We start from the raw sequence: 72,089 nt of genomic DNA, 5'->3' as shown, positions 1-72,089 counted from the left end.
AAATAATGAATCATTGTACGTAAAATTGGCTGGCACTTCAGTTTGTGCTTTACTTGTGCCCTTTATCTGTCTTTCTTTCCATCCAACACCTCTTCTTCCCTTTCCCTTACTGTACAGTGGACACATCATGGACTGGAGACAGAAAGACTTGTTTTGAATCCTGATTCTATCACCTACAATGATGTGACTTGAACAACACTTAACCTCTATGAAATTAATTTTACCATCATTTGTAAAATAGGCATGTACCTATGCATTGGTTTTTGTGAGGAATAGGTAAAGATTAAATTAATATTTATTATTATTATTTAGGTAATATGCTCAGAATATAGAAAACGTAGTGCTGGTTTCCGTTATTTCTTTTTTGCTTTGTGATATTTCTATTTTTATCTATAGTTTTTCCTTAATTGGTTTTTTTTTAATTTTTTTTTTTAACGTTTATTTATTTTTGAGACAGAGAGAGACAGAGCATGAACGGGGGAGGGTCAGAGAGAGGGAGACACAGAATCTGAAACAGGCTTCAGGCTCTGAGCTGTCAGCACAGAGCCCACGCGGGGCTCGAACTCACGGACCGCGAGATCATGACCTGAGCCAAAGTCGGACGCTCAACCGACCGAGCCACCCAGGCGCCCCTTAATTGGTTTTAATAACCTTAAGAAAACGGAAAATAAATATACTTTATTTTTAAAGTTTATTTATTACTTTGAGAGAACAAGAGAGAGAGACAGAGAGAGAGAGAGACAGAGAGACAGTGTGTGCGCATACATGCAAGTGAGTGGGGGAGAGGCAGAGAGAGAAGGAGAAAGAATCCCAAGCAGGCTCTGTGCTGATCTGTTGCCCCGTTCAATGTCACCAACAGTGAGATCATGACCTTAGCGGAAACCAAGAGTCGGAAGCTCAGCCAACTGAGCCACCCAGGCGCCCCAGAATAAATGCACTTTAGAAATCTACATAAGATCTTGATTTTGGTGTTCTTCTATTTTATGTATGCTTTTGCATTGATTTTCTATTATTGGTCACAGCAAAACTTAAGTGATATCTAAATGCAGTTTTCTATTAATAAGTGAAGGCAACAGAAAATGTTATGCATGAATTACTTGGTTGACACACTTTCTCGAATTTGTTGAAGTAAAAGAAAAACATTCAGAGAGATTTAAATGTGGATATGAGTGAAAGCTGAGAAATTCTGAATTCCCAATTTACTTGATCTTTTTCTCTAATTCGTTCTTTAACTGCCTCCAAGCTTTGAACACGACAAAATGTATTTTGAAAAGAAGTCAATGCAGAATAACCATTTTATTTTAATAATGATGCACTTTCTGATGTCAAGAAGTCAGAATAATTAGTCTTTATTTTCATTCACCAACCTGCTTATTCTAGGAAGTTAGCCATTGTTTTTTATACAGTCATAAAACATAAATATCACCTTTCCTTGTTTACTTCTTGAAATTACTGAAGTGATGAAATCATATCTATGTAATTTTTAGAACTCATGGATTGGGAAGGTATTGATAGCAATACCTTATAGAATATTAATATACAAGCAAATAACACATAAAAAGGGAACAGATTATTCTGTCATGTATCTGATAAAAATAAGTTGTCACTAAATAATGTGCATAATCCAGCAGAGTTTTCTATGCTATTTTTAACTTCAGAAGTAGAACTTTTAGGGGAAGATACCGTTTAGGTGAGTTTTAGAACGTTAAACATGCTGTGGGTAGAAGAAATATGAATGCAACTGAAAAATGAGATTGTTGGCAGTTTATTTGCAATGGAAACATATAAAACTGTAAAGTGTCTATCAGTTGTATAGTACTAAAATAAACCTGTCCTTGTTTTTCAAAATTTTATCAATAACCATGCAGCTGTGAACTGCACATGCTAAATTAAATCAACATGTTGGAAGAAAAAGAGTTGATGATGGCACTAATCACTGAGTATTTAAATGATGTAAGAGCTGAGAAGAAGAAAAAAAAGGAGAGAGGAAAAAAATAAATCATGGAGGGCAGACAATTAGTAAGTAGGGCAAGCCAGTGACTTTAACGGACATATTCTGTAAAATAGCATAAAAAGTGATGCTTAAAATATTGTTCCTACAATTAATTATTGCTGCTTCTCTTCATGCCCAGAGGATAATATACTGAATTTGTCATCTTATTATTCCAAACTCATTGGTTTTGTGTATAATTCTGACAAAGTCCTTTAAATTCATCATGAGATCTTATACTAGATACAATTGAGTGCTATAAAGGGCCTAGATATACTGCAATTCCAAATGTAATTACCAAGATAGCAAATGTCTTCAAGGATACTCCATTATTTAAATCCTAAGTTAAGTATCTATCAAGAATAATTAAAAATTGAAAACAAATGATCTTGATTATTCAACTCAGGAATTTAGAGAAGAGAGTTAAAAGAAACGAAATAAGTTAGTAAGAAATAATCATAAACAATTTATTTTATTAATAATAAAGTAAATAGTTGAAATAAAAAGAGACACAAATCAAACCAATAATTAAATGGCAGAATAAAATCCAACTTTATTGATAATCACATTCAGTGTTAATGGAAACACAACTAGAAGGCAGAGCCTTCTAGAATGAATTTTACATATATATATGTATATATATATATTTTACATATATATATACATATGTATATATATATATTTACATATATATGTATATGTATATATATTTACATATATATGTATATGTATATATATATGTATGTATATATGTATGTATATATATGTATATGTATATATATATGTGTATATATATATACACATAAAGACCAATCAATATGGTTTCTAAATAAATTGACTTTAAATATAAATGCACGCGGAGGTTGAAAGAAAATTAATGGAAGTGTACAGCATTCAAGCAGGATAATAAGGCTTTTCTGTGTCAGTGTTGCCTACATTAATATTAGGTAAAATAGATCCAAGGCCAAGTATATTGTGATATCAATTAAGGAACAGTTTGTAATGATAAAAAGAGATTTTTCATCAAAACATAAAACCATAAAGTGTATGTGTCTTAAAAAAAACTTCAAAACACATTTTTTAAAAAGTACACAATTAAAAGAATTTAATTTGGTTCACTTTACAATTGTGGTGGGAGTTTTAGCACTGTATTCTCAGTAGTTGAAAGAAAAATGATCATTAAGACAGAAATGATCTAAACAAAATGACTAACCACCTTGCCCAAACTAATACTTCAGGACAGTATGTCCTAGAAGTAGAGAATATTTTTTTCCAGCAGCACATAGTGTATCCACCAAGAAAGCCCACAGACAAGCAATAAAACAGATATCCATAAATTTGAAAGATTAAAATCATACAGAATCATACAGATATTCTGACCATCATGAAGTGAAATCAGAAATCAATAATTTTATGATATCCAGGAAAACATCAAATATTTGGAAATAAAACAAAATACTTCCAAGAAATCTATAATAATGAGAAAACCACAAAATAAACTAGAAAATATTTTTAATTAAATGATATTGAAAATACAATTTCATAATTTGCAAGATACAGGAAAAGCAGTGTTTTGGGATATATGTATGGCTTTAGATGCACATGTGCAAAGCAAAAGCTGAATACATAGAAAAAAAGAAAAAAAGAAAGATAAGTATAAGAATCAGTGGGGGCACCTGGGTGGCTCAGTGGGTTAAGCCTCTGACTTCGGCTCAGGTCATGATCTCATGATTCCTGGGTTCAAGCATCATGTCAGGCTCTGTGCTGACAGCTTGGAGCCTGGAGCCTGCTTCAGATTCTGTATCTCCCTCTTCTCTGTCCCTTCCCTGCTCTCTGTCCCTTCCCTGCTCTCTTTCTCTCTCTGTCCCTCAAAAATAAATAGATAATCATAAAAAATAATAAGAATCAGTGAATAGGGTGCCCTGGGTGTCTCAGTCAGTGTAGCATCCAACTCTTGGTTTGGGCTCAGGTTTGTGAGTTCGAGCCCTGCCTCTGGCTCTGTGCTGCCATTGCAGAGCCTGCTTGGGATTCCCTCTCTGCTCCTCCCCTGCCAGCACTCTCTCTCTCTCTGTCTCTCTCTCTCTCTCTCAAAATAAATAAATAGACTTAAAAAAGGAATCAGTGAACAGATGAATAATAGAGATATTATTAAAGATGAATAATAGAGAAAAACTAACAAAACCAAAAATGCTTTCATGGAAGAGTAATAAAAATGATGCACTCCCACCTAGCCAAATTAGAAATTACTAACCTTACAAATAAAAGCTTAAGAACTGGGATAGCTACTGCAGACAATAAAAGGACAATATGAAACTTTATGACTGTTAGCTAATAAATTTGACAAATTAAATAAAATAAGAAAAAAATTCCTCAAAACCCACACTGTACTCAAACTGATACAAAATTAAAGAGAAAATGAAAACAGAGGCGCCTGGGTGGCTCAGTCGGTTGAGTGTCCAACTCGGCTCAGGTCATGATTTCATGGTTCATGAGCTTGAGACCCGTGTCAGGCTCTGTACTGACAGCTCAGAGCTTGGAACCTGCTTCGGATTCTGTGTCTCCCTCTCTCTGCCCCTTCCCTAATCATACACTCTCTCAAAAATAAATAAACATTAAAAAAAAGAAAAGAAAATGAAAACATCATTGGACACATTAGGGAAATGTAATACGTTACAAAAATTCTCTCAGCTAAGTAAATGATAGGCCCAGGTGGCTTCATTGATGACTTCTACCAAACATTTAAAAACTCACCAACAAACACCATACAAACTCTTCCAAGAAGGCAAAAGAGGAAGGAAGAGTTCCAAACATGTTTAATGAGACCAGCATCCCTCTAACACTAAAATTAACAAGATATAACAAAATGAACAAAAAACACAGAGATAATAAAAATACATTAAAACATACAGAATATCTCTCATAAATATAAACGTAAAATTGCTGAAAAGAATATTAGCACATCAAATCCAGCAATATTTAAAAATATTAAATAACTAATATATATAATTAATATATATATAAGTAGTATATATTTAATATACTATGAACAAAAACCTTTTATCCCAACAATTCAAGGTTTATTTAACATTTGAAAATCAATCAGTATATTTTACCATAAAAAGAATAAAGGATAAAAACCTGTGTTTCCTTCATACATGCTATAAAATCATATGGCAAAATTCAACAGATAAAAAATTATTATCAAGTCAGAATATAAAGAGACTTCCACAATCTGATAAAAAAGCATTTATAAAAAGCCCACAGTTAAAAGTAATAATTAATAGTAATACTTAATACTGTAGCTCAGTTGGTTGAGCGTCCAACTCTTGATTTTGGCTCAGGTCATGATCTCACAGGTCATGGGTTCAAGCCCACGTTGGGCTCCGTGCTGGTGGTGGAAAGTATGCTTGGGATTCTCTCTCTTTCTCTCTCTCTCTCTCTCTCTCTCTGCCCCTCCCCTGCTTGTGCTCTCTCTGTCTCTCTCAAATAAATAAACACTTAAAGAAAAAAGTAATACTTAATATTGAACTATTGAAATTTTTCCTAACCTTTCCTAGAGAGATCAGGGAAAAGGAAAGTATCCCCATTTCCACCACTTCTATCCTGCAATATACTGAATATACTCTCACGCAATAAGGAAAGAATGAAAGCTGAAGAGGAAGAGGTAAAACTGATTTGCAACTGACATGATTATTCACACAGATAATTCTGAGGACCCTAAAAACAATTATTAGAGCTAGTGAATACATCTAGCAAGGTTTCATGATACAAGGTTAATAAATACCAGCAGTAAATAAATGTAAAAGGAACTGAAGGAGAAATACCATTTAAAATAACACTCATAAACATAAAATGCCATTTGATAAATTTAATAGTAGATATGCAGTGCCGCATCATTAAAGCATATAAAAGATTGCTGACCTAATTAAATATAATCTAAGTAATTGAACTTATATATGGAATAGTCAATATTGTTAAGACATCAATTTTATCCAAATAGGCCTATAAATTCAATGCAATCTAAATCAAAACACTAGACTACCTTTTTTATAGAAATTGATGAGAAAGTTCTAAAATTTATATGGAATTAAAAGATGTGGATTAACCAAAGTTATCCTGAAAAATAAGTTTGGAAAGTTTATATTATCTGACTCAAAAATTACTACAAAGCTATAAAATACTATGGTACTGGCATACATATTGACAAAAAAATTCACTGTAACTAAATAGCTCAAACACACATTCATATTTATACAGACATTTGACTTTAAATAGGGCATCACTTTAGTTAAATAGGGGAACAAATTTTTTCAACAAAGTTCGCTACAGAAATTGTATATCCACATGGAAAAAATAAATGGAGAGAAATTGGACTCCTATCTTATATGAGATGCAGAACATTTGATTAAATATGGATCATAGATTTAAAGATAAAAGCTCTAAACATAGAAATTTTAGAGAAAAACATAAGCACCTAGCTACATGACTTTCAAGACAAGAGATTTTGTTTTGTTTTGTTTTGTTTTTGCTTTGGTCATTTTCCAAAATGCAACAACTGTGTGTATATGTGTGTGTATCTGTTTATAGGTATATATACATACATATAGATGTGTATATATATATATATATATGTATATATATATATATATTAGACTTCATCAACATCGTAGAAAACTCTGCATCAAATTAAGAAAGTAAAAATTAGAAAAAAAATGTGTAAGACAGACCAGACAGAAATATTCACCCCCCCCCCCCAAAACATGAACAAAGTCTGGTATCTGAATTTATAAAAAACTTCAAGGGGCGCCTGGGTGGCGCAGTCGGTTAAGCGTCCGACTTCAGCCAGGTCACGATCTCGCGGTCCGTGAGTTCGAGCCCCGTGTCAGGCTATGGGCTGATGGCTCAGAGCCTGGAGCCTGTTTCCGATTCTGTGTCTCCCTCTCTCTCTGCCCCTCCCCCGTTCATGCTCTGCCTCTCTCTGTCCCAAAAATAAATAAACATTGAAAAAAAATTTAAAAAAAAAACAAACTTCAACAACTGAGTAACAAAAATATAAATTACCCAATGGGAAAAAAAGGGGGAAAGTAATAGAAAAAGGAGAGATGCAACTTGACAAGCAGCATATAAAAATGCTCAATGTCTTTATTAAATATGAGAAATGTAACTAAAACCATAATTACATATCAAATATCTCATACCATATATATAAATTACTTCAAAGAGATAAAGGCTAACAATACAAAATTTTAGAAGAAAACAAAGGGAGAAATTGGATGGCTTTGAATTTCTTAAATTTTAAATACAGCACAAAAAAATACTATAAGATAAAAAAAATTATAGTTCATCAAAATCAAAACTTTGGTCACCCAAAGACACTATAGTGAATTTGAAAAGGCAAACCACACCCTGGGAGTACATAGTTTGTCTGTTTGTTTGTTTGTTTGTTTAATGTTAGTTTATTTTCAGGTGGGGGTGGGGGCAGAAAGAGAGGAGAGAGAGAATCCCAAACAGGCTTTGCACTGTCAGCACAGAGCCCAACGCAGAGCTCAATCTCACCGACCTTGAGATCATGACCTGAGCCAAAACCAAGAGTTGGACACTTAACTGACTGAGCGACTCAGGCTCAGCGTCATACCTGAGAGTATGTACTTTTAAAATCTGTATCTTGCAATGCACTTTTTCTGGAATATATAAAGAATTCTCACAAAGAAGATAATCTGTTAAAAAAATATATAAACTATTCCCTCACTCAAAATAAAATATTCAGGAATTTAATACAAAATAGGCAGAGATTTTAAAAAATGAATAGACAAATCAAAAATCTAAAACTACAAAACCTTTACATTGGCTTACTTTTGTTTGATGAACGTAACAATCTTTTAAAACACTCTGTGTTTCCTAATTATTATTTTCATCTACTCAATGAACTGTTCCCTTTAAAATAACAAGTTCAAGGTGCCTTGTTAGCACAGTAGGTAGCGTATCAGCCTCATAAAATAACTGGCTCATTTTGGTCATTTCTACACTCTTTTATAGTCATCAGGTATTTTCAAAAGATTGCTGGTATATTTTCACCATACTCTTGAATATATGAGCCAGTAGACAAAAGAAAATGGGAGGGCATCCTCTGTAGCTTTCAGTCATCTCAGTCAAAAGCCCCTTCCCAGAGTCACTGCCTGGCTGTGGGTTCAGTATCTACTGGGCCACTATGTGACCAGGCAGGTTGGCCTTTGCAGTGAGTGGTGACAAGGGGGCAGGCAAACCGCCTGCAGGCAGAAACTATGGTCAAAATGCAAAAGCCTTTGATCCAGGCATGGGCATTTCATGTGTTTCACATACAAATACACAGTGCAAAAGAGAGTAATTTATATTTGCAAAATGTCACATAAAACCAAAGAGCAAAAGCAATCCCTTTTCCTCTTTACAGATGAACATTTTTTCCAAGTAACATTTCCTCTGGGCCCATTCCTGGTTTCACACCTGTGTTGTACTCAGCTTCCCTCTTTCCCTCGGTTGTTAGTAAGCCCTGCACTTCTAATTTGGACATACAGCTTCCTCAGCATTGACTCACTGGGCCGAATATTGTTTAATAAATACAGGGTAAGAATGACTCAGATGAAGCTTTTGTTCCTTCACATATAATAAAAAGCTTACATAATTTAAGTATATGTAAACTGTTTTACATAAATAAGTCAACAAGATGGGAAAGCAGACACAGTCATAGCATAGCAAGAACAACTTTTAACTTCATCTAATTGAGAAAATGGGCCTCCTTCCTGGGAACAAGAACCTTGGGGTCTCAGAAGAAGATTAGATACCACATGACATTCATTCCAAACCTTTTGACTGAATTTTGGATTTCACCAATTTTCTATCTACTCCATTTTTCACAATTGTTTTTTTTTTTAATGTTTATTTTTAACGGGGGGGGGAGGGACAATGAGAGGGGGAGACACAGAATCTGAAGCAGCCTCCAGGCTCTGAGCTGTCAGCACAGAGCTTGATGTGAGGCTAGAACTCACAAACTGTGAGATCATGACCTGAGCCAAAGTTGGTCACTTAACTGACGGAGCCACCCAGGTGCCCCTCAATTTTTCACAATTCTTAAGAACAGTGTATGCTATTGTTGACTGTATGTTTATCTAATCCCCACATTTGATTTCTGTAGGTCTTGTCTCCTCAATGAAGTTAAACTTGAAGATTGAGATTTTATATTACTTAGAGAATGCATATACACAGAGAGAGTACTTATATTTAGAGAATAGTTCTATCCCTAAAACAAATGTTAAGTAAAACTCTATTGAATTAATGTCTCTAAAAGTAAAGAAGGAATCAATTTTACTATTTTCAAGTGATCCCTTAATAGGCTTTTGTTTTTTATAGTCATACAATGAGTTTTCTTCTTCATAGTTTTTGCTTTTTAAATAATCTGCTAATCACAAAAGCTTATATTTATGAAGTAACACCATACTTCTGGCTAGTAGTCCATTATCATCTTTGATGTGTCATTCAACATTAGCTACATTCTAATAGTTATTACACCTTGATAAAATACACATTTCTGTTTCAAAATAAAATTGTTACCAGATTCCAAGACCTGGTTCTTGAGTCACAGAAATGAACACTGAACTCAAGAGAAGGAAAGCAGGAGTAGTTTATTAGAGATAGGCTGTAAACAAGAGAGCCGACAAGAAAGACGAATTTTGCTCCTCAAAGGGGTAGTGTGCAAGGCTTATCTAGGCACTTTTCCAAAGGGAGAGGGACTGGGAATGGGGAAGCATCCTTCAGTCCCACGGTCATTATCTTGTGGTCATTAATTTTCAGTGGACCCAAGACAATCACAGGATGCCTTTCTCCATGGTCAACATTCTTTTGGGGTTCCTAAGAAATAGAAATACTTGTGAAAGCGGGCTTTGAATTGTTACTTCTAATTTTGCCCCGACAACCATTACTCCCTAAGGGCTGTTATCTCTTGTTTGTTCACTTTCCCAGAAGGAGGTATTTGTCTTCGTGTATGGAAACTTTTAACACTTGCCTCAGACTGGCGGGTTTATATGAGTTAAGTCTCTCTTGCTTTTCCTAAACTGTCTCAAAATGAACTAATATCAAAAGGTTCCTAGCATTTGAGATCATCTAGTAATAAGAATACATTGTCTTTTAGGCAAAAGAGTATTATTTCAAATTCATGAATGGAGGTCACCATGTATATTATCAGATTTTTTTAAATGACAAGATTATATAGGGAACCCCTGCCAACCCTTTGAAGGCAGGTCTTCCATAGTCTAGAAGAGTTCTGCTAAATTATACCAACACTACTCAAAATTCAGATTTACTTTATACTAACTCTGGAGAAAATGGATAAGTCATTCCTAAGAACAATTTTAACAGTATGTATCCAAGAACTGGAAATATTAGACCAATGTAGTTGGAAATTGCTGTAATAAATACTAATTTGAATAAGGTAGTACTGAAAATATTTCTTTAAACCATTCAAAATGTAGAATGGAAAGCATAGATGTAACATATGCAAATTCTGTCCATGATAAAAATGTTTTAAGTGATACATTCATTTAGAAATCTATGTTCATATACATATATAATCAAATATTATATATATATATATATGTAAATATAGACAAAAATTCCTCTTTTGGCATCATGTTTTGGAGAATAACATATAGTATGATAGTCAAGTGTGAGTTTGAATCCCTGTTCCATCACTTATTATCTGTGTGATCCTAGACAGTTTACTTAACCTCTCTGAACCTTGGTTTCCATACACATAAAACCAGGAGGATAATACCAAGTTCCCAATGTTTTGGGAATTAACATAATTTCATTTGCTCAAAATTAAAGTTCAGTTAAAGGGAATGATTTTGTTGAGACTCTTATAATTTTGACTATACATTTGAACCTCTGGAAATTGGCAAAGGGTTTGAGAAGAAAAGCTAGTTAAAAAAAAACAAGATAAAAGGGGCCAGTCAGATGCCCAAGGCTGGATACTCCCCTTGCATACTTTTGGCTTCTGTAATCTTGCTTGCCTCCTGTGTCCACCAACTAACTGCTGGGATAGCACCACTGGTAAGTGCCCCCTACCCTTTTTCTTTTGTCTCTCAACCCCCTACTATCCCAGCCATAAAAGGAGATCAATGCCAAGGTTTGGGGCTCAGCCTTTGGAGGTGACTCCACTGGGCCCACACAGGTGCTCAATAAACAGTCTTTTCTGATTCCCCAAGTGCATGTGGCTTGTCTCTTCTTGGGGGGGGGGCGAGTATTTGCTGTAACAGGTTAAAAAATAAAAGGAAAAAACACATAAGAAAGTGTAAATAAGATAAAGTAGTACCATCTACACTGAGACTTATTACTTTCTTTGAGACTTATGTATAAGAAATCTGGGGAGTCAGTTTGGCCCAACATTTTCCCTATGATGGTATTTACTGATAATTTATTCATGCTCTATAATGTATCACACATTGTAAATTCAGCCCACAACAAAAATTCTTCTGGGAAACAAGACTTATTCTAAATAAAAAAATACAACATACACTAGATAGGAATAGTATTTGTAACGTCATTTGTAATTTTAGGATTATAATTAACTGAAGGCAAACTTTAATATTATAATTCTAAAATCACCTATGGCTTTTGATTTTTAGGGCTAATTGTCAAGCACCGTATACCAAATTTAAGTTAAAGTAATAAATATTTGATCAAATTACTTAATACACTAAGAAACAAATATTCATATGTGAAGAAAACTATATTTTATATAAGTATGAAGTATAATAGACCAAAACATAGCATATGCACCAACCACTCACCTTTTTTTTTTTTAAGTAACCACTGGTTTTAAGCATGTAATATTGTCAATAATTTTAAGGAAGCTGGTTTGCTACTTGTTGGATTCTACTACTTTACTGGAGCTACTCTTCCATCGATGTTAATTGCTTCTCTGATTTCTCTGTTTATATTTTCTTTGCTTTTCACTATAATTTGTCCACATATGTAAATATGCCAAAGCAATGTGTTATTAAATTATGTAAAATATACAGGTGTATACATTTATAGATAAATAGTGTATACATTTTATGTACTTCTCTGCGACTTCCGATGTGCTCCTTATAATTATGTTTGGGGATTCCACGCTTATTGCTATCTCTACCTCTCTTTTATCTACTGCTACTGCAATATAATACTGCACTGAGCATGTCAATGCCAAGTCCAAACAGATGGGTTGTCTCAAGTTTTTGCATTAAAATCAGTACTGCAGTAATAGACTGCAAATGCCTCCGGATGCCCATTTCTTTCTTTCTTTTTTTTTTTTTTTTTAATGTTTTATTTTTGAGAGACAGAGACAGAGTATGAGCTGGGGAGGGGCAGAGAGAGAGACAGAGACACAGAATCCAAAGAAGGCTCCAGGCTCTGCCCTGGCAGCACAGAGTCTGATGCAGGACTTGGGCCCAGAAACTGCTGTGGGATCATCACCTGAGCAGAAGTCAGACACTTAACCGACCGAGCCACCCAGGTGCCCCAAACCGATGCCTATTTCTGTGAGACTGTCTTTGGTACTCTTCTGAATTGCAAATCTTTGGGGCCTGCCTGGGAGAAGCCATGAGTACTTGGCATACAAGGGGTGGGGAGATATGCAGGAACTCTGTATTTTCTGATCAATTTTGCTGTAAACTACCCGAAAAAAAAAATTCGATTTAAAAGAGTGCGTGTGGTGGGTAAGCTGATAAGGAAATAAGAAACCGGGAAAAATGTTTACCTGTATGTTGGGAGTAGGACTATGAATGATGGAGGGGTGGGAGTTGCCTGTGAAACCTTTCTGTATCTTTTTATGCTATTATTTTTTAACAAGCTAAAAGTATTACTTATTTTTTAATGTGCCTCTCCCGCTAGCACTCTCTCGCTTTCTCAAAAATAAACAAACATTACAAAAAAAAAAGAAAAAGAAAATACTTGGTCACAAGTATGCATATCTTTCAAATTACTTAGTGTTGCACTGTCTTCAAAAGTGTTAATACCAATATACTTCCACAAATAGCTGCATACTTGGTACTTTCCAGATACACTACCTTTTGTTGAATGTAAGATCGTATTTCATTTAGTGAGTATTTCCCAGGTTACTAACGGGGATGGGCATTTTTCATATCTTTATTGACCATTCATACCTCTTCTTCCATCAAATGGCTGTTCATATCTTTTGCATACTGTATTTATGTTTCATATTTATTTTGATTTTTCTATGACTTTTCTTTCTTCTTTTTCTATTGAATTTGGACATATCCTTATTCCTTCATAATTTTTTCCTCCTGGTTTATTTTTCCCATTCATTACTGAAAGATAGTTTTGTTGAGTACAAAGTTCCAAGATGGTAGTTCTACTTCCTATTATTTTGAGTTCATTATCCCAACACATCCTAGTTTTCTCTGTGATTCTTTTAAAAAAATTTTTTTTAATGTTTATTTTTAAGAGAGAGAGACACAGAGCAAATGGGGGAGGGACAGAGACAGGGAGATGCAGAATCTGAAGCAGGCTCCAGGCTCTGAACTGTCAGCACAGAGCCCAATGTGGGGCTCCAACTCACGAACCATGAGATCATGACCTGAGCCGAAGTGGATGCTTAACCGACTGAGCCACCCAAGTGCCCCTCTCTGATTCTTTCACATGTGATGTCCTTTTTTTCTTCCTAAATTTAATATTTTCTCTGAGTGCTCTTCATTCTCAATATAATAAGACCAGGTTTTTTTCATTATTGTGAAAATTCACTGAATTATATGAACTCAAGCTTTCAAATCTTTCATTTTTTTTCTGGAACATTTTCAAGCATTCTATCCTCATACTATACCCTTACCTTCTTTCTTGGCACTCTGTTTTAAAAAAAGTATTAAATTTTCTTGTTTTAGTCTATGGATGTCTCAAAGTCTCCTTCATGCTTTCTATCTCTTCTTATGCCTCTATAGTGCACTGTGTATAATTTCATAGATATATCTTGTGGTTCATTAATTTTTATAACCTATCACAAAATCTGCTACATTATTTATCAATTGCTTTTTATTTCAGTTATCATGTTTTCAATTTCTGTAAGTTCCTTTGTCCATTTTTAAGTATTTCCAGGTATCATTAATAGCCTTTCTGCATGATTATTTTGTTTCCAGTTTATATTTTATTTCTTAATAACTTATAAAATTGATTAATTTTATTTTATCTCTAATAATTCCTTCTGAAATCCTTGAGATTTTTTTTCTTATATTCACTCATATTGACTTACTTCTTTGCTTTGTAATTCTTTCTATTGAGTTTATTTTGCCTAAATATTAGCTTGAGGATCTTCATTTGAAGAGATTTTCATCCAGAAATTTTGAACTTACCTCTGCATGTACCAAAGAATCCTTTACTCTATTTTTTTACCTAGAGGTCTTCTAACCATGTGGACAAAACAACTTTAAATCCTAGGCCCAGGGTGCCTGGGTGGCTTAGTCATTTAAGCAACTGGAGGTTTGTGAGTTCGATCCCCACTTCCAGCTCTGTGCTGACAGCTGGGAGCCTGGAACCTGCTTCAGGTTCTGTGTAACCCTCTCTCTCTGCCCCTCCCCCACTTTCTCTCTCTCTCTCTCTCTCTCTCTCTCTCTCTCTGTCTCTCTATCTCTTTCTGTCAAAAACAAATAAACATTAAAAAATATTTTTAAAAATTCTAGGCCCAACTGAGGCAGCCTTTCATTACAAAATCTCAGGAGAGATCATTTTAATCTGGAGCTAAAACACAGATGTTTTTGGGGGGATCCCTTGCTCACAGTTATATTTGAAACCCTTTATTTGTAGCCTTTCTCTGAGGGAGGAGTCTTCCCCTGTCAAATCTATTAAGTTATTTGTAAGACATTTCACCCCTCATCTATCTCCAGGAAAAAAAACCGGGGGGGGGGGGGGCGGGTTATGTCCTTAACACTGATTCAGCTCACACTTTTTTTATTTTATTATTCCTCGGGTGTTTTCCTTAATATTTTGTGAGCTTAACAAGATGTTTCAAATTATGTTTGTTGTAATTTATCCAGAATGAGGATGTTTTGAAGCAGAATATCCCGTCCATACTACTTCTAAAAGCAGAAGTCAATTAGATAATATTGGCTATTTGAGATTTTTTTTACATTATACCATAATTTAGTGATGAATGAAAGTGACTGTTAATATAAATGGCACAGTCTTCTCATTGCAATCAGCTTTTAAATAAAAATGACATTATTCATCTCATATAGCAGTCGGTTAATTGAGACATTCTACCCCGACGCCGTTCAGAGCACAGCATCGACATCTTGTAGAAAACATGTAGCCAATTGTTTTACAGGGAAATGTTGGGCTTCTCCATGAAACTGAAAGGAATTTGAAGAGGAAAGCAAAAATATATATCAGGTAAAAGAGCCTGAGAAAGAAATTTTATTTCAAACATTCCCACTCAATTGGGGCTCAAATGACACCCTGTGGGAGGCAAACATTTACCAAAGGTGGAGAGGCAGAAGGAAAAATAAAGATTTTCATTTCTTGCGTAAATGATTGAACATTAGGTTACAGATGGAAGCCAGAAACTACAGCTGGGAAAAACAAAAGGACCAAGTTCTTGATATCTTCTAAAATATATTATTCCAGCTTCAATTTGCAGAGAAATGTTTTCAAGTTAAAGGGAAAGAACCAACTTCTATTTGAAGCTTCTTCTTTTTTTTTATTTTGTTCTGCCAACTTAAAACTAAGAAATAGCTGAGCAGATTGAAATGTATGTGATGCCATTCATAAATAGACACATCATTAGAGTGCGTTGTACTTTTTAAATGTAAAAAAAAAATACTACCTCCCTGATCCTCTTAACAATTTTTCTTTTCAAAAAGACACTCTTTACATTATAGATAATTTATAGATATTTTCTCTTGTCTCAGAGATAAACCTGAATGACAATTTTCATTAATATTAACTTCCCCATTTTTTTCCGTGAAATTGTTTTTAATGGAGGATCAACTCTGAAAAGCTATTCAATAATAGATGACGCTTACTGCTGTGTCTTGCTGATGATTGAGAAAACATAGATGAATTTCTTCCTTTTATAGACTGAGCATTGACAACTAGAGCACATGACCAGCCCAATTGATTTTGGTGGCAAAACCTCAACAAAATGTCACAGTCTAGCTATTTTGCCTGCCGATGGTGATATGTTTCACAACCATTTGTGCTGAGAATTGGTTTTCTCTCCTACAGCGTGATCTTTTGCTCATTTCCAGCTGTAACGCTACATTATTAAACTTTACAAGTTTGATCATTTTCAGAGCTACAGACATAAACCTATGTACAAGTAAGGAAGTTGGGGACACAGTGGGAAATATTACTGACAAGACCCCAATGTTCATAGATCCAGCTGTGTGAAGAATCCCTGAAGAAAATTAAGTATGTTTAATTATTTTAAAGCTTAAAGGACACTTTTCAAGTATTTTCCGCCCCCTGGAGATCTGCCTTTTCACAATCGAAGAAGATTTTAAATGCCATTCTGACTCAGGAGTTAAATTTTGTATTAGTTCATAGGGTATGACTATCAACAAAACTTCCTCAGTGTAACTGAACAGATTTTGTATGATGACAGAGTAAAGTAATAGTTGAGCTACCTGTGAATCATATTGGCTCAGGCCAAGATTTTCTAGTTAGCCCAGAACCAGTTTGAAATAGTAGTAGGTTTGTGTGTGTGTATGTGTGTGTGTGTGTTTGCGTGTGTGTGTGTGTGCATGAGCATGAGTATATTTATGGAGCATGTGCTTGAGTATGTGCATGGTGTGTACATGTGTGAAAAATAGTAGTTCATGAGGGGACAGTAGGTGAGTGACTGCATTTAGGTGGAAAACAATGAGAGTAATTCACCAGTACTAAAGAAATCACTCTAAATTTCAGAAATAGTAATGTCTTTTCGGTTTATCAGATAACACATAATCAATCATTAAATTCTTTCTCATAAATTTATACTTCATTAATAATTAACTATAATATTCTAATACGGCGGGCAAATACTAGTGCTTTGAAATGATCTATAGGTGCAAAAATGACATTTCTGGACATGATACTTGCAAAATTGCAAAACTGCTACATTATTTCTCAGAATGAACAATATTCTTGTCTCAGAAGAAAAGTACGTCAATATTTCACTTATTCATTCATTTTGGAAAACAAAGAAATTATAAGAAAGGTCCTAGGAGCTAGAAATACATTAGTGAAAAAGATTAATGAGGTGCCTGCTCATGGGCTGTTATTAAGAGTTTGGTAGATGAAGACTAAACAGATAAACAGGTACATAATTTCAGTTCCTGATAACTGTTTAGAAGGAGATTAAAGGAGCCAAAGGAAATAGTAAACATGAGGGTTTAGGGGATTGGCCAGTTTAAATTGGGTGGGGCAGGGAAGGCACATTTGGAGAGAACCACTGAAGCAGGGATTTGAATGACAAAATGCAGTAAGACAGGCAAAATCTTGAAGAAAGGCATTTCTGGGAAGGGTAACAGAAAGCACAAATGTAGCTTGTTCAAGGCAATAAATGTGATAAGAGGGCAATAGATGAGTTCAGGTATGTTAGCTATGATATTAAGCATGACATTGATTCTGAGTGTGGTTTAGAAAAAGAATATAGAATTACTAACTGGAATATTCTCTAATAAGTTTTGTATATGGATGAGAGTGATTTGTAATCACTGTCTTCAGCCCAGAGACAGAAGGGGAAAAAGTGAACATGTAAGTTGAAAAGTTCCACTTCCCAAAGTAAAGAAATTAGGAAACATTGATCACATTCTCTCCAATAATGGAAGAGGCACTTTCCAGTGTGTCCAGTTGTTTGAAATTATGTTGTGAAGAAAAGTCACATCCATCCTAAGTGATGTTGTGAAGGATGAATCTGTATTGTATTTGCATTTGCATTTGCATTTATAATCTATTGGCTACTTGATTCAGTTTGGGAAGAATTACACACATTTTATCAGATACCTGATAACTGATTTTGTAAATGTTATTATATAGGAGCTTATTTCTGTACCATTTCAGAAATATGAGATCTTTCAGAAGAGACTAAGAAGTCTCCAGGTCTTCTTAAAATACAGTTGCAAAAACAATTATTCTCTCTCTGCATGTCTAAAATGTCTAAGTGTGTTTTGTTGTGATTTGAAAAACTGATTACTCATTTGTAGATTTATGCAGTTAATTTTCTACATACACATGTATCTGTGGAACGGAGTTACTGAAAATTTTCCTTCAGGTTTTGTCTTTACTGCTTAAAATAGGAAAAGCAAAAACAACTAACTCAGATACTCAGGTGACTGAAATTAGAGGCAATTACAGGTTATGTGCTTGGTTAGAACACATATGAGCTTGAAATACAATTGAGTTACCACTGATGGTTAGAAATAAAAGTAAAAGAAATTAAGAATTATCCCCTTTGGCTGAAGGACTGAGTTGTTTCACATTACAGGACAAAAACAGTATAAACATACACTTATGGTGTACAATTCCGTAGTGAGCATAAGTATTTTAACTCTCTTTATTTTCTCCAATACATTGGTTAATTAAATTAGATGAAAGTCAATAAATTGATATATTTTTAGAAGCAATGAATCTTAAAAATTTCAGGATTTCATTCTCAAAATAGAAAATAAATATTAAAAAAAATGATGCATATAAGTGAAGGACCTGGGCGTTCAGATATAATGGAGTAAATATACAAACCAGATATCCTGCCAAAAGAAGACAGGAGAAAAAGTCCAATAAACTATAATATATAATAGATGATAGATAAATAGATAGATAGGACATTTGTTTGAAGGCATTTGAGAATTACTGAGACAAGCCAAAATTGTGAATAAAATTTCCAGGAAAGGAAGAAAGCTAAGCTATCAGGCTGCAGTCCTGGTAACCTCAGGACATTTGTACATTTTGCATATGAGACAAAATGCTAGGGATCCAGGCAGAGTATCTGGTCAGAAGGCTACTATTAATTGGCAGAGAAACTGACTATTGTTTTGGTAGTTTCCCAGGGCTAGAAAAATGAAAATTAGATAATTGTGAGACCAGAATCTTGGTGCTAAGAGAGGGGGGCATCTAAAATATGATGCTTTTCCTTTAAGGAGAGGCAATCCAGTGGTAAATAAAGCATTGTCAACATTACAACACAGAATTTAGACAGCTTTGTCCCTAATTATATTGAAATAATCAGTCCTATTCTAGCTGCCCAAAAGGGTAAGCACTATTTGGAAGAAGATAATCACCCCAACTTCTAAAGGCCAACATGCAACCCCAAATTATGAGGTAGGCCAACTAAAAGACTCCAGTGTCATTAATTTATAAGTAAACTTAGTAAAGCTTAAATGAGGTCATTTATATTATTATCAAGAAAATGCTATTACTTAACAGTAATTGTAAAATCAATTTTATAAGAACTCTAAAGTGAAAACTCCAAAATATTAAGGAAATCTAAAAACAACTAAATGAATGGAAAGATAGATCACATTAATGGGTTTCCATACTCAATATTTTTAAAATATAATTTATAATTTATCCTACATTATTCTACAGATTCAACGCACATTCAATCAAAATCCCAACAAGTTTGCATGCATTTGTGTGTACTGACTAGTTCCAAAATTAATTTGGAACTGCAAAATGCCAAATGTAACCAGAATCTTGAAGAAAAGCAAAGCTAGAGATTTTTCACTGCTAAGTATGAAGAAAAACAACCTTTGGTAATTAAAATGATGCCACATGGACACATACATAGACAAGATGCAATGAAGTAGAGTACAGACCCAAAGTACCAGTACAGGGTAATTTGGTTTGTGACAAATGTCAGACCTTGGTACACTGAAGTAAATGACAATTATAAATAAATGTTCTGGGACAACTAGATAACCAAATAGATATAAATTAATCTTGCCCAACCACAGTTCATTTGAAAAACTCTATTTTAGACTGATTTTAGACCTTAATATGCAATGTAAATATGTAAAACTTTAGGAAAAAAAATATTTTCACATTATTGAGGTAGGCAAAGATTTCTTAAGTAAGACACTAAAGCTAACAATAAAGGAAAAAATGATAATTTTGACTCCATTAAAATTAAGAACCTAAGTTTACCAAAAGATACCATAAACAGACTAGAAAGACAAGAATGGGGAAAGATATCTGCTGTTCATATAGCTGGCAAAGGTCTCCTATCTAGACATAAAGATCTACAAATCAATAACAAAATGAGTAACAGCTCAATAGAAAAATGGACAAAACACTTAACCCCTTGACAATATCATGAAGGTAATAAACATATTTCACTTGAACACTTGACAATATCATGAAGGTAATAAATATATTTCATATATTTCATATTTCATATTAGGACAATGTAAATCAAAACCACAATTACTGCTACTACACACCCACCACAATGACCAAAATAAAACAGATAATATCAAGGGTTGGCAAAGATGTAGAGCAACCAGCCCTCTTAGACACTAGTGAAGAATATATTAGCAAGAACTGTTTAGCAGTATGTAATACAGCTTAAGTATGCATACCCAGGGATTCAGCCACTCCTCTTCTATGTATATTCAAACATAAATATGTACATATGTTTGTCAATAGACATGTAACCAGGATATTCATAGCAGTAATACTAATGATAACCAATGTCTGGAAACACAAAAATAAATTTATAAATATTACTACTTATAAAAAATGATACATGTCAAAAATACAGTTTTGAAAGAACACGTGTATAAACAAGTATATGTCACATGATTCTATTAATAAAAATGTCACACAGAAGTAAAACACATCCATAGAGTAAGACATCAGAATAATGATTACCTTTCCTAGAAAATAGTGACTGGGAAGTAGGCTTTTTGGCTATAGGTAATGGTTCATTTCTTATATTGGTGCTGATTACTACATTTATTTCAGTATGTAAAAATCAAGTTGTATGCATTTGATTTCTACACTTTTAGTGTGTAGATACTAGTTCAATAAAAAACAACTAATCACTAAGATTGAGAAAACCACAAAAATTGGATTTGACCTATTTTGTCACACATACCTGACCAAAGAGAAATTTCTTTTTGATCTCAAAAAATAAATTATATTAAGAATATTGTGGCAATAAATACAAGCGATTCATTCTCAGTTAAAACTTCAGTTTTATGTTAAAGTCTAAAGTTGGACAAGAACTTATTTGATAATGAGGTATGTCTTATACCTGTGTGTATATATAATAGTTTGTAATCTTTTCATTCATTTCCTCATAGGAAAGACAACTCTTGATCTTTTGTTTTTCAAGAAGGCACACATTCATAAATCTGCAGGAAAAGGCAGCTCATCATAATGACTAGAACCTTGTAATCATCTGATCAGCTTTTGAAGCAGACTCACACAGGTGACTGGGCTCCAGCAGAGAACACAAATCCAGGGATTTTAAACAGTTCTTTTCAGTGTAGCTGATGCACTCCAATGCCTTCTTTCTTCCTCTTCCTCTTCTCCTCCTCCTCCTCCTGCTTCTTCTTCCTCTTCTTCTTCTCCTTCTTCTTCTTTTTAAATTGATTTATTTTGAAAGAGAAAGAGTGCAAGAACAGGGAAGGGGCAGAGGGGGAGACGGATAATACTAAGCAGGTTTCAAGGGCGCCTGGATGGCTCATTTGGTTGAGCATCCTGCTCTTGATCTTAGTTCAGGTCATGATCTCTCAGTCCTGAGATGAACCCTGGGGGGCTCTGTGCTGACAGCATGGATGGAGTCTGCTTGGGATTCTGTTTGTCCCTCTCTCTCTGCCCCTACCCCGCTCATGCACGTGCATGCATATGCAAGCTCTCTCTCTCTCAAAATACAGAAATAACCTTAAAAAAAAAAAAAAAAAAAAAACAGGCGCCACGCTCAGTGTGGAGCCCTGAGTTTGGGCTCAATCTCACAATCACGACATCACAACCTGAGTCCTGAAATCAAGAGTCCAAAGTTCAACCGACTAAGCCACCCAGGTGTCCCACTTTCTTTTCATTAGTCTTTTTTAAAAACAGTTTTGTGTGGGACACCTGGGGGGGGGTTCAGTCGGTTAAGCGTCCAACTTCGGCCCAGATCATGATGTCGTGGTTTGTAAGTTTGAGCCCCAAGTGGGGCTTTGTGCTGACAGCTCAGAGCCTGGAGCCTGTTTCTGATTCTGTGTCTCCCCCTCTCTCTGCCCCTCCCCCGCTCATGCTCTGTCTCTATCTCTCTCTCTCTCTCTCAAAAATAAACATTAAAAAACAGTTGTGCGCACACTGACTTCATTAGTGTACATTATTTAATTCACAAGAATATAAAAATGAATTATTTTAATAGCGCAGATGTAAGAACCAGAGACTAGTACTTCAGACGCTCAATTTCAGTTTACATTTTTGGAGCACTCCAACTTGTCATTCTACAGAGAAATCACAGTCCTTTCAATCTCATTGTCATCAGAATGAAACATTAGGGAATTATTTAGAAAACTGTAGGTAGTATTTGAAGGTTTGTAAGCACAGGTAAATGCCATGATTAGAGCCAGCGACACCAACCTGGCTGTAGATTGTAGGCTGGATTAAAGGAAACAGTGCCTGGAAGAGAGAGGCCATATGATTATATTATATTATATTATATTATATTATATTATATTATATTATATATCATATTATATCATATCATATCATATCATATCATATCATATCATATCATATTATTATAATACCATAAGGTATTACTACAAGACAATAATTAGTAAAATTTAATCAAAAACTAATACCGTAAGGTACTGTTACAAGCTAATAATTAGTAAAATCTAATCAAAAACTAGGTATGACTTAAACTAGGCTATTAGAAGTAAAAATAGAAGGTAAAAGGTAAAAATGAAAAATAATGATGCAATGTCATCAGCAAAAATGAAAGCTGATTGGAGGCTGGGAATTAGGCAGAAGGTACATCTGAGATCTCGTGCCTGGCTAACTGGACCAGTCGAAGGTCTTCAATTCACAGTTACTCGGCCTGTAGGCTTCGGGGTCTACTTGAAGTTTTCCATTCGGGTACTGACACATTAAATCCACTTCAGCACTTAGTAACCCTCTAATATTTGATCTTTTGTCCCAAGACACCTGAGGCGTTTCTATATAAAGGCTAACTCCGGGTGAGGCTTGCCAAAGGGGGCCAGAGAGTTTTCTATGAAAGCATTGTACAAGACTCAGGAGAGAGAGAGACAGACAGACAGAAAGGAAAAAGATGGTTGATGGTGAAAAAGTTCACTTTGCTGCAGTTCCTGGCATCTTCAGTCTCTTCCGGAGGCTTCTAATGGCACAGGAGTGGAAGTGCCTGGTGGAGCAGGGACCAGGTGCAAAACCTTGTCGTCCTTGTCCTTAAAAAAGGAACATTGTATGCAACGGGAAAGGTAACAAAGCACTACTTCCCTACCCTGAAGGAAAGTGGCTCATGGTTTTATGTTAGTGATGAATTTAAAATAGAACTTCAATAATCTATAGCATTCACTACTACAGACTCATTCGTGTAGCTTTTTAAAATATACTTTAGTGTCAAATTGACTTTAAGAAGGGGTAGTACAAAAAAAAGACAAATGTTTTAAATGTGCTTTTTTAAGCAAAGGAAGGGAAATTCTTGTGAATTAATATGCAATAAATTAATGTAAGAAATAAGTGAAGTGAAATTAATTGATGTAATAAAAAAAGGGGGGGGCATTTTGCTGACCGCTGGCCTTGTCCCAACATTTTGGCAACTTAGTGGAGATGTATGGAGCCAGAAAGAGTGCTTGATGGAGGCTGTGTTGAAAGAATTAGGGCATTATACCTCTCCCGCATGCCCTTTCTTTCTCTCCTTTTGGCAAACCAAATTTCTGGCGACAATAACTTGATGTAAATTCTTTTGTATTGTATCTAAACTTCAGCCTCGAACAGCTTAAAAAGGTGTGACTCAGAGAATGAATATGCATGGGCTTCAATATCAGAATGTGTGCCTGCAGTAAGTGAAATGTGGACCCAGACACCAGGCCCCATTGTATTGTTGACTGAGCATTTGAATTAAAGAATATTTTTATGGATGAAATCAAAATTCATTTCTGTAAAAATTGTGGTGCTCAGGAATGAAGCCAGGGTCTTGGGACAAATTATAGCCACTCTGCACCAAACAGCCTTATTCGGAACACCGTGAAATTCACGGCGGAGATTCCATTAGTAAGTGTGGTTTTGACATGAAGGTGCAGACAAAGGCCACACTCCAAAAAGTCAACTGCAGAGAGGTGACATGCCAACTACCGAACATAAATCAGTCTCTCAGAATTACAAGATTGTAAGCACATAGGCAGCTCTGAGTTGGCCTGCAGTCATTCGCTGAGAAGCAAATATTGCTTGTTTGTGAGATGGTTTCTTCATTTCCCTGTGTCAGGATCCTGACCGGAAGATTTAGAAGTAGGCACTGTTTGGTTAATACATGCAAACTCATAAACTTCATTATTTGCCTGTGGTCTGGAAGCCCAAAGTGAATAGCCTGATGCAAAAACTCCGGCCTGTTTGTACTAAAACCGGTACTCAAAGACCAGTCTAAATATTGATAAAAAGTGACCAAAATAAAATTTTCCAACTCCTGTTCTCTGAAAGACATCACGATCCACAAACCAAGAGTATGTAAGAGTATGCACATATGTATGTATGTATGGCAAAATTTTAGCATGCAGAGTATAAAGAACTCCTAAAAAATCAATAAAGAAATCAGTATGAACAACAGCCCAATAGAAAAGTAGGCCAAACAGGTGACACACGAAAGACCAATGAGCATACGGAAGCTGCTGATAATCGGGGTTAATCCAGGATATAGAAATCAAAACAAACATGAGGAGCAACCTGTATACAGCCCAGGTCTCCAAAATTAAGAAGTCAGATAATGCAACCATGATCTCATGTGTCTAGTGAGAATGTAAATTAGGACAACCATGTTGGAAAATAATCTGGCACTATCTCATTAAGCTAAATATTTGCGCGCCACCTTCCCATTAAATCCATTCACAGATTTGCACTGAAACTTTTCCCTGTTGCACCATGTGCAAAAACCTGTTCTCGCCAATACAGCCTTTATTAGGAAAAAAAAAGAGCTAGAAACGATTCATATTCATAAATTGTGGTATATTAGCACAATAAAACATTATACAGCAGAGAAATTAATGAAATACAGTTGCACAGAGCAACAGGGACAGGGCTTGGAAGCATCATGTTGAGAAGAGTCCCACAAGACTACCTATAGTATCTTTTATTCACTAATGTAATAAGAAAAACTAAGCAACTTAGTTTTTTGAAAAAAAAATATATGCAATAAAATATAAAGAGGGGTAGGGAGAGAGACAGAAAGCAGCAATACGTAATACTAATCGTTAATTACATACTAATACTTGGACTGGGTGGTCAATTAATGGTTGTTCATTATATCAGTTATATTATAATGACGTAATTATATCATTATATTAGTTGGTCAGTCAGTTATATTAATAATAGTTACAACTATTTGTATTTATCAAATGCATTGAATTTGATACAGCAAAACTAGAGAAATATTTAAAACTGCTATATGCAACTATTATTCTCTTAATACTGGGACAGGATCAGCTTGCTTCACCAGATAGTTTATTTCACATACTCTGTGAAAAAAGGATACTTCATAGTATTTTTCACAGACCCATTTTGCATTTTCTTACGATGTTTTATTAGGCAAATAGCAAATCAAATAAGAAAGCTTTCATTGTTTAATTAGAGTTGATTACATATGGCTTAATACATTGAATAGTACATTGAAAAATAAGCAGGTTAATGTTTGGCAAAATAAAAGGTGATTGGTTATCTTACCCTTCACAGACCATCTTACAGAGCACAGAGGAGATATTTGTGTATATTTCTTCAGAAGCACATTTTTTGGAAGATGAGATCTATGTTTACATGGAAATTTTTATATACTTCATGAATGTCAAAATTGAAAATTCCTCATAGTCATTCAGATATTCATTCAGATACTGTTTTTTAATAGTCTCATAAAGATGAAAAAAATATTTACTTTATGTACTCAATAAGCCTTCAAATTGAAAATGGCTTTCGTGACAGTATTTCTTCAGTCATGTGTTTGTGTAATTTACAAATGGATATATTTTTATTGGTAAATTTTAAGTTGCCCCTTTCTTGCAAGGAATATTTGCTATTTCCAAAATAGTTAGATTCATCTTAATTACAGAATAGCTTTAACTCATTAAAGAATATTACTCTTCCAGTTTTAGGTAAAGATTAACCTTTCTGCGGAAAAGGGGTATAAAGTTCCTATCTGTGGCTAATGGAGCCAACGTGATTTTAAAAGGACAAAGTTCAGCACCATGCAGAGACTTTAATAGTGCCCTATGTCACAAGATTGCAACATGAGAATTAGAGTATCTTAGAGATGGAAAAGAGCTTAGAGGCAATATCTACATAATCTACCCAACTAGGAGATTCTGTCTGCAACATCCCATAAAAGTTAACTCCTTTGTCAAACTAAATTAATATCTTTTGTTCAGTTCAAACATCTTTTCTTAAATGTAGTATAGTAATATATGAGCCAAATAACTAAAATTAAAAGGGTACTAAGTTAAATTTGCCTGTCAAATATGGCCTCGATTTTAGTGTTATTCATCACAAGATAACATTCAACTATGGTAGAACATATACACAAATTGCTCTGACATTCTTTCTTTGGAATCACTAAGCTGCTTGGCAACTAGTTACTAGTTATAAATGATGGATAGTTTTGTAACTCATCAGAATAAGCGTTGCTTCTATACCACCAAACCAGACAGATGCCGGTCATTTTTCTCTTCTTGATGTATTCATTTGAGTATGCTTCAAATGTTTTCATATATGTTTATGGTACACTACCAGAGTAATGGGAAAGATCTCCTTAATCTAAAAAAAAAACAAAAACAAAAACAAAAAACTTAGAAACGGCCAGAAGTTGAGCTTTAAATGACAGTTAAACAAACAAATAAACAAAAAAAGTGTAAACAGAATTGCCTGATAAAATTAAATTAGAAATAAGACTGAAAGTGGGGCAGCTGGGTGGCTCAGCCAGTCAAGTGTCTGACTTTGGCTCAGGTCATGATCTCACAGTTTGTGAATTCGAACCCTGCATCAGGCTCTGTGCTGACAACTCAGAGCCTGGAGACTGCTTTGGATTCTGTGTCTCCCTCTCTCTCTGCTCCTCCCCTACTGGCATTCTGACTCTCAAAAATGAATAAATGTTTAAAAAAAAAAGAAATAGGACTAAAAGCGTAACAAAATAATCAAGTAACGGATATTAATGATCGTTATTTGACCCTCTAATGCAAGTAAAACACTTATTACCTATAAATACTAAAATCAAAATTAACTAGATAATTAAATAACTAAGTAAATGTCTATTCTTACTGTTATTATTGCAGTTTTGCAATATATTACAAATTATATTTTTGCAATATATTTGCAATATATTTTGCAAATGGAAGAGGAAAAGTTGGGTTTAGCATTCCAAGGGAGAAAAAGGCACACTTGAATGAGAACGAGAACTAAGAAGGATGCTGTTGAACACACTCTTAGCAAATCTGCATGGTAAGGCAAATAAACCTACAGATGGAGTATTTAGTCACATCCTATATTGCAGTAAGCTAGCAATTCAAACTATAAGAAATCTGTGTTCTTATTGTCGTAAATTATTTATAACCCATTATTGCAATCTCACAATCACTTTCCAAGATTGATTCTCATACCCTGCAACCCCCACTGCTTGGAATCACATAAATAGGGGTATAAAAGCACAGGGTGTTTGTTTGTGTGTGTGTGTGTGTGTGTTAGGGAGAAAAAGAGACATTAAATGTAATATATTTTAAAAGGCAATATAAAAATGTTTATGTCCCAAACTTTTACTAAAAAATTTGTCCCAGTATTTGGTTCAAAATATAAACATACATAGAATAGTGCCTCTTGCAAGAAAGGTATTAAAATGAGTGCATTGTAATAATCTTCCCTTTAGATGCTAGTTGTAAAGATACTCTACTAAGTATTCCACAAAACAGGTTTAAACAATGTAATCTGTACTCCTCTAGTTGCACATAATTTAAAATTCACAATGCTCCAGAGCTGATTAATTACATATAAATTATATTTTTCTTTGTGTGTAACTCAATGGATAATTATACTTAATTGCATTGTGAGAGAATAGGAGTTTCTATTATATGAAATTAAGAATTTTAAAAGGTTTCAAAAATAATTTTTAAAACAATATTTGACTTGTAAAGATTCCTAATTAGCCAGAAAATTTTACATTGGCTCTGTCTACACTTAATGTACATCTGCTCTTTAATTTGATTTCTTCCAAATGTTTTTATGTTAAAAAAACAGAAGAATCTGCTTGATATAAATGAATTTACTTAAATTTTTCTGCCCACCCCTTCACCCAGAAAATCATCCTAATATAGCATAGACTGTATATCATCAATTTTCTTAATGTTTTCTTTACTTTTTTTTTTTTCAAGTATGCCTCACTCTGGCATGGAGGGCTTGAACTCACAACCCTGAGATCAAGACCATAGCTGAGATTCAAGAGTTAGATGCTTAACCCTCTGAGCCACCCAGGCACCCCTCAATGTTTTCTTTTTTCTTTACTTTCATTTTATTGTAAATACCTATTTCCTTTAGGCCATTCATGATTTATTTCCTAATATTTTCTAGACCTATAGACAAAATCTATTTAGAGGTTTTAAACTTTTGTGACACTTTGCAGTCAATTTCAGGATAAATTGAGTTTCTTTCCATTCGTGTAAGATAAAGATTAGGTTTTCTGCTTCAGTGACAGAGTTCTGGGAGACTGAAAGAATCACTACCATGAAAGTGCTCACCTGCAACCTACCTTTGTCCTTAGCTGCAAAATTGTGTGAACTGATTTGGTGGAGTGGTGGGGGTAATGAAGATGGGAGGCGGTTAATTTTACCCGTAAAAAATCTTGAACACTTAAGTATATTTTGGACCTTGAATTAAACTGTTAGTTCTGAATTAGGCAGAGGAAGCAACCTCATTATACAATTAATATTTTCTCTCAAATTGTCAGTTATTATAGCAAATGCACCTTTCCCATTGAAGCTTTCACATGCAGGGTTGAACAGGGTGATCTCTCTCCCATTATCCCATTGTCTTTATAAAATATATGCAGCCTGCTACCTAGGAAACTTGAGTGTAGGAGGAGCTGTTCTGAGAGATTGCACATGGCTCCAGTTGCCAAGGAAACCCGTGCCTTTTTCCCAGTAAATGTGCAAAGCAGTTTCCTTATTAGGAATTGGGTTAACAGTGTTCTCAAAGGAAAAGCTGAGTGAGGAAGGTAGTAAGTTCTTTTCATACATATAAACTGAATTGTAAACTCTGTATAAGCTGTGATGAATTGTTTTCAGCATGTAGGTCTTGGTGATAAAAGTGAAGTCTTGTGGATTATCATATGCGCTTTTTATCTGACATAATTAAAAATATTAGAAAATGCAAAATGTTGCTCTTAACCAGAAATAGACCATAGGAGTATAGAGAAAATAGATTTTTCTGAATAGTAAATGGCAGTTACTGACAATCCATATCTGAAGATATTTAGATATCTAAACCCATAGGAGTGTTGAATATGCACTTTTTGAATGTCATGATGTTACTTAAAAATATTTCTCCTTGAATACTTTCATATGTAGCAATTTTAATTAATTTTTATGGTTAACCTTTTGTAAACATCACTCTGTTATTACTGTACTAACAATCACATTTCATAATATACTAACATTTTATTCCTTATGCTTTTGGGGTAATTAAAATATTTTAAAATTAAAAAACCCCAAGTCAGATAAATATGACATCAGCATGATCTATCATAATTTGTCATCATTTATTAAGCCACAACTTAACAACTATTTAAAACAACATTAGCCAAAATTCCTAATACTATTTTTCTTTTTTTTTCTTTTTTTTTTAATGTTTTTATTTATTTTTGAGACAGAGAGTGGCAGAGTATGAGCAGGGAAGGGGCAGAGCAAGAGGGAGACACAGAATCTGAAGCAGGCACCAGGCTCTGAGCTGTCAGCACAGAGCCCGATGTGGAGCTTGAATTCATGGACTGTGAGATCATGGCCTGAGCTGAGGTCAGACGCTTAACCGACTGGGCCACACAGGTGCCCCCCAATACTATTTTTCCAAAAAATCATTAAAAAAGCACATAGTATGGGAGGGAAACACACACACACACACACACACACACACACCAAAATGTGAGGATCTTTGCATACTTAGCAAGAAGCCCATTTCTTGGAAACATTCGCCCTGTTTTCCTTGTTAAAATAAAAGCACCGTGTCCCTAGGCTTCCAACCTAAATGCAGAGAGAATTATGTGCCAGTATTTTATTGCAACCATAGTGGAAAATTTAAGTTTCTTCTTTGTGGGAAGCAATTCATGAAGAACTATCATTCTTTGAGTATTCTATTGAGTAGCCAACGTGGGTGGAAGTTGGCACCTTTGTGTATTGCTGAGGAATATATATTCCAACACCCCGTGTCGAGTACAATTTGGAAAAATATCTTAAATGTCTCAAAATTTTAATAGCTTTCATCCAGCTCAGCAATATAATTTCAAGGCAACTTTCTAAACAAGTATAGGTACCAGGATAATCATCACACTTTTATTAAAAAAAAATCAAATTCCAACACATGATCATTGATAAAGTTATGGTAAAATATTCAACTGGTACTACGCTACTAGTCAGACATTAAAAATAATCATAGTGAGAATACACGGTGAGCACCAAGGAGTGTATAGAATTGTTGAATCACTATACTGTACACCCGAACCTAATAGAACACTGTATGCTAACTACACTGAATTAAAATAAAAACCTTTAAAGAATTAATGATAGTGAAAAAAGTACACAACCACATGGAAAATGTTCGTTATAGAATAAGTGAAAAATAAAAGATATGAAAAAACGTGACATGGGAAAATCCTGGAAATATATGCACCAAAGTGTTAAGAGTAGAGGGTTTTGTGTATCAATTTTTCTTTGTTTTTCTACTTCGGCCAAGTTGTTTGCATTGAACATTTATTATTCTGTATTTACAAATGCTTTAAAGTGTTATAAAGGACAAAGTTTGGGGCACCTGGGTGGCTCAGTCAGTTAAATGTCCAGCTCTTATGCTTTATTTCTTATGCTTTTGGGGTAATTAAAATATTTTAAAAGAAAAAGAAAAAACCCAAGTCAGATAAATATTATGTCAGCATGATCTATCATAATTTGTCATCATTTATTAAGCCACAACTTAACAACTATATAAAACAACTTTAGACAAAATTCCTAATACTCTTTTTCAAAAAATCATTAAAAAGCATATAGTATGGGAGGGATGATCATGATGTTGAAGTTCGTGGGTTTGAGCCCTGTATTGGGGTCCAAGCTCACAGTGTGGAGCCTACTTGGGGTTCTCTTTCTCTCTCTCTCTCTGCCCCTCCCCTGCTCGCTCTCTCTGTCTCTTGCAAAGTAAATAAATTTTTTAAAAGGACAAGGTTTATGAAGAGTTTAAGTGACATAAAGGGATACTCATGTTATAACGAAGAAAAGTTAGCTTGCCCATTGTATAGACACAAACATCGCAATGACAGCAGCCTCATTGTGGCCCCTATCTTGGAAGACCTGAGCAGCCTGCTGTCAGCTATTGCCCAGAGACAAGTGGGGCCTTTCATAGGAAGAGGACAAGTTCTTAATGCCAGCTATGCCACTGTGGGCAGAGGCAACCACAGAGAGTTGATATGATTGAGGCACTGGAAGTATAGAATACAGAGTAAAAGGTAAAAAATCAAACCTCTTGAAGCCTCCAGTTAAGAACAAGATATTACTGAATGAGAAGCACCTAAATGTTGTTACTATGGGTTTTTATAAAGGAGATATCTATAGAGAAAATTCAAATGATAAGAAGGCAGACTCATGCTTAGGAACTTGGGGAATCATTATGTTATCTGTTCTGATTTCATAGTGTTTTTTTCACATTTATGTGATTTATGTATAAACATGCATTTCACTAAGATCTGAAAACCCAAAATATTTTCCTAATGAAAGCAGCATCAAAATATGGGATTTGGGGATGGCACTAGAATTTGAGAATCTCTACCTGGCCACCAGCCTAGCTGATCCATGAGTCCTAAATAGTCTTATATAGCTTGTAATACATGAGTTCCAAATGGTTTCACATCAATGCTACGCTGTAAAACATGTATTTGGAATACGAACTGCTTTGTTTATGAAATAACCCTCTTGTCACCAAACATGCTGGCAGAAGACATATACCCTTGAATGAAATCATCTACCATAAATTATAGCCTAGCTGATAGAACAGATGAGAACAATGCGGAGCAGAAATCCAGAGGAAAGATCCTTTCAAAGATACATTCAATAGCAGATATGACATAAAATTTCAAGTCTTTGTTTTTGAAATCTACAGAATTAAATACTAACATATAATTATTGAAAAATTGGTGACTCCAAATTCAAACTGCAGCCCAGCTATTTCAGTAAATGCTGACAGCAGTAACAAAATCACCCCATCATTATTTTTCAAAGGTCCCAAAACAAGCAAAATGGGTAAATACAATATTTACTCTGAGATGTATCGATGGATATCAACCTGCCAGAAACACCTAGCTGATGAAAACCACTTAGCAAGGAAGACATGAATAAATAGTGCTGGAAAAGTTAGCAGTATCTTGAAAGATGAGGGAAACTAAAAAAAAAAAAAAATTGCTTAATTCACCTTGACTGTCCTATGATCTCAGCGGGTCTTATGAGCTGGAAGAAATATGGTCCTCCTGGAAGATAGGAGGACCCACGTTAAAACTAACTATAACTCCAAGCTTGACTAAACTGTTCCCAGACACTCTTGCCCTGAAACCATGGGGAAACTTGTGTAGCCCTTATGCTGGTTTCTAATAAAATAAGAACAAGTTGGACCCCTTGGAGGATAAGACTAACAGCAGGTGCCCTGGAGGAGAAAGTCCAGTTCTGTAGCATGTGTCAATGTCAATGGTGTAAATTCTCCTACCGCATCCAGTTATAAGCTGTCCATAGGACATCACTAAGAGAGGAAGGAATGTACACAGTCAGCTCTTGCCAAGAGTTTAGAGCCAGACCCAGCCCACCACTGACAGCTATTTGTCCTTGAAGCTCGTAATGAAAGTTCTAGTGAAAAACTACCCCACAGCATAAGGCCAACCCAGCTGAATCGTTTCATAGTTTCATGTTAGAATGCTCCCCTTTTAAGAAATAAAAGAGCAAACTGAAAGTCACTACCTAAATAGGAAGCAAAGAGTTTCCTAAACCTTAGTATTCTGAGATTGCCAGTAACCTAGGTCCATAGGTAATACACAGATGACACCAACAGGTAACTAATGTTTGCAAACAATCTGATAACTATGAGAGTCTTAAAAACATATATCGCTATAACTAAGAAAAAAGGAGAAGTAATTAAAGCAGCCCCAGGAAGAAGGTTCCGACTCTTTTTCATGTCCTTTACTGAGAAAATATCCTTGAGCACCATAGTAGGGCAGCTAGGCTGCCTCACGTGCATTTCAGGTTACAGTGTTGTTCAAGGTACCTGTCTGATATTGATCCAGGTTTATGTCCATTCTCCTACAAATTCAACTGTGTAATCCAACGAGGTTTTCTCTGAAAGTGAAAGGCATACAGAATGAAATGAATTATCTGGTATAGTCCATTAAAATGTACTCTAAATAGGACTGTATACAAGCACCTGAAACAAACCCCATGACAAAGTTGAAGGTTTATCAGAAAGACTGGGACATGCTAATATACCATGGAAAAGTCTTCAAGTAGCAGGAACTCAAGTTCCAAGCACTTTCTCTAATTCTGGTGCCAAGTTTACTTACTAAAAATAGGAAATCTGTTGTGATCTTAAAAACTACAGTAATTGGGGATAAGCTTCTCAGAGACAGAAAAATTTAAAGAATAAAGAAAAGGAAGAAAGTGATGTATTTGTGCTTGTCACATGGAGAAAAGAAGAAAAGTAGAACAGTGTGAAAGCTTTCCAGCTGAAATCCTTTTGAGGAAACATAAAAGTTTGAATGCTTTTGCTAATCTGTTTCCAGAATTTATATCAGGTTTACTTGGGGATAGCACTACTGACATTTTAGAATAGATAGGTCTTTTTTGTGGAGGGTGGTCCTGTGCATTTTAGAACACTTGCTGGCATCCCAAGCCCCCACCCACTTGATGTGAGAAGCATAATCTAGCAGGAAGTGGGGGGGCAGGGAGGGTGAGGGGAGGGAGCAACTCCCAAATCATGACAATTAAAAGTGTCTCTAGACATTGGTAAATGTCCCCTGATGAACAAAATTAAAAATATTTTTATAAGAATGTAACAGATCAATAGCCATTCAATCTGGCCATAACGATTTCTCTAGAAATTTTGTTGTGAGCCTTATCTGAAATGAACATAGCAATAATTTAACATTTACATAGCACTTTCTGTATGTTTGGTACTATCTGAACTACTTTAGATAAATAGCTTAGTTCTTACAGTAATCCATTTTGGACATGGAGAAACCGAGACAAAGAAATTAAGTTTTTCATGACTACACAGCTAATTGGTAGCACTGAGCATGGTACCCACTCATTGTGTTTCTAGAATCTTTGCATTTTCACAATATGCCCAAATAGAAATACGAGTGTTTCTGAAATCAACGGGCTTCTGAAAACTATGCCCTCTCAATTAAAATATTAGAATTATATAATCACTCTGAGCCCCAGCCATATTTTGTCTGGACTGGTGGAGTAGTCTCCTAAACCATCCCTGTACTTCTATCACTTCCCTTCCTCCATAGTCTCTTCTCTACAAAGCAGGGAAGCAATCCTTTGAAACATGTTAAATTATGTCACTCATTTCTCAAAACCTTCAATGGCTGCCCAAGTCACCCAGAGTATAAATAAGTCTTTACCATGGCTATAAGGCCCTGGGAAACCTAGAGTGCCACTTACCTATGTTCCAGAACCATCTCTTAATTTATCCTGCAGCCACCCAACTTCCACATGGATCCATGGCCCTGCCTTGGCACGTTGTCACTCACCACTCTTTCTGTCTACAAGTGCCTTCCCTCCAAAGACTCACCCCACACTTGATTCAGGTCTCTGTCCAAAAATCACCTTCTCAGCTGGCTCTCCCTGGCTACTCTGTACTCTGTGTAGCCACACACACATCTCTTCGGCTTTTCTTTTCTTTATCATTCTTCATAATACTTATACCTATCTGAACTATTCTCCATTTTTTTGCTTTTCACCAGGTTCATCCCATAGAATGTAAATCCCGGGAAAGTAGACTGCCTCCCCTTGTTCACGGCTGTATCTCCAACACTTAGAACAGGGCCCAGAATAAAAGTAGTTGTTCCACAAATACTGTTGACTGACCACAGAATATAAAAGTAGAATGCTGGAGGAAGGCTCATAGCACTTAAGTGAGATAATAAATGTGAATATGGCTAAAAAAAGGCCCTCACTTCCTTCAGGGGTAGTTTCTAATCAACCTAATGGTAGTACAGCAAAGGTGTATTTTTAACTTTACAAGGAGATATTCAATATGTTTTATATCAGGCAACTGGACTATAAGAAATGTTAGTCCTAGGAGCAGGACTGGGTGGCTCAGCCAGTTAAGTGTCTGACTCTTGATTTAGGCTCAGGTCATGATCTCATGGTTCATGGGTTTGAGCCCTGCATCGGTCTCTGTGCTGACAGTAAGGAGCCTGCTCAGGATTCTCTCTCTCTCTCCCTCTCTCTCTGCCCCTCCCCTGTTGGTGCTCTCTTTCAAAAAAAAAAAAAAAAAAAAAGAAAGAAATGTTAGTTCTAGTGGTGGATTTACAATTGGTATAATCACCTGTGGATACTGAGCCCCTGGTATCTCTGAAGTGTAGAATCTTCTCGCTCTTAGGCTATGTCATATAAACACATTCTAATCATTGATTTGGTTTTTTTCAACAAATACTGTGCACACTCTCAAATTTTAAGATCATACAAAACTAAAGGAAAGAAAATACACTGGATGAGATCAGCAAGAATCAAATAGATTTCAAAAATATTCACACTATTAAAGACTTAACATTCCTAGAATGAAAATAGCCCCTAAAATTACAAAACAAAAATAAATACAGAAATATGCCTAATTTATTACTAGAAAGCTCAATATTTTAAAATAAATTTAAAGATGTTAATCTTCATAAGTAACCAGAAAACTCCAAATTGCCAACGTTCGATGGTAATTTTCAATTTTGTCACATGGGCAATAGTTTAAAAATTGATGATTTTCAGTTCTTTACTGGGAAAAGTATACTCTCATCTATTCTGGATAGGAGTGAGGATTGTTGAAATTTATCTAGAATGAAATTTGATGTTCACTGAAATTGAAAATGTGTGTATATTTTGAACAAATTGTGGAGGATCCCTCAATATCTGCATGGGCTTCCTGATTTGGGAGAGCCCAAGACCATGCTTCCTGCACAGAAGCCTCTGTGAAGCAGATGTCCCCTACAGTAAAAATTGTTCACTACCATTTAGCCCTAATATTTGTAACATTTTATGTTACATGCCAGACCAAAAAAAAAAAATCCACTGGATATTTTCCTCTCTCTCTGTCTCTATCTGTGTCTCTCTGTCTCTCTCTCTCTCTCTCTATGTGTGTATATATATATGTATATATATGTATATATATATATATATATACGTATACATATGTGTGTGTGTGTATATATATATATATATATATATATACGTATACATATGTGTGTGTGTGTGTATATATATATATATATATATATATATATTACTCAGCCTTAAAAAATAAGGAAATTCTGTCATTTGTGATAATATGGATGGGTGGACGGATGGATGAATGGATGGATATACCACCTGAGGACATTATGCAAAATAAAACAAGTCAGAAAGAGAAAAACATTAACTGTATGGTATCTCTTCTACATGAAAAAGAAGTCGGTGTACACGCTCATTTATAATGCCGTCCCCTCGAGTGTTGGAGAGGCCTGGGTATGTGATGGGCTATCACATCAGTAAGGATGTTACTAATCAGTTGACTGCAAGGTAATTATAACAGAGATCTAAGCTTCTCTAACCTAGATCTTTTTCTGACCTCATTCAAGTTGTTGGCAGAATTTACTTCTTGCTATACGGGCTGAGGGTTCCTGTGTTTTGGTGGATGTTGACAGAGGGTCTCTCTCAGCTTCTAGAGACTGCCTGAGGTTCTTTTTCCCATCCATAGCTTGCTAGTTTTCCCTTTTCTTGAGGCCAAAAGGAAAGTGTTCTGATGTTTCTTTCGTTCTTCATTTCATTTTTATGATAAACTTTTGTTTACACAAAAGGGTTCCTCTGATTAGATCTATTTTGTAAACTATAGACTTTGAGGAGCATTTAGCATGGCCATGTGCCATTTATTTATTTGTTTGTTTGTTTCATCTATTATGTAGTACCAGAACCTACCAAATTTTCATCTATTATGTATGCTTTATATTTCTAAGTGACTCTTCTAAATATTAGATTCATATGAAGTTCAAAAATACTTCATTGAGCCCCATTTACTCCGACTCTAGCTTCCCTCAATGATAGCCTCTTACATTACCACAGTACAATATTGAAACAAGTAATCTTATTTGATATACAGCTCTAGAAAACTTATGATAGGTGGATGTATGGACAGTAGATAGATGATAGAGAGAGAGAGAGAGAGAGAGAAACAAATTGCTTCATAATCTCAAAGAACGCCCCCCCCCCCCCCCCCCCCCCCGTACACACTGCCCACACACACACAGAGTTATCTCTGCTTAGACTTACTTTCTCCCCAACCTAAAGCCTTGGTAAATTCTGATCTGTTCATCACTATGCTTTTGTCATTCATTTTGAGAATATTAAATAAATGGAACAATATAGTATGTGACCTTATGATATTGACTTTTTAGAGTATTTTTGTTTTAAAAAAGTTAGCCATTCTAATATCTGCGTAATGTTAGCTCATCATGGTTTTAATTAGCATTTCTCTAATGGCTAATGATGTTGAATAACTTTTCAAAATTTTTTTTAATATTTACTCATTTTTAAGAGACAGAGACAGAGCACGAGTAGGGGAGGGCAGAGAGAGAGGGAGGCACAGAAACCGAAGCAGGCTCCAGGCTCTGAGCCATCAGCACAGAGCCCGATGCGGGGCTCGAACTCACGGACCGCGAGATCATGACCTGAGCCGAAGTCGGACGCTCAACTGACTGAGCCACCCAGGCGCCCCTTGAATATCTTTTCATAACGTTCTTCATCTGTATATCCTCTGGCAAATAATCTGTACAAGTCTCTTTTCCTATTTTGTAAAGGGATTATTTATTTTCTTAGAGTTGAATTCTAGAACTTAAATGATATAGACCGATTTCTCAAAATCCAAAAACTGGAAAAAAAAAAAGAAAAGAAAAGAAAAGAAAACCTCACCCAGGTTGAAATAGGCAATCTGAATATGCCTGTAACTACTGAATTCATGGTCAAAAATTGAATTCATAATCAAAGAAATTGAATTCATGCTAAAAAAAAGTTTCTGAAAACAAAGTTCTGGGTCCAGATGTTTTCATGGGTGAGTTCTCCAAAATTTTACAAAACCTTTTCCAGAAAAACATAAAAAGAGAAAACATCTCAACTCATTTTATGAGGCCAGTTTTTGAATACTGTCAAAAAGAAAGACATTAGCACAAAAGTAACAAAACTAAAGACTCTCATGAACATGGCTGCAAAATAAGTAAATAAAGACTCCTTGTGACTATGCATGCAAAAATCCTCAACAAAATATTAAAATATAGATTCAAATAATATACCAAAAGAGAAATGCACCATGACAAAGTGAAAATTATTCTAAAAATGGAGGGCAGGATCAATCTTTGAAAGTCAATTACTATAATCTGTCATATTTACTGTCTAAAACAAATGCATAATTGGGGTGCCTGGGTGGCTCCGACAGTTAAATGTCTGACTCTTGACTTCCGCTCAGATCATGATGTCGCGGCTTCATGGGTTTGATCTCTGCATCCGGCTTGGGATTCTTTCATTCTTTCTCTCCCTCTCTCTCTGCCCCTCCCCCACTCATGCTGTCTCTGTCTCTCTCAAAATAAATAAACCTAAAAACATTTTAAAGAAATACATAATTACATCAATTGATGCCATTACATCATTTGACAAAATTCAATACCTATTCAAGATAAAGAATGTAAGAACCTGTGTACAACGGTATATATTAATAGATATATATAACTGTATGTAATATTACCTATTTTGTTTTAAATAGTGTAGTGCTTTTTTTTCTTTTTTTATTTTATTAATGTTTATTTATTTTTGAGAGAGAGAGAGAGAGAGAGAGAGAGAGAGTGAGCAGAGGAGGGGTCTCAGGGAGAGAGGGGAGACACAGAATCTGAAGCAGGCTCCAGGCTCCAAGCTGTCAGCACAGAGCTCAACACAGGGCTCGAACTCACGACCATGTGATTATGACCTGAGTTGAAGTCAGTCGCTTAACCAACGGAGCCACCCAGGCACCCCAATGCTTTTTTAAAAATGAGAGAATTAAAGATGTGTGTATATATGTACACATTTATTTATTTGTATGTATATTTTCCACATATTTACAGTTTTTAGATCTTTTCATCCCTTTCAATATATTAGTTCCTTCAAACTAAATAGCATCTATTAGTATGTCTCATAGTGCGAGTCCGCTGGTTGTGAATTCTTTTTGGTTATGTTATCTGAAATTTTATTTCACCATTGTTAATGAACACTTTTGTTTTTTAATATAATTTTGGGTTGATGGCTTATCCTTTTTTTTGTCATTTTAGCACTTTTATTTATTTTTTTTAATTTTTTTTTTAACGTTTATTTATTTTTGAGACAGAGAGAGACAGAGCGTGAACAGGGGAGGGGCAGAGAGAGAGGGAGACACAGAATCTGAAACAGGCTCCAGGCTCTGAGCTGTCAGCACAGAGCCTGACTCGGGGCTCGAACTCACAGACCGTGAGATCATGACCTAAGCTGAAGTCGGACGCTTAACCGACTGAGCCACCCAGGCGCCCCATTTTAGCACTTTTAAAGATGTTTCTCTATTGTCGTCTGGTCTTTATCTTTGTTTCTAATGGTAAAAATACAGTCCTTATTGCTATTCTATTATGTGTAATGAGTCTTTTTTTTGACTTTGCAGCTTTAACATTTTTCTATTTATGTTTGGTCATCAGCACTTTCAAATGATGCCCTTGTTTTTATTTTTTTCTATATTTATCCTTGAGGTTTAAAGTTGGCTGAACTCCTTAATATAAAAAAGGAGTGGCTATTATTAATCAAATATGTATTGCAACTAATCACTGTCTTTTCCTTTTTGTGTTTCTAATTACACCTCCATATTAAACAAGACTGTCTCAGGACTTATGAAGCTTATTTTTAAATTTGCTTTTTCTATCTGTTCGTTGAATCAAAGAATTTCCAACAATGCAATTTCAAGTTCACTGAATTTTTCTTCTCCCATTCACAATCTATTAAGCTCTCCCAGTACATTTTATGTATCTTTTATATAATCTTATCTTACATTTTGAATTTTTCACATTTTCATGATTTCTCCCATCTCTTCATGTATTATCACCACATATTTAAGTCCTTGAAAATATCCAAAATAACAGCTTTTGTTTTATATTTTTCTCGTGTGAATTACAATATTGAAGTATCCAAGTGTTTAATACTATATACTGAGTTTTCTTTTGACACATATGTGTTTGCCTTTGCACATTTAGTAACGCTGTACTGTAAGCTGGACGTTGCATATAATAGCTGTAGGGCATCTGGATAATGCCAAATTTGTTAAAACGTGTTGAATATTGTTTTGACAGATAAACTGCTGGTGGATAATTTTGGCCCTGTCAGACTTGGATTCGTTTGTTGTTAATGCATACCTGTTTTATTTTTTGAACTTAGTCCTATGGCTCTGCCCTTACTCTTGGATGTGGTCTTTACTAAAAATAAGGTCTTGGAGCACCTGGGTGGCTCAGTCAATTAAGCGTCCAACTTTGGTTCAGGTCATGGTCTCACGGTTCGTGAGTTTGAGCCCCACATCAGGCTGTCTGCTGTCATCAGAGAGCCCACTTCATATCCTCTGTCCCCCTCTCTCTCTGACCCTCACCTGCTTGCTCGCTCACTCTCTCTCTCTGTCTCCCTCAGAAATAAATAAACATTTAAAAAATGGTCTTTTAAGGGTCTCAACTGATGGCCAGTGTGCTGAATAATTACTTTCTACTCTGGTGAACTGTAACTCGTGTCCCCCAGCTCTGCTGGCCTCTCAGTATTCAGGGTTCTCCCCACAGGACCCCTTCTCTGCTAGGAACCAAAGAGCTTTGCCTGTTGATTTTTCAGCCTATCCATTGGCCAAGGAAGAATTAAATTCATGTGCACTTATAGGTAACCTTCCCCTCAACAGTTCCTCTTTCGCGGGTATTTATTTTATCCTACAAATTCCTGCTGCCTCAATACCTTGCAAACCCGGACTCGGTCTCCTTAGTTAAGCAAGACTTTTACTTAGGTTTGCCTCCATTTCCCTGGAAGCAGGTCAATTCTTGGGCAATCTTGAGGCTCACACCATTTGTTTTTCATTCCTCAGGGATCACTGACCCAAAGCGCCTCTTATCCAATGCCTGAAAATAGTTGACTCATGCGTTTTGTACAATTTTATAGGTGTTTTTGTTACAATGTCAAGTTTTGTACTAGTTACACTTTGAAAGCAGAAATACCATTTTAACTGTTTTTAAGATAAGAAAATGTGAATTAAGAAAAGCTGTTGGCTTATTGTGACAAAGAAGTGATAAACAGAAATGGATTTTAATTCAGGTCTTCTCATTTTATACGCAGAGTATTTCTACTACATCCTAGCTGCTTTGCAAATAAATAGCCCTAGAGAAATATAGATTGGGGTACATTTTCTGAGTCAGTGGTTTACGAACTTTTCAGTTCATGGAATAATAAAATTCCAAACACTTTGGCTAAAGTAGTTTTAAATTTTGTAACACTGCTGGGGCACCTGGGTGTCTCAGTCGGTTGAGCATCCAACTTCGGCTCAGGTCATGATCTCATGGTTTATGGTTTGAGCCCCCCATCAGGCTCTGTGCTGACAGCTTGGAGCCTGAAGCCTGCTTCGGATTCTGTGTCTCCCTCTCTCTCTGCCCCTCCCCTGCTCACGCTCTGTCTCTCTCTGTGTCTCAAAAATAAATAAAGGTAAACAAAAAAATTTCTTTAATAAAAATAAAAAAAATTGTAACACTGCTTTTTCTCTAGATATTAAATGCATACATAGTGACTATAAGGACAATAATGATCATCTACTGGTTTAATATTTTGTAAAAAGGATATATAGTATAAACCAAAATAGTATAAACAAACATATCATTTCATAATAAAGAAGAATTCTATCAAGTGAATGAATTTTGTTTTTTATAAGTCTCCCTGTATTTTACTGTGTCTCCTTTTGGCCGTAAAGTGGACTAAACTTCAAAATGGACCAAAGCTTATCTGAAGGTAGGTGTTTGGAAATAACTGATAGTACATTTTATTAAAAAAAATATTTATATATATATGTATATATATATATATATATATATACATATATATATATAGCATTTCCTTTGTGTCAAACAGTATTTTCAGTGCTTATGGCTATCAATTCATGTAAACATCATAACTACGTTGTGAATCAGGCCCTATTACATTCTCACTTCACAGATGATGAAGGTGATGCATGAAAAAAATGAAATGTTTTGCTCAAGATCACCCAACTAATAAGTAGCAGAGCTAAATTGCCACTCAGAATCAGGATCTCAAACTTTGCTCCTTTTGAAATGGGAATCAGAGGGGGGAAATAGACATATGCTCTGAATGATGTTTCAGAAGTTATTTTTCCCAATTTTTGAATGGTATAATTATCCTTACAACGTGTTACTGTGTTTATTTTTTTATTTAAAAAATAATTTGTACTACTATACAAAAGAGATATTTTACTTTAATTTTTCAATTCTTGAAATTTTATCTGCATAAACTAATAATGTACCATAGGATGGAAAAGGGGCATTTTTTCCCCTAGTTCTGCATTTCTAGTTATAAATGAAGGCTAAATATTTGAGACAGATAGAAGAGTATTTCATTAAAATAGATAATGCTCACTGAAAACTGATATAATTCAGATGGTTAAAACTTCGGTTAAGATGAGGCTAAAACTGTAGCCCTTTTAAAAACCTTAATATAAATAAATTTATGATGTAAAGAAGCATTTAAAAGAGCTCCTTGAAATGAGGGAAGTCATGTATCAAAGAGAGTGATGAGGCAGTGCTCAACTACAAGTAGATAATAGTGATTCAATGTAGTAGCTTCTGAGCAAGAAGGAAAGAAATAAATGTTACTCTTCCAGTTTTTCTTTTATAAGAAAATCAAGTGTACTTCCTAGTCAAAATTTACTTGTTAATAAATATTCAATGATTTAAATAAACAATTACAAAATAATTAAGCACGTGTTGCAATCTATTACTGAAAATTAGACATTATAAATAGGAGAAAAGAATAATTTTCAAAGAGGTATATCTGAATATCTAAATGTTTTATACCTTATTCATATTTCTAATCTTTTAGGAAGAAGACATTTAGATGACCTAAGTAAACTTAAACAGATGGAAACAACTGATTTGCTCAGATTTTGCTGGAAAAACTTCTATTTACTTGGAATCTAAATAAGTAAGAAGTAAAAAATAACGGTAGCATTTTGTTGTAAATGATTTTATGTGAAAAACAAAGCAAAATGATAAGCTTGCAGATATCAGGATTTTTTTTTAAGTTCTCGTTATATGAGAAACATTGGCAAAATAAGTCAATATATGGAAGTTTATCTTCCAAGTATGTTAATAGTTCGAGACTATCAGAATGGCTTTAATAAAATTTCCATAGCAGGCAGCGTTACGTTTGAATTTTAGACCTTGAATAAAACCTGTGTTACAGCTGCACTACGCAAGTCCTTTGAGATGCTAGCCTTTACCTTCAGAACCTAGCCCTTCAGAACTGAGCCTAAACTTTTTCAATCAGGAAGGAGGCTTAATTGGATCAACATGAATTATGTTATGTGATTCACTTCATTCAACTGCTCTTTCAGATGGTGAACTGAAATCTACCAATTTCATGCAACATTCTGCCCATAAAATCACCATAAGCTCATAATCATTCAATACATCGACTGTTAGGTATATCTCCTTTGCCGTCTTGGGAAATTCATATTCATCAGTCCAGCAATATAGCCAGTGGAAACCATTTTCTGAACTGGTCTGAATAAGTGGAAACTAATTTGGAACAGATACATGTCTTGAGATTTCTCAGTTCCTTTGCCAGTTCATTGACCTCTGCTCAGGAATTAAATGAAGAACATTTAACTCAGCATTTGGTCTCAGGCACTTTTTTTTTTTAATTTTTTTAATGTTTATTTATTTTTGAGAGAGAGAGAGAGAGACAGATGAGTTGGGGAGGGGCGGAGACAGAGGGAGGCACAGAATCCAAAGCAGGCTCCAGGCCCGATGCAGGACTCAACTCATGAACTGCGAGATCATGACCTGTGCTGAAGTCGGACGCTTAACCAATTAAGCCACCCAGGCATCTCTGGTCTCAGGCATTTTTTTTTTTTTTTTTTGACTTCACATTCCTAACTTAAGAAATCTCATCAATCACCATGGTTTCAATTACTGTGACTATATTAACAAATCCCAAATTCATATATCTACCCTAAAATTCCACTCTGAGCTTCAGACTCTTATATAGAAGTGTCCACTAAACATCTTTACTTAGATGGCTCAAAAATATCCTACTCTCAATCTGTCTGAATAAAGTCCAGAAATATTAATATAAGCATATTCCACATATTACTCTAACTCTTCCATCGTGTAGTTCTAAAGAAGATTCTGAATCAGCTTGCTTTTGTCTTAGGAATTCTTTCAGTCTAATTAAAATAAAGAGAGCAAGAACAAGAAAGAACCAAAGTTGGACTAAAGATTATTTTACATTGTGTAACAGAAAATCTAACCAGAGAAAAAGAATTCGTATGAGATTTTGGGATGGTGGAGACAGAAGACACAGAAGAGACAAAAACCCATGAACCATTTCGGGAGAAAATTTGTTTGCAAATAAATAGTGAGTTTGGGAAATGTTCGGGAGTATTGGCAACTATTTCTGGAAAGGATATTATAAGTGGCAGATATCTGGATATAAGAGACTTTTCCATGTTTTCCCAGATATTACTATAGTGCTTCTTCCCACGTTAAAGATTGAATTTTTTGCCATTATTTATTTTTGGAAACAATGTTCTCTCTTCAAACCCATAGTCTATATAGAGATGAAGACTTTATATTTGAATCATGTGCTTTATTAGTTAGGATCATTTTAAATTCATATAAAAGAAAACCCAAAAGAACAATATCTAAAACACATGAACATTTAACTCTCTGCTATGAAAAATAAATCTAGGGTTACATGGTTCCAAACTGGTGTGGAAGCTCTGGATTTATCAGGAATCCAGGCTTCTTCTTCCTTCCCCCACAATCATACTAGCACTAGCTGGAACTTCAGTCACAATGGCCTCATTTCAGACAACCAGAAGGGATAAAGCTGGAATGCCTCTTCCTTTTTTAACTAGCTCTACTGTTCAACCCTTGGGATGTCATCTCATTGGCCAAAAGCTAGTCACATGGCTACATCTGATCCAAGTAAAATTGAAGTATCTAGTCTTTATTCCAAAAGGCAAAATGCTCAACTAAGAACTGGGATTCAGTTAGTAGGCCAAGAGAGAAGAACAGATCTTTAGTAGATAATAGGCTGTTTCTGCTAAATATGCGCAAACCTGAATCCATCATCTCTCCTACCCTTAAGCCAGCTTTTCTATCAGGGTTCCCTATCTTGAGAAAAATTACTCAATTGCTCAAGATCCTGGAGTTATCACTGGATAACTGTGTTATCCGTCTCCTTCACCCCTACATCCAATTAAACAACATGACTTATTCAATTCCTCTCTCCATTTTCTGTCTTTACTACAACCGTCTTAGTTTAGGCTGTAATTCCTTCTTCTCCCATTTAGATTTGGAACATAAGCCTTATAAATGAATTCTGTGTGTGTGTGTTTTACCTTTCTCTCTCCCACCACCCAACTCCATTGGACACAGCACCCGGTACCTTTGTGTAAAGCAAAGTGATCATTTTACTCCCCACATAAAACCACTCAAGGATAACAACCCATTGTTTTATGATAGAAATCCCTAGCTACAAAGTATTTACTATATATCCTTGAAAATTATGAAACCCATTGAATTAGTTATCGATTGTTGTGTAACAAGTATCTTCCAAACATGCATAATTTCTATTTCTTTTTCCTGGATTACTGTACTGGCAAGGATTTATTTAGTACAATATTGAGTAAAAGCAGTAAGAGTAGAAATCCTGACCTTGTTTCCAAAAATAGGTGGAAAGCATTCAGTTTTCCAACATTAAGTATGATATCAGCCATAGTTGTTATTTTTTGTAGATGACCTTTATCATATTAAGGAAGTTCCCGTGTATATGTAGCCAGTTGAGGGTTTTATTATGAATGGACTTTTAATTTTGTCAAATCCTTTATATATTTACACTGATCTAGATTGTCTTATGAGTATTCTCCTTTAACTGATTAGTTAGGTAAATTACATTATATTGTATTCCAAATTTCAAGCTGGCATTGCATTCCAGAATAAACTCAATTTGGTCCTTTTGTTTTTCATTAAATATGTTCCTGGATCAATTTACTCATATGCAGTTGAGTATTTTTGCATCTCTTTTTGCATCTATCCATGAAGGATATTGCTCTATTGACTTCTTTTCTTGTAATGCCCTTTACTGGTTTTGATGTTAAGTTGGGAAGTGGCTGCTCTTCTCATTTGATGGAAAAGATTACATAGAATTGGCATTGTTTCTTCCTTAACTGTTTTGTGGAATTTTCTAATAAAACCATCATTGTCAAAAGTTTTATTGTTTAATATTTTCATTTTTTAAAATATCTTTAATGTTTATTTATTTTTGAAAGAGAGACAGAGCATGAGTGGGCCAAGAGCAGAGAGAGACACACACACACAGAATTCAAAGCTGTAAGCACACAGACCGATGTGGGGCTTGAACTCATGGACTGCGAGATCATGACCTGAGCCAAAGTCAGAGGCTTAACTTACTGAGCCACCCAGATGCCCTGTTTACTATTTTTACTATGAACTTAATTTGTTTAATTGATAACTGCCTATTTAGGTTATCTATTTCTTTTTGAGCAGTTGTGGTACTCAAGTATTTAATCACGAACTATTTAGTAGTTTATTATTCAAGAATTATTACATTTCATCTAAGCTGTCAAATTACTGGGAATACAGTTGTTCATTGTATTCCATAATTAACCTTTAATGTCTATCTATAGTGTTTTGTAAATACATCTTGTATTCTGGATATTGATAATTTGTTTCTTCTTTCCATTTTTTTTTTCTTGGTCTGGCTAACTATAGGTTTAATAAGTCATGGGGATGAAAGATACAGCATAGGCAATATAGTCAGTGATATTGTAATAGTCTTATAAGGTGACAAGTGGTAGCTACACTTGTGAGCATAGCTTAACATACAGACTTGTCAAACTAAAAAAAACAAATTTTGCGGCGCCTGGGTGCCTCAGATGGTTAGCGTCTGACTTCAGCTCAGGTTGTGATATCGCGGTTCATGAGTTCGAGCCCCACATAGGGCTCTCTACTGTCAACACAGAGCCTGCTTCAGATTCTCTGTCCCCCTCTCTCTCTGCCCCTCCCTGGCTTGTAGTCTCTCTCTCTCAAAAATAAACATTAAAAACAAAACAAAACCTTTATTAGTCTATCCAAAGAATAATCTTGACTTCCTCAATTTCAATTTTATTCATTACTTTTGTGTTTTCAACTTCGTGGATTTCAGCTTCCTCTTACTTGCTGCATATTTAATTTGCTTTTCTATTTCTAGTGTCTTAAGGTAGAAGCTTAGATTATTTTGAGGTTTTTCTTCTTTTCCAATATAAACATGTAGTGCTTTAAACTTTACTACTAATACTAATACTTTTCTCTGCCTCTACATTTTTGCCCTCTGTTACTTTTTTCCACTACTTTAGCAGCATTCCACAAATGTTTATGAGTTGCATATTTGTTTAATTCAAAACATTTTCTGTTTTCTTTTGTGATTTCTTCTTTTGAATAGGGATGTCACAGAAATGTGGGGGTTTTTCAAATTTGCAAATATTTGAAGACTTTCTAGCTTTTTGGGGAGGGGTTCAATTATAGTTTAATTCCTTTATAATTAGAGAACATATTTTTAATGATTTCCATTCTTTTACATTTGATAATTTGTTTTTAGGCCAGAAAATAGAGTATCTTAGAGAATTATCCTTGTGCATTTGAAAAGAATGTGTGTTCTGTTATTGCTGATGGGGAATTCTATAAATATTAATTGTGCCATGTAATTTAATAACATCATTTAGTAATTCTATACCCTCGCTGATTTTCTATCTACTTGTTCTATTAATTACAGAAAATAAATGTTGAAGTCTCCAATTATAATTGCAAATTTGCCTATTTCTCCTTTCTAATCCATCATTTTTTTGTTTCATTTACTTGGAAGCTCTGTTATTAAGTGCACACATATTTGCATCGTTATAGCTTCTTATCTTGTCATTATGTAACATTCCTCTTTATCTTACAAAATAGTACTTGTTGTAAAAATCTGCTTTTTCTCATTAATATAGTCTTTCTTCTTGTCTTTTAATCAATGTGTGCATATTGTATCCTTTACAAACTTTTACGATTATCCTAGCTATATTACATATTTAAAGTATAGCATGTAGTTAGTTCCTTGGTACTAAATACAACAACCTATGTCTTTGCATTGGTATTTTTAAGCCACTGGCATTAGATAAAATTCTTCATATTGTTAAATTGTTAACAGTTGTTAAATTCTAACATTTTTAAAATCCTTGTCTCCTCTGTTATTGTAAAAAAAAAAATTGTTCCTTCGTCATGTGTGCTTTTGCATTATTTGAACATTTTTAGTATTCCATTTTAAATTTACCTACTAGATTTTTTTTTAACATTTTATCTTTGTGTTATTTTTGGTGGCTGCTTTAGGGTTTATAATGTACACACTTAATATCAGTCTATTTGGAATGATCATTTTCCTATACATAAGGCATCATTTATTTTTTCTGGCTGCTTTCAAGTTATTAGTGTTGATCATGATGTACCTGGACAATGTTTTCTTTTTTTTTTTCTTTTGATGATTTTTTATTCTTGAGAGAGAGAGAGCATGCACACACATGACAGCAGGGGAGGGGCAGAGAGAGAGGGAGACAGAGGATCCCAAGGGGGCTTTGCTCCAACAGCAAAGAGCCCTATGTGGGTCTTGAACACAGGAACTGTAAGATCATGACCTGAGCTGAAGTCAGACACTTAACCGACTGAGCCACCCAGGCGTGCCAGGTTTTCTTTGATATCATCATATTTGGGATTTGCTGAGCTTCAACTCTCAGAAGCTTCGGTTATTATTTCCTCAAATGATTTTTTTGAACACATCTCTATCCCTTCCACTTTTAGGCTTCCAATGATACAAATATGACACATTTTAATATCATCGCATAAATCTCTGACATTTCTTTCTTGTTCTTTCTGTTCTTCAGAATACATAATTTCTGTAGATCTATGTTCAAATTAGCAGACTTAGTTTTCTCATATTTTCATTTTGTTAAAAGTCCAATGATTTTTTTTTCAAATATTGCTTCTTCAGTTCTGTTTCTTTCACATGTTTCTTTTTCCCTGTCAAAATTTCTATTTTTTCTGATCACTGGAATGGAGTTTACCTTTACTTTATGGAGCATGGTTATAAAGGCTGCTTTAAATTCATCGGTCCCTGCCAAGGCAGGGAAGAAAATTTAAAGTCCTGCCTGACTGCTGAGTTTAGCCTCTAGTCCTGTCCAAACGGGAAGCCTGTCCAGAGAACCTGGGCAGCTGCATAGCTCATTCGATAGCCTCAATTGCAGCGTCACCCAAGCAGATCTCAGCCAGAGGCCCTACCATCTGCAGATCCAAATCTGTGGCTCCAACTGGCCAAAGAGCTTAGCTGGCAGTTCTTCCTGATTCAGGTCCCCAGCCGATGGGCCATAGTAGCCACAGAGGCTGTTTCTAGCCCTGCTTCAGCACAGAAGCACATTGGGGCAGACCCCACCCACCAGCTGATCAGGAGACCTGATCAGAGAATGTAGGCAGCCAATGAACACATTTTATAGCCCCACATGGTCCGGGAGAAAATCCAGCGGCCATGACCAACTGGTCAGAACAGCCTCTGGCCTCACTTAGCCAGAGAGCTGACAGTGACTCTGGCAGTCATGGATACCAGCCTACAACCCTATACAGTAGGGACACCCAGCCTACCACCTCACAGGATGATCGAACACTTGGCTTGCAGCCTCACCCAAGCAGAAAGCCTAGCCAGTTACTCCTACCCATCACTGAGCACAGCTTGCAGACTCAACAACAGACCCTGCACAGGGACGCCACCCGACTGTGAAGAAGGCCTTTGGCCCCAGGAGCTGTAGGATAACAGCTGGAACCCCCTCCTGACCAGGAAGCCCGCCAATGAACTTGCCCAAGAGCAGAGGACAGCCAGGGGCCCACCCGATCATGAAACCCAGCTGCAGCCCTTACTTCAGGGCATAGTTTGCAGCCCGACCCAACCACAAAGCATAGCCTAAGGTCCCATCCAATCGTAAAACCCTTTGTGGAGCCAGCCAGAACAGAGAATCTGGCCAGTAGCACCATTAGGTTAGGGAGCACAGTCTGAGACTCCACTCAAACAAGTGTGACTGTAGATCTTGGACCATAGCCCTGACGAATCATGGAGAGCAACCAGTGGTATCTCCCTGCCAGGTAACACAGCCTGTCAACTTGCCAGACCACAGGCGACTGCAGAAGGTAGCTAGTGGCCCCACCTGCCTGCAAAGAACAGCCAGCAGCTTCACCTGATCAGGGAGCCCACTCTGTGGCTCTGTTTAAAAGCAGAGCCGAGGGGCGCCTGGATGGCTCAGTGGGTTAAGCGTCCAACTTCCACTCAGGTCATGATCTCACGGTTCCTGGGTTCCTGGGTTCAACCCCCGTGTCAGGCTCTGTGCTGACAGCTCAGAGCCTGGAGCCTGCTTCAGATTCTGTGTCACCCTCTCTCTCTGTTCCTCCCCCGCTCATGCTCTGTCTCCCTCTCTCTCTCAAAAATAAATGAAACATTAAAACAAACAAACAAACAAACAAAAAAAACGGAGCCAGGCCAATAGATCCACCCTGTCAGTAGCACCCTACCATCTTGACCTCAACGTGCATGCAGTGGCCTTGCTTGACCAAATAGCCCAATTATCAGACAAACCCTACCATGGAGCCCAGCCAGCGGCACCCTCGAGCTTCAGAACACAGGAAGTCGCCTAGCCAAAATAAAGCTACAAAGCCTCACTACTACAGATAGACACAGCTGACCTGTCCAGAACCCCAACCTGAGTTAACTACTAAAGGTCTGTCCCTGCCAAAGCAATTCAAGCGGAATGCAATTCAACTTGGGTTCATGTATTTTGTTCTTTTTTGATAGAACGCACGGTAATTAGAACTGTTTCAGTTGTTCAGTAAATTTGTTTGACTTAATTGTTCTTTTTCTTTCATTCGATGCTCTCATTCCCATGTCTGGATCTAGCAACCTATTCATAAGGTCACACCTCATACTGCAATTAATGCTCGGCTTGTCTCTCTTTTTTTTTTTAATCTTGCTTTTACTTCTATCAAGACAAGTTTTCAGCCACGGTTAAAGAATTAACAAAGATAAAATAAGATGAAAATCTAACCAGTTTAACTCATTACAACTAAAATAACTAAGTACAATTATTTACAGAACAAAATTAGAGGTTATTTTATAAGGTGGAAAAATGAGAATATATTTGACCCAAACTAATGCTTTGGGAATATCTGGAAAGTAACTGCATTTATTGTTTATTCTTGTTCTTCCATCATATTGCTTTTTTGTATACCTCAGATAGTAACTTTTATTATGGTATTTTGTAATAATGTTTGTGCTTATTTCCAAAAACTCAGCCATCCACGTTTTATACATGTTTATATTGCACATTCCAAATTGATGATTAAACCTCTTCAACAAACACAATTTGTTTTCTGGTAAATGTTAGAGCAATTTAAAAGAAGAACCCTGGGGAGCGCCTGGGGGGCGCAGTCGGTTAAGCGTCCGACTTCAGCCAGGTCACGATCTCGCGGTCCGTGAGTTCGAGCCCCGCGTCAGGCTCTGGGCTGATGGCTCGGAGCCTGGAGCCTGTTTCCGATGCTGTGTCTCCCTCTCTCTCTGCCCCTCCCCCATTCATGCTCTGTCTCTCTCTGTCCCAAAAATAAATAAACGTTGAAAAAAAATTAAAAAAAAAAAGAAGAACCCTGGGCACCTGGGTGGCTCAGTGGGCTGGGCATCCAACTTCAGCTCAGGTCATGGTCTCATGGTTCATGAGTTCGAGCCCCGCTTTGGGCTCTCTGCTGTCAGTGCAGAGCCTATTTTGGATCCTCTGACTCCCTCTCTCTCTCTCTCTGCACCTCTCTGCTTATGCTCTCTGTCTCTCAAAAATAAATGAAACATTTAAAAAAATAACAAAAAAAATACGAAATATAAATAAAAGAAGAACCCATACATTTTTAAAGGACTCAGTTGTTTGGCAAAATAAGTTGTTTATCTTGCCATGATAGAACAAAACTGAGTCATTTCAGGAATTCTATCTTTATTAGAAGGAAGATATTTTATTAGATACCAACTATCAGGCATGATTTATTAAAAAAGAGTTTACATCTTTTAAAATGATAAATTTAGCATCATTCACCTACTATCAGTTTCTAAAAACAAAAAATAGGCAACTTAACCATGTATTCTTGCCATCTATATTCTACATATGGGGTCTTCACTGTAATTTTTCTTAGCTAAGGTTATAGTGACCAAATCAACATAGCAGATCCTGCAACTATCTCTCTAAGAGGGTTTTAAAAGGTTTTTTTAGGGGAAAAGAGCCAACTCAGACTGAAGTCATTTTTTACAAGAGTTTCATAATCTTGGTTTCCTAGACACGCTTTGCCCAACAAGTTCTTGGCTGACATACTCCTGCAGATTATTTGTACCTAATACCTAATATATTATAATAATACAAATATAAATATTTCTGTCTCCAAGCATCTTTTAATCATAAACTTTTTCCCAGTTGTATTGTTATAACTGCTTAGTCACAGACCACCGAATATGCACATGAAACAGAGACAAAACTCTTAGTATTTAAAACACACATAATATAAAATGCTTTAAGCTCTTCGTGAAATGAAAATATGGGTGCTTTTTTAGTAGACAGGGAGGACAAGAAAATTTGTTACTGTGTGAATACCTCCTAGGATAAATAACATGAACATTAATCACAAAGTCTTAGGAAATTTTGTGTATGTTGTAAATTAGGGCTTACAAAATATCAGAACTAATATGGTAAGAAGAAAGAATAGATTCCTGAGTCTCTGGTGATTTAAAAGTTAGAGGACCTGAAGAGCCAAAACAATCTTGAAAAAAAAAGAACAAAGCTAGAAACAGCACAACCCCTGATTTCAAAGTATAGTACAAAGCTATGGTAACCCCAACAGTAGGGCATTGGCATAACAGACATATAGATCAATGGAACACATATAGAGCCCAGAAATAAATCCATTCATATGTGTTCAATTAATTTATGACAAAGGAGTCAAGAATATGCAATGGGTGGGGCGCCTGGGTGGCGCAGTCGGTTGAGCGTCCGACTTCAGCCAGGTCACGATCTCGCGGTCCATGAGTTCGAGCCCCGCGTCAGGCTCTGGGCTGATGGCTCGGAGCCTGGAGCCTGTTTCCGATTCTGTGTCTCCCTCTCTCTCTGCCCCTCCCCCGTTCATGCTCTGTCTCTCTCTGTCCCAAAAATAAATAAACGTTGAAAAAAAAATTAAAAAAAAAAAAAGAATATGCAATGGGTAACGGACAGTTTCTTCAATTAATGATGTTGGGAATATTGGACAGCCACAAGCAAAAGAATGAAACTGGACCCCTTCCTTACACCCTATATAAAATTAAACTCAAAACAGATTGAAGATTTGACTGTAAGACCTGAAACTACAAAATTCCTAGAAGAAAACATAAACGGTAATCTCTTTGACAAACTCTTGGTGATGATTATTTGGATTTGACACCAAACGTAAAGGCAATAAAAGTAAAAATAAACCAGTGGGACTACATCAAATGAAAAAGCTTCTGCTCAACAGAGGACAAACTAAAAAAACAACCTACCAAGTGGGATAAAAAATTTATAAATTATGTATCTGATAAGAGATCAATATTCAAAATATATAAGGAACTCCTACAACTCAATAGCAAAAAAAATCACAAATGTTCTCACTGAACCATGAGAAGAGGATTTGAACAGATAGTTTCCAAAGAAGACATACAGATGACTAATGGCTAAATGAAAAGGTGCTCAACATCATTAATCATAAGGAAAATGCAAATCAAAACCACAATGAGATATCACCGCATACCTTTCAGAATGGCTATCATGAAAAAGGCAAGAGGTAACAAGTGTTGGCAAGGATATGGAAAAAAGGAAACTGTGTATCATTGGTAAGAATATAAATTGATGCAGCCACTATGAAAAAAAAAGTATGGAGTTTTCTCAAAATGTCAAAATAGAATGACCATACGATCCATCAATTTCACTTCTGGGTATCTATGCAAAGAAAACAAAAACATTAGTTTGAAAAAAAATATACACACCCCATGTTCATTTCAGCATTATTTTATAATAGCCAAGATATGGAAACAATCTAAGTGTCATCAATGGATGGATGGATGGATAGAAAAATTGTGATATATAAGTACAGTGGAATATTGCTCAGCCAAAAAAAAAAAAAAAAAAAAATGGAAATCTTGCCATTTGTGATAGTATGGATGGACCCTGAGGGCTTTATGCTAAGTGAAATAGGTCAGACAGAGAAAGACAAATACCATATGATCTCACTTATATATGGAATCTAAAAACAAAACAAAACAAAAAACAAGATACAGGGAATAGATTGGTGGTTACCAAAAGTGCTGGCCGAAAATAGGAAAAATGGATGAAGGGGGTCAAAAGGTACAAACTTCTAATTATAAAATAAATAAGTCATGGGGACAAAATGTACAGCATGGTGACTATAGTTAATAATACTGTATTGCATATTTAAAAGTTGCTAAGAAAATAAATCTTAAAATTTTCATCACAAGAAAAAAAGTTTTGTTAACTGTGTATGGTGATGGATATTAACGCGACTTAGTGTAGGTAATCAGCTTGCAAAATGCTAGACAAATATTGAATCATTATGTTGTAAACCTAAACTAATACAATGTTATATATCAATTATATCCCAATTTTATTTATTTATTTATTTATTTATTTATTTATTTATTTTTGGAACAGAGAGAGACAGAGCATGAACGGGGGAGGGGCAGAGAGAGAGGGAGACACAGAATCAGAAACAGGCTCCAGGCTCTGAGCCATCAGCCCAGAGCCCGATGCGGGGCTCGAACTCACGGACCGCGAGATCGTGACCTGGCTGAAGTCGGACGCTTAACCGACTGCGCCACCCAGGCGCCCCTATCCCAATTTTAAAAAAGTAAAAAATAAAAGGTAGAGGAGAAGACATCAACTCTAGAGTAGGTTATACAAAATGTATCCTTTCATTTTGTATGTGGTTATTACCAAAATTTCCTTCCCAACGAAGCCTCTTAGGGTACTGTTTGGGACACTGCATCAGTAACTAGCCAATCTGTTGAATAAAATAATTTCCCAGGGCAAAGATCACACAAGTAAAATCAGACTGGAAGATCAACTAGTCACTCTCAGTAAATGGATAAAAAACACTTTGTTAATAAATAATTATTTTCTGAAATTATGGTATACATTTTAATTGTCTTTTAATCTATAACATCTATTTTGTCTAATGGTCTTTGTGCAGTATTAGCTCCAGTTAAATTAAAATTATTTACTGAAGTTTAATATACATACTAAAACACAAGTTACAAGTGAATGGTTTGCTACATTTCCACTAAGTGGATACATCTATGTAAACATGTAACCATGACCAAGGTCAAGAAATAGAACAATCCCAACAGCACAGAAACACCAACTTATCTTCTAATCAAAGTTTCCGCTCAACAAAGTTAATCACTCTCTTGCTTATCCTAACCGCCGACATGGTTTTGTCTTCTTTTCAACTTTATATAATTTGGATTCACAGACTGTGTACAGTTTGTATCTGACATGTTTGGTTAAATAAAAACGTTTTTATGATTCGTTCATATTGGTGAGTGTAGTCGTAGTTTGTTTAGATTTGTCTGTGTGTAGTCCACCATAGCTTAATATTTTGGTTTTATGCATTCTACCATTACTAGATTATCAGGACTGTTTATATTTTTATGAAAATAACTGTTGAACTTCGATAAACGCTAGTTTACACTGTGGATAATGTATTTTGGATATGTATTCAGAAGTGGAATTACTGTATTAATGAATATGCACTAGTTTTAATAATTCCTCGTAAATGATATTCCAATGATCTTGAAAGATGGGCAAAAAGTCTTTAGACAGAAAATACAGAGATGAACACAAAGGTAAAAAATGTTAAATTTAGCTACAATAAATGTAAGACCTTCTCTTCTGCTAATCAAAAGATATTGAAGAAGATGAAGGAGGAGGAGGAGGAGGGGGAGGACAAGGAGGAGGAGGGGGAAGAGAGGAAGAAGAAGAGGAAAAGGAAGAGGAAGAAGAAGAAGAAGAAGAAGAAGAAGGAGGAGGAGGAGGAAGAGGGGGTGGGGGGAGAAGGAGAGGGCCAAAAATGCAAAAATGTTGGGAGAAGATACCTGGATTGTATATAACTAATTAGTGATTGGATCTCACAAATCAACATTTTAAAAAGACGGTTCAATAGATAAATGGGCAACATATTTGAAAAAAAAAAAAAAAAACTAGAGAAATGGGTATTCAAATTGTCCATAAGGATCTGCAAATTAAATGAAATTCTACTAAACATTAGCAAGAATGTTTAAAATCGAAGAGTGATAATATCAGATTTTGTATAAAATATGAAGCAGTGTAAATTTATAAACTTATAAATTGGTAAAACAGGTCTATTTTTTGGAACTCTGGAAATGTGTCAAAAGCTTGCAACAACTCAGGACCTGTTTGTAGTACAACAGCTGGATCTCAGAAAGAACAGCAAGCTGTGTGGCATTCTAACTTACCCAGGCTCCAGCCCCAGACCCCCAGCTCAGCAGCAGCCTCGAAAATAATAGCTCACCATCCCATTACCAGGATTAAAGTGACCAGAATGGGCTTATTTGCAAAGAACGGTCCTTAGTCCATCTGTCTGATGACTCCCAGGAAGGCCAGCTAGAAAAGCTTGTCTTTATAGTACCTTAGAACTTGCTTGTGCTAAAGCTTCCATGGGACATGGGTGGGGTGAGTCATTTACCAAAAAGAAAAAACAACAAATATTGTAGCCACTGTGGCCAGAAGCAATGGATAGCAGTTGGGGGAAACAAAGAACTGACTTAAAAGATTAGGAAGAAAGGCTGGAGGCATGAGATTCTTTGGGAAATAAGGATTTCGAAAAGCTTTGACATATTCTTGGGAATCTAGAAGGCCATGCACGTAGGAGCAGGATTGTAGATAGCCTCGGGAAAGACCTGAGAAGGCCTTGAGCGTCCTCTGGCTAACCTAGACACTCGGGGAGAGCAGAAGAAAAGAAATGGTAAGGCAGAGATGTAAACTGCCAGACTGGGTTTTGAAGTGTGCTCCAAGGTCCACATAGAGCTTCTCTGCAAAGACAGGGATGTTCTCTTTCCAGACATTTCAGGGTATCCCCATCCAATAATTAGCTGACCACTAAGCTAATGAAAAGAGATTCCAGTGGCCACAGGAGACAAAGAAGGAAGACTTCACAAAATTAGTTGAGAAAAGTTGCTGAACGTACAAACAGCAACAATGACAACAAACAGCAACAGATAACCCTGAGAAGGAGAGAGAATATGATTTCCAGAGTTGCCACATTATGATAAGAAACTGCAATTTTCAAACAAACAAAAAAACCAAAACAAAACAAAACAAAAAAAACACAAAGAAATTACAGCCCATACAATCACTAGAAACCATATCAGAGGAAGCACAGATACTGGGTTTACTAAATAAATATTTTAAATAAGATATTTTAAATATGTTCCAAGACTTAAAGGAAAGCATGTCTAAAGAACTCAAGGAAAGCAGGAGATCAGTGTATCTAACTGAGAAAAAAAAAAAAAAAGAAAAGAAAGAAAGAAAACATAAAAATTATGTTGCAGGGTTTTTTAACCCCAATACCCGGGGCTCGTTGTCTGGTCACTCTGAAGAATGAAAAGGTAGACACAAAATAAAATGAGCAGCAGGCATTATATAAGAGTATAGGATTAGAAAGGAAGAATAGTAGGAAAGCTCTCTTTACAGAGAGGGGACATTGGAAAGTGAATGCCCCATGGACCACAAGCAAGAGCCTTTGTTTTATAAGGTTCTGGTCAGCCCTTCCCCTTTCCTTCCCCCTTGTTCCTTCTCAGGTTCTACCCTTATTGGCTTGATAGGTGTTGGGTTGTCCATTCCTGATTGGCTCGTTTCCATTGTATGAGGAGTGGTCTATGCCCATACTTACCTCTTTTGACAAATCCCTGAGGGGAAACCAGACAGGGAGTAGGTGGGGTCTGTTACATTCTTAAGAGGAATCTTATGCCTGAGGGGGCTTGCTATGGTCAAACACTCCCAGCATTGTTCCAAAATAGGTGCTTTTCCCCACCCCGGGATCTCAGGCCCTAATCTTTCCCTCTCTGCCCACTGAATCCTACCTTCTCCCATCATACTTACTTTTTTAAAAAGGAACAAATAGAGGGGTGCCTGGGTGGCTCAGTCGTTTTGAGCCTCTGACTTTGGCTGAGGTCATGATCTCATGGCTCGTGGGTTCGAGCCCCGCATCAGGCTCTGTGCTGACAGCTCAGAGCCTGGAGCCTGTTTCAGATTCTGTGTCTCCCTCTCTCTCTGCCCCTCCCCGACTTGCACTCTGTCTCCCTCTGTCTCGAAAATAAATAAACATTAATTTTTTTTTAAAAAAAAGGAACAAATAGAAATCCTGGAGTTCAAAAATGAAATAGCTGCAATGAAAAATTTACTGGAAGTGCTCAGTAACAGACTTGAGAAGGTTGCAGAAGGAATCGATGAGCTTGAAAGTAGATCAGTTGAACTTAGATAGTCTTGATAAACAACAAAAAAGAAAAGAAAGAATAAAAATGAAATTGAAAGGGCGGGCCTACGCCAGCCGACTCCATCTTGTTCTGTGTCCTTCACCTTGACCACACCTCCTCCCCTTGAGTAAACCCTCCCTCACCTGCCTAACAGGACTTGGACCCTTCCCCAGGACCCTTCCCCAGCCAATCGGCTGAGGCCATAGCCATTACCTCACCAACTGCCCCCAGGCCCCAATAAAACCTTTGTCCTTTTGAAACTCGCTCTCTTTCCCTGGTATCTCACCGCTGCGTCGGTGCAGGTAGGGGATTGAGCTCGAGCTAGCTGAATAAAGGCTCTTTGCTTTTGCATCGGACTCGGCTCCCTAGTGGTCTTTGGGGATCACGAATTCTGGGCATAACAAAACGAGCCTGAGAGACCTAGGGAAGGCTGACATCAAGCATACCAAGATACACATCAGAGGAGCCCCAAAAGGAGGGAGATAGAGAATGGGACAGTTAGAATACTTGAAGAAGTAATGGCTGCAAACTCCCACATTGTCAGGAAATGTTAATCGACACTTCCCAGAAGCTCAACCAACTCCAGATGGATACACTCAAAGACATCCATCCTGAGAAACATTATAATCACACTTTTAAAGTCAAAGAATCTTGAAGGCAGCATGAGAGTAGTGATTCTCTTAGAGTTCATGGAGGCCCAACGTCAGTGACATAACCTATCCAAAGTGCTAAGAGAAAAAAACCTGTCAGATAAGAATTATCTATCTGATAAAACGATCCTTCAAAAATGAAGGAGAGGGGCACCTGGGTGGCTCAATTGGTTAAGCATCCAACTTGGGCTCAGGTCGTGATCTCAGCGTTCATGAGTTCGAGCCCCACATCCAGCTCTCTGCTGTCAGCACAGAGTCCACTTCAGACCCCTGTCTCTCTGCCCCTCCCCCATTCATGCTCTTTTTCTCAAAAATAATCATTTAAAAAAATGCGGGAAAAATTAAACGCTCCTAGCAGACCCATTCTAAAAATTAATAAAGCAAGCTCTTTAAGTTGAAATGAAAGGACACTGCACAGTAGCTGGAGTCCATATAATAGATATAGGGATAGGGATAGGTTTTGTTTTGTTTTGTTTCGTTTCATTCTGTTTTGTTTTGAAAGAGAGCACAAACAGGGGAGATGCAGAAGGAAAAGGAGAGACTCTTTTTTTTTTTTTTCAATGTTTATTTTTGGGACAGAGAGAGACAGAGCATGAACGGGGAGGGGCAGAGAGAGAGGGAGACACAGAGTCGGAAACAGGCTCCAGGCTCCGAGCCATCAGCCCAGAGCCCGACGCCGGGCTCGAACTCACGGACCGCGAGATCGTGACTTGGCTGAAGTCGGACGCTTAACCGACTGCGCCACCCACGCGCCCCAAGGAAAAGGAGAGACTCTTAAGCAGGCTCCACACCCAGCACAGAGCCCAGTATGAGGATTGATCTCACGACCGTGAGATCATGACCTGAGCAGAAATCAAGAGTAGGCCACTCATTGACTGAGCCACCCAGACGCCCCATATACATGTATTCAAATCATATGTGTGTAGGTATATGAATATGTATATGCATGAATTTAGACAGTGCCACAACTTATAAATCAGTTTTAGGCTTAAATATAATATTCACTTTTTTCTGATGTTTAAAATAAAATGTGTAGAAAGGAAATATGGTGAGAACAACAAATGTAATTTTGAGTTTTTGAGTGATGAACATGCATTAAAGGTTGGGCCCTTATAGCATGGTATCTTAAAGCATAGGTATGCTATCATTTCACAATATAATGTTGAGAATTGCAATTATTCATATTTGGTACTTTTAAATACTTAAAATATACAAATTATAAAATAAAATGTTAGGAAAATAATTACTTTTCTTCTAAAGAAAAGTGAGACTTATTTTAATTTTAAGGGTTGAGATAACAATATTCTACATTATAACTTGATGTTAAAGTTCCATTCTTAAAGGTGTCCCAGTCTGGACTACAACATACATCGTCATGCTATCAATTACCCATCCAACGCTAGAACTCATGTCCACTATTTATTCCCTGTTTTGCCTGACTTCCTAGCAGTTTTTTATAGTATTGACAACTCCTTTCTTAAAATACTTTTAGTCATTGGTCTCTAAATTCCCCACTATCTGTATTCCCTCCTTGCCATGTCCCTTCTTCCTCTACTTGTACCTTCTAGGACAACGTGTTATGCCACGTTGGGCATAACATTGGGGTGGGGGGGGGAGCTATTCAAGAAAGTATTAATTATAGTCATTTAAAAAAAGAGAATATAGGGGCGCCTGGGTGGCGCAGTCGGTTAAGCGTCCGACTTCAGCCAGGTCATGATCTCGCGGTCCGTGAGTTCGAGCCCCGCGTCAGGCTCTGGGCTGATGGCTCAGAGCCTGGAGCCTGTTTCTGATTCTGTGTCTCCCTCTCTCTCTGCCCCTCCCCCGTTCATGCTCTGTCTCTCTCTGTCCCAAAAATAAATAAACGTTGGAAAAAAAAAATTAAAAAAAAAAATAAAAATAAAAAAAGAGAATATAATGTATATAATTTTCCAAAGCAAGGACCATGTTGTTTCAATAAACTGAAATGCCTGGTAAGCACTTCTCTAATAGAATGTAATATCCATACCAATGGCAAACAACTCTATCCAACCTTGTAAACGTTAGAGCAATGTCTCTACTATAGTTTCACTAAATCAATAACAAAATTATATTTCAGATATTTTAGAGCTGCTGCAGGATTAATTGCTTTTCATTTAGTTTAAAACAGCTGGGTTTAAATATATTCCATTACTTTTGTTTTTTTGACAATGACTATAATGTGGGAATGTAGCTTCCATCCATGTCACCATTCTATAGACTAAGTAATGTCCCTTTCAGATGATTACTTCTGTATTTGTGATGGATCTGCCATCATAAATTATCTCTCAACTCAAAACGTTTCTTATTTTTCCCCAGTAGGGTAATATTTTTCCCATTTGCCTTACATGAGAGAAAATAAGACACAAACACGTGGAAGGAATACAGGTGAGTCTAGCTTTCTTTTCAGTTGTTGAAAAATGCAAGGTATTTTACAAGAAAATAAATTGACAAAGCTTCTTATTACTTTTTTTTTTTTTGGTTTGCTGAGAGGAAAGGAAATGAGGGATCATGTTAATAAATGCATATCTTAAAGCAATTAGGGAGAAATTTGAGGCCTATAAATATTTCAGAGATCTCTCAGCAAAAGCTTACAGTATTTTTACAATTTCTCCATTGAAATATTCAAAGGGGTTTTGCACAATCACTTCCTCACCTCTTAAAGATGGTGGATGGGGAGGTAATTGCCAATAGACAATTAGCCCTAAGTGAACATTTCCAAGTGTGTAATTAGTTAAGAGGGCAATTTCCATTCCATTTGGGTAAATTTAGATAGCTGAATCTTGCTGGAAGGAAAAGATTTATTTTTCTAAAAACAACTACTTCACAGCAAGCATGCCAGTCATTTTTTATATTTGTAGCTTACAATCCTTAATGCAGTCTCTGAAAGGAAGCATTTTTACATGAACAGCAAGTTCCCAGCAAGAAAATTCCCATTAGAAGCAGGTGAACATTGTTTACACGTGTATTTGAGGGCACATTCTGGAATTCTGAAAGAACTCTCTAGACACGATTTTCATAAAGGAACACACTAAATATAAGAGGCCAGATCAAAATGCATACACCCAAACTGTAGGATGATACATCCATCCTTGTACACATTATGATAAAATGAGACATAAATAAAATATATGCCTTCTTCCTTTGAAATGTACATAGTATAATGAGGGAGAGAGAGAGAAAATAGGATTTTCAACAGAATGTGCTCTATTGACTATTGCAGGGGTTAAGTGTATTTAAGCTACTAGTAACAAAGATCAGAAACAAGACTGAATTTTATTTTCTCTCAATTAAATCTAAGGATGCAGAGGTGTACAGTTCAGGGCTGGTATGTTAACACATGATTTTTATGTTTTTTGCTCCTCACCTTGGGCAAATGGCTTTCATTATATGAGTCACCTTGTAGTGCAAGATAGAATTTGGAGCTTCAACCATCTGTATTAGGGAGGAAGAAATGAAGAACGGGAAGATAGAAAGAGATGTGTCATTTTCTTTCCCCCTTTTGATGAACTTCTCCAGAAATCCCATTCAATGATTTCTTCTTACATCACTGGCCAGATGTATTCTCGTGGCTATACCCAGCTACAGAAAGGGTGGGGAATCAGTGTTTGAGCTTCAACATTTCTTCTCTAAGAGCCTCAGAATATTTTTGCTTGAGAAAAAAGTGAGAATGGCAGTTGGATTGGCAGAATTTAATGATAACAGAAAACTGTAAACCAGCAGCTTCTGGCACAATAAGAATGAGGTAGGTATGAAAAGCTGTTCCTTTAGCTGTTTATTCATTTCCTACTGCATCCTTTCAAAAGTGCTTATTGATTGTCAAGTATACACCAAGTACTATGTTAGAATGGAAATTCCTTCAAGGAATGCATTATGCAGAGATAAACAAGTAAATAGAGAACTACAACAAAATGTAGAATCATGTCTAATAATATAAAGAAGCACAGATAGCTGAATTCATTTATTCATGCAGTTCATCATTGCAAACTATCTAGTAACTGCCAAAAAAAAGTGTTAGGTTTTATTACACGCTGGTAATATTCCATAAGTACGATAGAGCCCTTCCTTCTGTGACTAATATAAGCTAAGTGTCAAGTTTTTATCCCCTTTTTTAAAATTCTTTATTTTGAATTCTGATTAAGTTTCATCTCAAACTAAACTAATTAAAACAGAATCTCTTGAGTAACAGCCAGACATAGATTTTTTTTTTTTAATTCCCCAGGAAATTCTAATTAGCAACCAAGATTGACATCTACTTATCTAGAACAGTGATTCCCAACCAGGGTCAATTTTTCTCCCCAGGGACATTTGGCAGTAAGTGACAACTTATCTGAATGTCACAACTGGAGATGGAGGGGAGTGCTACCAGCATCTAGTGGATAAAGGCTTGAGACAGCTACCCCTCTGCTGTCTCTAACAATCATCTTAAGAATCTCTAAGAATCAAGCTTAAAATGTCAACAGTGCTGAAAAACTGAAAATCACCAGTTTGTTTTTGTAAATACTTGTTTATTTATTTTGAGGGAGAGAGAAAGAGAGAGCGTTTGAGTAGCAGAGGGGGAGAGAGAGAATCCTAAGCAGGCTCCACACTGTTGGTGCACAACACCGCAGGTTTTGATCCCATGCATCGTGAGATCATAACGTGAGCCGAGATCAAGAGTCGGAGGCCCAAACAACTGAGCCACCCAAGTGCACTGAAAATCACCAGTTTAGAAGCTCAAACTAGCAGGTGACTTGGCAGTTATAAAATAGGGCATCTGTTGTCAACAGGGGAAGTACTAGCTGCTGCTGGGCATTTAGGGGTGCGTGATCCCCGCAGGCTTTTTGGAAGGAGTAAAATCTGGTTGATAGGAATTAGCCATGCTTATGTGTGAGGAGAAGCCCAACAAAGAGGAGTTAAGTATTACAGGCCAGAGGCCAGGGTATCTTGTAGGCCCAAAGGGGGAAGAAAGTAGCAAAAGCAAAGTACAGTGCCACAGAAAGAGGAGTTACTTCGTTGGAAAGAGTAGGAGTTAACTTATGGATGGTGGCTCTGAAGGACAAAGCAGCTAGAATTAACAATGTGGCCATATTTTTCTTAAACTTACAGTCCAGAAGTCCTTTTGATCTGGGTGATTATGGAGTCACAAAGGAACCATAGGGATGAACACTTTATCAATAGTTTTTCCATTGGCATAAAGAACCATAGAGATCTAGATAGATTTGGGGCTTGATTTTGAAAAGTATCATGTGATGGAGACTTACATTTGAGAAAAATGGACACTGGTATAATGACAGATGAGCGTATGGGGAGAAATGGAGGGGGGAGGAAAGTAACAGGGTAATTAGGAAGATTTCCATGACAGCCCAGGAAAGAACTAGTGAGAGGCCAAACCAATCAAGCATTATAAGGAGAGAGACTGATAGGGACAACGGAATTGGAAATGGGGAAGGTGTGTATTTAAAGTGTGGGGTTTTTTTTTCATTTTATCTACCTATCTATCATCTATCTATCATCTATCTATCTATCTATCTATCTATCTATCTATCTTCTCAAGTGAGTTAACATAGTCTTGGCTTCAGGAGTAGAACCCAGTGATTCATCACTTACATATAATAAAGTGTTTTTCATCATTATTTAGTCAAATACAGCTGTACTTGGAAATATTCAAGTAGCAGGTTCACAATTTTGGGTGTGTATCAGCATCATCTCAGAAGCTTGTTCACAGTTCAGATGATCAGGTTCTATCCGAACAGAAGATCATAAAGAACAGCAGAGGTAGGGCCAAGGCAATGTGAATTTGTTAACATAAGCTTCAGGTAGTTTAGAATAAAAAGTTTGGGATACAAAGACCTCAGCTTAGAACCATGTCATGGCTTGACTAATTCAAACACGGAAGAAATGATCAGAAAAAGATGGTCAAGGGAGTGCAATCCAACGTAAACTCTATTTTTGTACTTGTTAATTTAAAAAAAAATGGTTAACGTAGAAGATATGATTCAAGAAGATCTAAATTAGTACTCTAATATTCAACCTAGAAAAAATAGTCAAATCCATAAGTACACAGTTTTTTTTCAATTTTGGTTGAAGCAAAATGATAGTATGTATATTGAGTGTTTTATATACACTATGCCATTTTTTGCAATGTGAAAATGAGACGCAGAGGATATATTCATATTAGTTCATATTAAAAGCCACAAAACAGACACGATTTCTTGTTTAAAATCATGTATTTGGATTTTGAGTATAAATGCATTTGAAGTGGTTTTTAAAAGCTAATGGCATGAGACAGTTCATTTATGCTTTGTTAATGTACAACACTAACAACGTCCGTAATTTTAAATGCATTAAACTGTGGTTGCCTATTTCCCTGTGTACTCATTCCAGCTCTGAAATTTAATTGACGCCCAATAATGTACTACATTTCTGTCTTTTTTTCAATTACTCTATTATGTATATCTAATGGGAAGGCAGATCAAAGTTGTATTTGAACATGACTCCCTGCTTTTGAAAGTAGAATTATATTGTGTTTATGATGGGAGAGACTTTCTAAATGGAATAACATTTAGAAAAAATCGCTAGGTTTCTATTATTAAGAATTGAGCTCTGTGAAAATCTCACTCAAAAGAAAAAAAAAAACCACTTCACATGTATGATTAGAAGCAAAGAGCAAGACGAAATCCTAAAAATCAATCATTCCCACCCCCTCATTTTTCGAATAAGTTTTTTTACCTTACAGATAAACTAAGCATCTCTCTAAGGATGCTGATCCTGTTAGTGATAGAATGACAACTGTAATCCACGTCTTCTAAAAATCTTGTAAAACAGGCTTGTAAAACTTCTCCTAGGTTAGAAAGGAAGCAGTTAAAGTGTAGAGAAAACAATGCAAATATCTCCTTTATTTTAAAAAATCTGCTAGGCATGTTCACATCTGTGAGGATTTGTACCTTTCAGCTTGGTTAGACTGAGACTTTAGTGACAGGAGTGTGCTTCTCTATAAGGCTGTAGATCAGAAGTGACCAAAAGAGATGCAAAGGGAGTAAGTGAAGCCACGGTCATTATTCTCTGAAGGTCATTATGCTTCCATGCACTGGCAGAGATGCCATGTTTCGGTACCTTCCAACGTGCCTACACTCTTTCTGCTCCACACCGAGCTCTTTCTCTGAACACTGGCCTTAATGACTAAGCGCGTCCCTGACAACTGATTAGAGATTACAGAGCATTTGGGGATCAAATTTACATGCCTGGAGTTTTTGATGGGGCCAGTGTTAGATGGACTTATGCATTTAGTTTCAAACTGTATATGTTTGTGTGTTTTTTTTTTTAATTTCACATTAATATCTACCTTAGAACAGTTTTCGGATGTTGGTGGTCCACTTGTTGCCAAACGGAGTAGAGTTGCCCTTCTATTGTGTTTCTCAGCCAGAAATATAAGCCTTTCTGGCCTTTACATCCTAAGGATATGTGAGGGTCAAGGCTAGCCTAACTCGTGCTCCTAGCTGTTATATCTTTTCCGATTCCCTTCCCTTCACCAAGTGCTAGTCGTGCCTATCAATTTTAAAGGTCCAGGTTACAATTTTATCCCGTAAAAAATGTGGTAGGCTTTATTGTCACACAAAAGGAAATAGGGACAGTTCTAACATTGGAGATGGCAGGGATTGCTACTGCCCACTGAAATCGGTCGTCTAATTTTTCGTTTATAGCTGGGAACGTGGACACACTACAGTTGGTGGTTATGTGACTAAGCTATCTCCCATGGAATATGAGCATGAAGGATATGTGCCATCCCTGGTACAAGGTAAGAGCGTGAGTGTGCCTACCCCATACACGCTTTCACCTTCTCTCCTGGCTGGAATGGAAACTACCACAGCATCCTCTGACACCACCAGTGAGGTAACACCCAGAGCTTGCATGGGTTTCTGAAGGACAGTGTGATGTCTACCCTCCTCAAACACTCAACTCAGACTTTTATGAGAAAGTGTAATGAGTTTCAAGATTCTGTTAGCCACTGTTTTGGGGAAACTCTGTTATGTAAGTTTAATAAGCCCTAATGAAATCAGGAGGTAGAACCCCCATTTTGGTAGATGACAGAAAGAAGCCTGAATGCAATTATACTGAGTCTGAAGGTCCAAAATATACATTAAAAAAGCTTATGACAATGAAACCTTATTTTAAGGAATTATGCTTACATAGAACCAGACAGAAGTATTAAGAAAGGAAAATTTCAGGATGTTTTCAAAATTAGGGATCAAAAACTGTATACAGGTTGCAGACCAATTCAGGCCCACTGTTTGCTTTTGTAAATAAAGTTTTATTGGAACGTGGCTTTTATTCAGTTATGTATTTTCTGTGGCTACTTTCACACTACAGGGTTGGAGTTGAATAATCATATACAAAGTCTAAAATTTTACTCTGTTTCTTTATACAAAAAGGTTGCTGCCCCCTGCTTTAAATGAACTGAGAATTTTGGCTCAGAAAAAGTTTTATCTCTGGAAATTAAAAAGAATAAACTTTAGTAGTAATTAAGGAGTACTTGAAGGTGGTTTTCAAGAAGATCAAAGTTTTGAAAGCCAAGCTAGAGATGTATAAAAGAGAAATATGTACCAGAAGTTCATTGATTTAAAGATGACACTAGAAAGGTATGAAGCAGTTTAGTGGTTACTAGACTAGAAAACATTGTTGAGTTCCCTCGGACTTGTGTTTCTCAGCAAGAAATATAAGCTTTTTTGGTCTTCGTTTTATAAGGATATACCAGGGCCAATATCTCAAGGATAAGAATAAAGTCACTTCTTTGGAGGAATGAACACAAAATCCAGGAAACTTTTTAAAACCCCTCTAAAGATGGAAAGAGGGGTGCCTTGGTGGCTCAGTCGGTTAAGCATCCAACTTCGGCTCAGGTCACGATCTCATGATCCATGGGTTCAAGCCCTACATCAGGCTCTGTGCTGACAGCTCAGAGCCTGGAGCCTGCTTCAGATTCTGTGTCTCTTTCTCTCTCTGCCCTCCCCCACTCTTGCTCTGTCTTTCTCCCTCTCTCTCAAAAATAAAATATACAGTGAAAAAAAAAAGTAAAAGGTGGAAAAAGATTCCATAATAAAATTGAATAGATAAATAGACAAAATAGACAAAAATGCATAGCTTCATGATTTAGCAAAAGCAACATACTATGTAATCACGGAAAGTTGAAAGAGTGAAATATTTCTAGGACCCCAAAAAGCCCCTACATAGATTCTCCTACACAAAGCTAACCATTATATTATTTTTATGGTAATTACTTTCTTTTCTTTCTTTATATTTTTCCTCTTCTGCAAGCATTCCTAAGTGTAACAGTATAGTCTTGCCAGTTTTGAGAGATTTTTACAACTGGAATAATGCAGTCTTTTGTTGGTTTGTTTTTGGTTTCTTTTGCTCAATAATATGTGAGAATCATTCACGTGGCTGAATGCAACTGTAGCTAGTTTATTGATGTTTAGGTGTTCATTTATGAATATTTCATGTTATTTTTCATAATAATGTTGATGGGCATTTGGATATTTTCCAGTTTGGGCTATTAAAGATAATGGTGAAATAAACATATTTGGACATATCTTTTGGTGATATTTGCCCTCATTGTTAAGTATAGAAACTGAATGGAAATCCAGCATCATTAGCTATGTGCATCCAGGAGATATCTAGAATGACATCTTTAGAAGGAAAGTGTATTAGCGCATTAAACTAAAAGTAAGACACAACAGCATGGAAATAATTCTGCTGAAAATGCGTAAGTTACTTCCCTTGGATCTTACAAATGTCTCCTTTTGTAAGGAAATAATACAAGGTAATTAAATATAAACTTGAATTCAGTTTATCTCCTTACACATTTACATATTTGGAAATAGAATTTAAGTAAAGATGGGTGGAACTACCATCAGAGTTGCCAAAATAACCTATCCAGGATTCTAAAACAGCTGTTCAGAAAGAACCCTACCACCTGCCACTTCTGTAACTTTATCATTGGAACTCATTTCATTGCTTTCATAGAGGTTTCAGATGTCTGTTTTTAGAAATGAGCCCACTTTACTTGGCATAGCCTCACTGTACACACATTACATTATCCACTCTTCTGAGCAGTGAGTATCTCCCCCTTCCCTCTTCCTCAGACTGAATACAATCAGGCTCAACAGAGTAATAGGAACAGAGGAAGAGTAATCCCAAATATTCAAAATGCAGATTATATATCCAGGTTAAATGTTTTGCACTGTTTAAATTCTCTATTACTGCATATACCTCATGAAAGAAAGCCACACAAGGGGAGGTTTAGAGGAAAGAGGGCTCCGTATCATTCTCTTCTGGGCCAATCAGTGCTCCCTGCAGTAATACATCATTCATTTAGTACTTAGAGTGTGCCCAATGTTGTGCCTAATGCTCTTGACAATAACCTTACTTACACCTTACAATGTCCTTATGAGCTTGATGTTGTTATAATTACTCATCTCCTAGATAAGGAAACAGAGACTTACAGATTTTGTGACTCACCCAAGTCCATATAAAATCTGTGTACTTACCCATAATACTGTCACTCTAGTCGGTGCCCTTAACATTCAATTCAGCAACTCTGTCCCTCAGGCTTGATAATCTGTGGATGATTTTCTATAATGGCTTAGTATTTGCCCCTTTCACCTGATAGGTAGTCCCATCAAAAACACTTCTAATTATATGGCATGATTTCCTGCTGGGGAAAATACTCTATCCAGGGTGGGAGCTGGGCATCTTGGTGATATGAGAATCTATGTGTGAGTCTAGGCAGGGTAAGAATGAGATGAGAAGAATTTTTAGAAATGCAATTTGATTAAAAAAAAAAAAAAAGACCAAAAGGATATTCTAAACTGGTCCCCATGGAGATATTCCCCCACTTTAATACCCTTTCCCCTGGCAGATTAGAATCTTAACCCACACTGATAGTGCATTCCTGTTTATTTCTATTGGTACCTCTACATCTGATTGTTTTGATCATTCCCTCATGTTCTAAATCTCACTCCCAGAAGCAAAACAATATACACATCACTTTACCAAAAATCTCTGTTGAAATCCTTATTTCTGCAAGAATAGTGCAGGGATAGAATCCCAGAGAAGTTCATGGGGGCCAAGCCAGATCAGCATGGGGTGTAACTTTTATTATTTATTGACTGCTAGACCCCAAAATACATATGAAAACACAGAAGATATAAGAATATGACTCCCAGGACACAGAGAAGAGGCCAGGAAAGAGATCACTACTATTAAATATGCTCCATACTTGGTGAATTACCTTCACAATTATTACATAAACCTAATAATACTATACTCTATGGGTTAAATCATAAATAAGTTTTTGATTGAAGTTCTCATTGTTATTTATTTTATTATTTTTTGAGAGGATGCTGATAGGAAGTTTAATGTTGCTAACGGTTGGACCATCAAAACAATATCAAATTCAGAATGGAATTAACTTCTTTGGATACAACTGAGTTTGGTTACAACTAAATAGTTTTAGTTAGATGCAGGGCAGCATACCATAATGGTAGGTAGCACAATGGCTCTGGAATCAAGCATGCCTGCTCAAATCCACATTTTTAATCCATATTGATTAATAAACGTGTGTCCTTAAATGAATTACTTAATTGTCCTGGCTCTCAGTTACTACATATTCAAAATGGGTACTGTACGAATATGACCCCATTGCATTTGTAACACTAGGGAGCAACATATGAAAGGTACATCACACAGCATCTGACATATGATAAGAGCTCAAGAAAATTAGACTGTCAACATCAACTTGGATAGGATATATAACAGAGCGGAGACTTATCCCATGTAATCACACAGAATTGCATA

This window comes from Felis catus, chromosome A1, assembly GCF_018350175.1.
Source record: "Felis catus isolate Fca126 chromosome A1, F.catus_Fca126_mat1.0, whole genome shotgun sequence".
Lineage (NCBI taxonomy): Eukaryota > Metazoa > Chordata > Mammalia > Carnivora > Felidae > Felis > Felis catus.
The sequence above is the reverse complement of the archived record's forward strand: the minus strand, read 5'-3'. Positions refer to the sequence as shown.